The following is a 72,089-nucleotide window of genomic DNA, read 5'->3' as shown; positions in this document are numbered from 1 at the left end:
TTGGCTATGCAAGGTTTTTGATTTCAACTTCGACAGAACTGGAGGCATTATGGAATTTAACGTTCATTAGCAAACACACACTTTTACATAAACACACGCAATACACGCACACAACGTCAAACCGGTCAAATACTTAGTATAAAATAAAAATATGGTGCTTCCAATCCAACAAAACTCACCGCCACTTTACCTGCTTTCCCCTTCCGTGACAGAAATAGTGCTTCATTATTACAGTTGGCAACACTAGTTACTAGCTAGCCAATGAACATGCACTGCATAAAAGAAGCAACGACTACGCCGTGCTATATTGCCACATTGCCGTCCCTGCTGACCGGTGGGAACCGCGAGCTGGAGCGCTGTTCAATTGTTTTCAATGAAGTTTGCGCGAGTGTGTCCAGGAATGGAATGACAATATGGCAACAATAGCGAAGGTTTTCGAGCAGGGTAGAACACGTGATGCTAAGAGAGAGGGAGACGAAACGAAAATACGTTTCTACGCAACGGCAAATTTACGTGTGTGGCACTCTACACAGACTCCTCTCAGGTACAGGGATAGTGTTAGGCAAAGACAATATTCACAGCACAGAGAAATAAAACCACATTACTGCCGTATGTATAAACTGAAAAGTTTTATTCTTTATTTATTGCAATTATAATGCAACTATACTTGAGACGAAGGCGAGGATTTCGCTTTGTCGATGAATTGACTCAATTAAAACGCATAAACTCAATGCGTGGCTATCGGCAAGCCTATGATCACATAGACCTAGCTTGCGCCCCGAACTACCACACCAAGAGATATGCAATGATAACTGAGCCAATATTTGCTCTTTAGCCTTTTATTTCAAAATTAATCCTTAGGCTAACTTTATTATTTGACGTAGAATGGTTGCAGTATTGTGCATATCATCAATGCATGGCTATCGTTGTACCTATGATCACATAGGCCTAGCTTGCGCCCCGAACTACCATACCAAGATGTATGCACAACACCGAGGAGTTCTTTTTAAGTTTAAAAGCTTCGTCGATCCGTGGCGAAAAAGTGTGATGATTCTTACGCGATATCCTCGCTTTTATACTATTTTCGAGAACACAGATTAAAGTACAGATGAATCATTCACTATCTACAAAAGGATACTATCAACAAAACTGACATCTATACATCTTTAGAAATACAAATTCGTATAGTGCACTCTTGCAAACATGAAGATACATTAAACTACTCATAATGTAGCATAAAATACAATAAACATTAAACAAAAGATATACATTACAAACAAGGTGCAATATTACATAAAATAACAAGGAAATTACGCTTTCTTTCACATAATAAATATATTAGTGACATATTTTCTACTGGTGACGTCACATAAAAATCAGAAACAAGTAAAATATTTATTTATTTATTTATTGAACTCAACAGGTACATACCTAATTACAGAGCCCATATGATGGATACATAGTGAATACAATTTCTGTAATATATGTAGAGAAATTATACGTATATATAAACACACACACACACACACACACATACACACACACACACACACACACACACACACACACACACACACACACACACATATATATATATATATATATATATATATATATATATATATATATATATATACAGGGTGTCGCAAAACTCTTTCAACAACGCTTGGGTGCTGGTAGATATCATAAAAACAAGTAACTTTTCCCTATAAAGTTTACCTCGAAAGCGCTTAGTTTCTGCGCTATAAGCGCTTAAAATCTATCTTGTACGTACGCAACCCAACACAGCAAACGCTTGCTCTGACATAACTACCAGGGGCGCGTGGCAGGGTTGCCACTAGCGTTCCTCGTTAAGAAAGACAACTTCAAAACAACAGCTTGGGAGTCTTGCCTGAGCAACATTGACAGTATTTATAAACTGATCAAGACAAATAATGGGCAGACTGAAATTCAAGATTACTCATTCTAAAATATCTCCATAATTGATTGATTTGGTTTATTTTAATTCGCTTTTCTGCCAATTTGGCTAATCGCGAAGATGAGGATGATATGATGAAATAACAAATGACACCAATGTCTAGGCCAGGATTTAAACCCTAGACACCTGGCACCGTAGCGAGCTGTGCTAACCACGTCACCACGGAGTGTTTCGTGTATCATGCAATATCAACAATTGCAAAGGACACATGAGATAGGGAAAATCCACGAACGAACAAATGTAAACATGGTGTGTTTGCTGCCTCGTTTCGAACACGCAGACTGTAATATTATTGCAATTTATTTATTAGAAAATTGTGAACTAGCTCTATGCCAAATCGATTTTGTTATAAAAAGCAGGCAAACCTCTATACTGAAGAGAAACAAAAATCTCCAGCATATGAATATTCTTGAGCCACTTCGGTGACTGAGTACGTTTAGTGATCAACACATGATCTGTCTACCGCATGTTCCGGACACGAGTTCTGACCTGGATAAAGGTGCAACTGGATCTTTCGTCCTCGTATTTACTATTTGCCTGAAAGTGCAGCAAAATTACGTACAATGAGAACAGAAATTCAAAAGAATTATCCCAGAAATTCATCTAGACGTCAGAATCTCGCTTGTTTGCTACAAAACGTTGTTTCCACGGTGAACTAAAAGTTGACATTTTGGTGCTTTTCGAAAATGTTACTCTTACATTTGAATGTTGCTATCAAGTTGCCACAATGAATGATACATATGTACAATTTATGACGTGTACTCAATGGTTTCCTTTTGATTATATTTTTTTACGTTCGATGATAAGAATGCGAAGCAAAGACACAATATGAGAAAACTAATTCTCACACATGAAAAGAGTGTAAATTACGAGGATTTGGCGATAACTCTGAGACCAGTACAAGAGCTGTTGGTCACGAGTTTGTAGTGGATCATCGGTTAGTGTGGAGAGTTGTTCATGATGAAGGACTTCACCCGTATCACTATCAGAGGGAGCAAGCAATGTGTCCACAAGATTTTGGTAATCGAGTTCGATTTGTTACTTGTTTTTTAGATCAATGTGCACTATTGCCCGACTTTCCTTCAAGAATCCTCTTCACTGACGAGGCAATCTTCACGCGGGAAGGCATATTTAACACGCACAATAGCCATATGTAGGAAAGAAGAAATCCTTACGAAATGTGGGCAGGTATCATTGACAACCATTTAGTTGGTCCCTATTTGCTGCCTGATCGTGTAAATGTTGAGGTATATCGTGTGTTTCTTCACCACACCTTGCCTGAGCTGCTTGAGGAAGTCCCGTTAAACATTAGACAGATAATGTGGTTGCAGCACGACGGTGTACCTTTCTGAAATATTTCCAGGGCGTTGGATTGGTCGCGAAGGAATGGATGTTCGTGAGTGTTCATTCATCAATTTCATCACGTCTTCACTCGTCCCCATCTTCGCAAATTAGATAAAAGTGGCACAAAAAGCGAAGTTAAATAAAGCAAATCAAGCAATCATTAAATTAAAAGAGCCTTGCAATGATTTCCTTGTGAGACAAACACGATTAGTAATAACGCTAGCACAGATAGCAATAGTTTTCAAATAAATTGTGATAACATTACAGTCTGCGTGTTCGAAACGAGGCAGCAAACACACCATGTTTACATTTGTTCGTTCGTGGATTTTCCCTATCTCATGTGTCCTTTGCAATTGTTGATATTGCATGATACACGAAACACTCCGTGGTGATGTGGTTAGCACAGCTCGCTACGGTGCCAGGTGTCTAGGGTTTAAATCCTGGCCTAGACATTGGTGTCATTTGTTATTTCATCATATCATCCTCATCTTCGCGATTAGCCAAATTGGCAGAAAAGCGAATTAAAATAAACCAAATCAATCAATTATGGAGATATTTTAGAATGAGTAATCTTGAATTTCAGTCTGCCCATTATTTGTCTTGATCAGTTTATAAATACTGTCAATGTTGCTCAGGCAAGACTCCCAAGCTGTTGTTTTGAAGTTGTCTTTCTTAACGAGGAACGCTAGTGGCAACCCTGCCACGCGCCCCTGGTAGTTATGTCAGAGCAAGCGTTTGCTGTGTTGGGTTGCATACGTACAGGATAGATTTTAAGCGCTTATAGCGCAGAAACTAAGCGCTTTCGAGGTAAACTTTATAGGGAAAAGTTACTTGTTTTTATGATATCTACCAGCACCCAAGCGTTGTTGAAAGAGTTTTGCGACACCCTGTATATATATATATATATATATATATATATATATATATATATATATATATGTTATACTAAATGTGTTACTGGAAAATTTCTATTGTTAAAGTTACTAATGTTATATAGGACACATTTCTAGTCGTTGTTTCCTCAATAAACTATTAAATATACTATTTGCTTTTCGTACTTCCCACAAAGGCCTCAGATTCTGCTAAATATTTTAATAAGTAAAGGTAGTAAAATTGTCAGCCCGTAGTATATATAATTGTAGAGGACTAGTGGCATAATCCAAATCTAAATTATATGAGAAAATACTTGGGTGGTGACAGAGAAGAGCATGGTTGGTTCAATATGGAAAGTACGTAACATTTTGCAAAGTAAATTTTAGAGAAAAGAAATGATGAACTTAAATGAATCCAATTTCCTATTGCAAACATTAGATCAAACTGGTTATTTAGATCCTCCTAGGAATACAGCCGGTTTCTTCCACGATGTATTGTGAAGTTCAGGAACAGGTGGGGATGAGTTCGTCACGGCCAGGTGTGTCTCGGCCGGAAGTGAAAGCTGAGGTTAAAAGATCGTATGACCGAATGCCTTGTAGGCATAAATGGGTCAATAAACGTCCTGCCAAGAATTTAATTGACTTTTCTGATTCCAGTGATGATGAGATATATTATGGGGGGAATAATTCTCCAATTTTTGCTGGTAGTTGTATTAAGAAAATAACAAGTAATGTCGCTAGTCAAACTCTGTTAAGTTTGATTAACGATGTTCCCTCAATAATGGAAGAAAATCCTCTTAATCTGTTTGTCTTTATATGGCATATAAACAGCATAATTAAAAAGGATATTTTTCCAGCAAGAGAAATACTTCTCTCTGATTTACAAAAGTTGCCATGTAAAATAAGTGACGCAATATGGAAATTCATAGGTAGTGATCTATCTTGGTCTGCAATTATTCAAAAAGTAATGGATAAATTTGTAACAACTTTAGGAAAAGAACGCATTGTTAATAAGTTCATATTTCGTGTCCAAGACAAAAATGAAGATGTATTAGAATTTTTTGAAAATCGATGGAGGGCTGCAGTTTTAGTAGATTTGGGGTGGGCTGAAGAAGAGCTTATTCAGTGCTTAATTGAAAGAATGCTCCCTAACTATTCTGAACACTTTATTTTGAATGGTGTCCCTTCGTGTGTGTGTGATCTAAAAGCTAGATTACAATTATTGCTGAAACACAAGAGAATCGTTACAGATTTCAGATCAATTACTTCAAGTGACAAATTACGTAACACAGTGGAAAGTAAACCAATAATTTGCAGACAATGTTATAAGGCAGGACATGCAATGAAAAGTTCCCCTATAGACAGAATAAAACCTTCATGCCAGCATTTGCAAATTCTTCCAAAGAAAGTGATACCGTGGTTGCTGTGTTTGTCTCTATTGTTCTAGAAAATGAAACATTAAATGCTTGCATAGACACTGGCTGTACAGATTCAATTATCAGGAGAGATGTGATTCATAAACTAAATCTTAAGAGACAATTGAAGATTAAATATATTAATAATAGCTACTACCAGTACACAGATGATGACTTCAGCAGACCGATTCTACTAGTTCAAGGTAGAGCTACGAGATATGAATCCAACCGCTGCCAGAGTAAGAGAGAGAGAGAGAGAGAGAGAGAGAGAGAGAGAGAGAGAGAGAGAGAGAGAGAGAGAGAGCTCCGCAAGCCACGCGAGAGCCTTCCCTTTAGAAAGTCACATGACTTAGTGACGTATTACTTCCCCCAAAAAGGAAACAAACTAAAAACGAATTGCACACAATCTGACTCATATTCCTTTACGAGCTAGGAATAGCGTTACAAGTTATAATTAATGCTTGGTTTATGGTGCCAACACTTGGCATTCCATATTGTGTGTTACCTACATATCTTTTTATAACCTTCACTTGTAATACCATCGATACCTTGGTACTTGTGATACATTTCCACGTAAACTGAAAACCGCTTTAGTTATTTCATCCCGAGTAAACTATTTTTCTAATATATTTCTATCTTCATCCTGAAGTTTTGTGGGTACATTATTTATTACTATGTTGCCATCTATTATGTTTATCGTTTCTGTTTCAAATTTTTGTTGAATATGTTCCTTTATTACTTGTTGAATTTCAGATTGTATTATAATTTCTTTCTCATTTTTGTTTTTAATTTTCTTCTTAATTTTTCTCTGACCTCTATTTCGTTCTTGTTTTATATGATATAATGTGATTGTTTCGCCGCCGTGATCAAAGGGCTGTACCTTACTTCTTACTTGAATACCTTTTATTTTATTTCTATCGAATCCTAATAATATCGCCTTAACAAGCTTAATTTTATCTTGTACTGACTTACCTTGCAATACTTGATATTTTAATTCATGCAAAACACTATAGTGAAAATTGTACATACTATTTCTGTCTTGATATTTTTGTTTTCCATAGTTTTTACAATTTGTTTGGAATTCTACTTTAAAGCAACTATCCCACCACTCCACAAGATTTGTCTCATAAGTAGTTTTTGTTGAGCACGTCTTCCAATTTTCTTGAAAACATACTATGAATTCCTTGTCTTGAATCAACGTATTATTTAAATGCCAGAAACCTGGTCCTCTATAAATATTATCTGAATATATTTTGATAATAACGATATATGCAAAATGGTCTGTAAAGGAAATTGGGAAAGTTTGCACGTTAGAAACGTGGTGCTTAATATTATTAGATATATAAATTCTATCAATGCGCGAGGCATGATTTGGTTTGATGTACGTATAACTTTCTTCATTTCCTTTAACATATTCTCATGTATCAACTAATTGTGATCCATCTATTAATGCTTTTAAAGTTGGGGAGTAGTTGTAACCTGGTTTCTGATCAATGGTTCTTAGAACTGAATTAAAATCACCTCCTAATATGATAGATGTAATATTACCACTTAATTCCGCCGCCACATCTTCTAGCAATAAGTGGTTCCGCTGTGTTCTGTTTTGTGAGTCAGAAGGTGCGTAAATGTTACAAAGTTTTTTCCATTTAATATTGCTGTTATTATTCTTCCTGAATAGTAACATTGTACCTGTTGTATCGGTATTCCTTTACGAATATAGAGAGCTGTACCATGATTTTGTGGAGTAAAATTATTATGCACATCATATATGTTACCGTCTTCTAAATATGGAGTTCCAATTTTTTGCAAAAAGGCTATATCCACATATGCATTTTTAAGGAAGTCTAGTAAAGCTTCCTGCTTAATATTACTACACGACTTATTATAATTAATAGTAGCTACTGTATAGGTAAACATATTGTGAATGTATAATAGAAAACTAAGGATTACATATAGATATATATAAATATACGTAGAATTATAAGAAAATACTCTTTTCCAGTTCATTTAACCTTAATCTTATTCTGACTATATATGCAATATTTCACACCAATTATCAAGGCCAAACTATTTGTTAAATTATTATTTTGATTTACTTAAATCACCTACCCTGCGCATAGATCTTCTTCTCGCTAAGTTCATGTTGCTCACTTTCACCGCACTTTTAGCCCGTTTTTTGTGCCAGTTACATTTTCCACTACCATTTTCATATTTACACTACAACTCTCACTATCTTCATCAGTAATCAACTCACTGTCCATATCGTCTCCCATTGCGTCTTGTTGTTCTCCCTGTCTTTCTGCTGTTTTCTGATCCTTAATATCATTGGTGCGTACCACGCCATCGTCTAGGACTACTTCTCTCACTGATTCCGGTTTGGAGTTTTCTTCCTTAGTTACCAAACATGGTGTACCATCTTCCTCTGGGATCTTCGAAGCCGCAACTGCCACTTATGCTTCCTTTGTGGTGTCTTCTACGGGGTTGGTAGGTGTTCCGTCCTTCTGGGGGTTAGGGTGTATTTCTGTATGTATTTCAGTTGATTCCAGCTGATTCTCAAGGCTAGTAGGTGTTTCACTGGATGGAACTTCTTGGTATGGTCCCGAGGTTCCTACGTATCCTTCTCGTTGTTGCGCCACTTGACTGTAGTTTCGTCCGTGCCTGAGCGGAACTCTCAGGACAGTGGGTTGACGAAGGTCGCACATCCTACGTTCATGACCAGGCTGGTGACAAATCTGGCACGTCTGTTGCTGTCCATCATAGATAACGTAACAGTGAAACGAGCGGATTACTAGAAATGATGGTATTGGTTTTGTGACTTACATTTTAGCCACTCGCACTCCATTATACACTGAGTATCGAAAGTTCCCCGATCATTGTACTGTGTCTACACTATCGACAGTTCAAAATTCTCGCAGTTTTTTCACACTATCATCGTCCATTTCCAAGGGGAGATTAAAGACATGGCTATTGCCATCAGCGTAACGAAACTCCATGTCAGGCCAATGTTGTTCTAATAGTTTTCTCATTGTCGCTTCTCTCACAAATTTAATATACACACAACGCAAAATTGTCGGGAGTTGTATTCCCACCAATTCGTCAACATGCAGACGGAATTGACCGTGAATAAATTCAAGTATATCCCATTGCCCTCGGTTTAGGATCATTCACTGCTTCACTTCTTAGTTGTCACTATAGTACTTACTGGTTTATCGATTTGTCTCTTATTTTACAAGTCCAATTTTTCAGACGTAGTTGACTCACTAGCTGCACTCGGGGAACGCACTACCAGAGAACGATATCAGCACGTCCAACACCAACGGCGTCCACCGAGGAACTACCACTCGGCCACAGGGTCCGGCAATTTTGAATGGACTTTCACTACATAAAGCCCTCATTATACTGGGAACTTCTGAAACAACATAATGGAAATAACTCATTAACACACACATTCTCTCTCTGTCGTTCTCTCTAACACACACACCAGTAGCTATCCTGTTGTCCGAGAGTACAGAATTCTTGATAGAGCTTCTGAATCTGTGTTCGAGTCGTGGTAGTGCTCCTTAATGCTTTCTCCTTTCTTGAGTTTCAGCCCCATCACCATCATTCATGTTTACGGTCGCGATTAGCCTAGACTTGCAGAGAAAGATGAAATGACAAATAACCAAATGAATAGCCTCCCCTGAGGCGTTCTGTTAATGTTATGTACATCCTGTCCCAGGAGTTTGTGCAGTTACGCCGTACATAAAACTAACCTATCTATATTCTTTTAAAGATAAATACGTAGGTTAGGTTTCAGTTGTTTTCTTTCATCTTGGCACTGATTGAATAACATAACCAGATTTTGAGGATATGCACCTACTACTGCAATACGACCGATGTTGCCAGCACACCTCGTGATTTTCTTTAAAAATAAAATAAAACACTTTATTTTATGAACATGCCATAGTTAACCCCATAAGTCGTCTGTAATGATGAAATGCGTAAAAAATTATCCTTCTTTTATCAATTCGATAAATACTTACATAAACCATCGATGCAAATCGAAAATTATAGCAAGTGACTCTACATCTTCCTTTCATTCATGCTTGCTTTTATTTTGTACAAAAACCTTTTTACACCTTAGTAAGTTTTTCCGCATTCTGAACGTTCATGCAGAGTATGATTTTCTTGCGCATTGCTTAAAAAATATTCGCACATGGAAAGTTAGTACCCAATGTAAGATTCTTGCCTCCATTGCTTTTTGTACAGAAGTTACGTACGTTCAAAGTCTCAGTTGCGTGACTTTTTGGACACCCTGCATAACTGGTATAAATACTTACCTGAATAACCACCGTAACGAACCACACCATCAACACTAATCAGGTAGGGAGTCCACACCTCGAACTGCCTGCCAGCCTTTCTAACGAATCCTCTGGGATTTTGTTAAGATCCTCAATCCCAAGGTCAGACCAGTATATTTTTTTAGATATTCTGCTAATCCGTCTGCATCTCAAAGATTGCATTTTCGTTTTCTATTGTGACGTCTGCTTTCTTGTTACGATGTATATTTTCCAAAGAAAGGTCATGTACTCACTCGCCAAAGCCAGTGTCAGACTATTTTGCGTCCTCGAGTAATAAAGCAACAATGTCCTTCTTACAAGTTGATCATTCTTGTGGTCGAGTGAACAAAGCACTTTTAGTATTAGCAAATTTAATTCAGTGATTGTCACTCAGCAAAGTGACACACTCTGTCTCATTTTACATATGGCAATCAGCAATTTACCTAATTGTCAACGCTTTAACGTTTGATACGAGGAGACTTTGGTTTGATTTTCCATGTTAACTCAGTATCTTCAGATCACCTGTGTCGCCCCAGTGGAATCTGGTTATGCTTCCATTTGTAAAGCAGGATATCAACAACTGCGCGTGCTAGATATGTATACAGGGTGGCTCAAAAAGTCACTTAAGACCCCCGGTACAAGGCCACTGCAGCGCGCAACGTGGAAATGGTGATGACCAATCGTTGCCAGGCCAAGGGGGAACCACATTGACGCCAACCGCGCGGCCAGCGGCCATATTGATGTCCGCCATCTTGAATTCAACTTCAGAATTTTAAATGGGAAGTTGGTGATATGATATATCAGATCAGGCTAGAATTTCACGAGAAATGCAATGGTGAAGGTTTTTTCGACGTATCTTTAACCATTAAAAAGTTATGACTGAATTATTGTACCAATTTGCTCCTTTTCGAGGTGTTAGAAGAATGCCTTAAAATTTGTTTAGCGCATCGGTAATGCATCGTGATCAAAGTGATGTCTAGGGAGAGAAGTTCGCATGCCAATGCACATGATTTTAATCGTATATATCCACGAAGAGCTGCTCATTATGAATGGTTGTCGCGAGGAGTTGCTTACGACGCATGGAACCGAACTTCTATTTCAAGTGCCCGACAGCAGCATTCTGTTCTCAAAGGGAAGTTGCACAATGAATTTAAGTTTAGCTTTAGTAATGAACAACTTTAGCAAGCAATGTAAACGGCAGAAAGTAGAGGAACGAGTAATGAGACAAATTTGTTAGAAGATATAGGAGTAAACACGATTCTACAACACTGTTGCTGTATTAGTATTAAACTTTATTTTGTATTGTCAAAAATACATCAAAATATAACAGAGTGAACAGATAAAATTTACTTTTTTAATACACTTTAACACCTTAGAAGAATATATTTTCTGTCCGTTGTAAGAACGTAGTCAATGAAAATAAATTCACGTGGTCTTTGAGAAATCGTATTGTATGTACTAATGGGAGCTGTGCAGGAATGCTGCGCGTAGGAATATGGTGCATGCGATAAAAGCCATACCACTCAACGTAGCTGCTATATTGAAGTTGTGGGACTTTACGTTATGAGATGGACAGCTGCGACCAATATATTCATGAGCAAATTAGGACAAGAACCAACACATAGGAAGGGAGCTATTTGTCTGAAGTCATGTGTCACTTTTACATTAATTTAGTTCTTACAGTGGATTGAGAATAGTAATCTATTACAAGTAATGCACAAGAAATTACATGTTACTATAAAACAGATCATACAATAGTAATCCTGGCACTAAATTTGAATAAATTATATTGAAGTGTTGAATGGTAATTATAACCAGGTTATCAATGAACGGCGTGATTCACAGCGACTCCCCAATAGACCTAAGTATCTCTGGAATTAGAGGTAAATTTTCATCCCTGCCAGGGAAGATCTTACTAAAGTAAATGCATAGCCACATTTGGGATATTTTCATTAAGTTTCAAGTGTAAACTTGTTCGAAGCAATGATTTCCTGCTGGGAAAAAAAAACTATTTGTGGTAAGCAAATGGTTGATTCATTAATTAGCTCTCAGTACTGTAATGTTTTGAGCTTGATTTGCACGTTTACTGTTGACTGCTACATGCAAGGGTATATCAATATGCTTCTCCGTGTAACGTTACTAGCGAGACCAAAAACGCTTTAAGTACCGACCGATTCCACGCAGCACATCCTGCACAGACCGAGCCATACCAATGACTGAGACGCCAAGAAGGAAACCCAGGGATCCTCCAATGTCCGCCAGGAGCTGGGATCCATCGTAGGTCCACACCTCCTCCAGCCTCTCGACGAAATCGGAGGACACCCTGATGTGGATCATGTTGATCAGAGATATATCATCCTTCCCCATACGAGTCATCTCCAAACTGTCCACGAGGATCCTTGTGGTGTGGCAGGGACGGGAACAGTTGCACTGCTTGTAAGAGAGTCCAACATTTAGTGAGTAGAAGAAACGCAGTTTCTTGTAGGACAACCGGTCTCTGCATTCAGGATATTCAGGTGCGATTATCCACGGAGAGGTGCAACTGCTTTTATTGGCCACCGATTTTCCGATGCACTCAGACATACACTGTTAGAGAAGAAGAAACTAATTTACTTGAATAACAACTGTTATCATTTCCCCAACATTATAGTAGACACAAATATTTTATATGGCATATGTTTCCCTAGGAAATTTTTCAAAGAACTTATTTGTTTCTACCAAATTATAATTGTGCCGTTTCCCATAGGTGCCTATGATTTTAAATTCCAAACCAATATTTTTACATAATACTTTCCCAATTACAAATTTTATTCTTGATTTTGCATTCAAGTAATTGTACGAGAGCTATGTTTTTGTACACCACGTACATGCCAGTTCATTCTTTATTTCTGTAATCTACATTCATTTAGGTTAGTAATCATCGAAGGCTGCCGCACAATCAAAACACTGTGATCGGATGTGATGTAGTGTAGAATTTACACGATTCATTGCTCAGCACAAGCTGGGTCTGATCAGGATAGTCCTAGCATATAATTGTAGCTCTACTAATTCTTGAGTTGGCGAAGGTAAAGGAAAATTCATTTCACGTAGCTTCCACGCTAGTCTTTCTGTACAGTTTCTCAACCTCTTGGATGAAAAAGGTAACTTCGTTTATTTTAAATTAGGCCCAGATTAATTCTTAAGAACCATTTTCGGGAAATTGCTCCTGGCAGCCAACCAAGCTATATTTTGACTAACTTTCAGTGTCTGGTGGATGGTATTTGAAGATCCATTTCCTTGACTGACGTCTTGTTTGTCTGTGAAGTGACGTGGTGCTGGCAACATTGTACAACTGATTCTCTGAAACTGTCGCTTAAGATCTGGTCGAAGTTAGTGGTCCTGTAAAGTACCGAGGTTTGTGGTCCTGGCAAGGGACGAGTTTGGATAACAAGCTATAACATCTTTCGTTCACCTGCTTAAGAGCAGGATCGATGTGGCAATTCTTTTCAACTTCCTTCTTGGATTTGATCTCTGTTGCTGTGCTGGTACGTCTTCGAAGCCACCATCTGCTATTTCGTCCAGGAAGGTCTCAAGTACAATTTGAAGCTTCCGGTTTTGTCGTCTGTTGTAGTTTCCTTCGAGCTTGTTAACCATGTCTAAGAATAAGTTTTTGGAGAATGCATTCAATTGTCTCATCGTCATCTTTGTAATGTTCTTCCTGACTGTGAAGGCAAGGCTTCTTTCTCCGGATACGCTGCTGAGGCATAACCTGTCTTGTCATCAGCTGGTGCTCTTTGCTTTGGCTATTCTTTCTTCTCCACAAGAATCGTGGAAAACATGGCATTAACCAATGGACGAACAGCAGCGAACGTCTTACAGCCACGATAATTTGCAGAATGGTTCTCCACACAGTTGTAGCATTTAGCAGGGGGTCCCCGATCTTGTTTCCTCCAGTCTGGTGTTAAACGGCTACTAGCACACTTAATGCATTGGCGGGAGGCTGAGCATTCCCTCTGGGCATGGCCAATTCTCTGGCAACGATGACACTAAAGTACACCTTGAGATTTATTGGGCTCCACTTTAATGCGATACCTGAGGATAAACTCTGGTTATACACTTCGATGATGTTTTCTGCCCTCCTCCGTGACAGCCAGAACAATGGCATTGACATTGTGTTGTCGGTGTTGCCATCTTTCAACGTTATCTAGTTGACTTGGAGAACGTCTTCTGTGGTGATGTCAATCGGTAGTTTGCGAGTGACAACCTCGACGGGCTTCTCCAGGCGAAATATATCTTCATCTGCTTGCAGTAGTCAATTATTTGTCATGGTATTTTCAGTTCTGCAATTGGATCTTAATTCGTTCTTTGATTAATAGGACTGAAGATTCTTCCTGTGATTTTTTCGGTACACTGTTAGTGAAAGTGTAGCGATTTTTTATACGATAAACAAAAATTGCAGGAGGCTTCGGTGTCTTGTCTCTTGCCGTACATAGACTGAGGTCCACAGCTGCCTCAGCAAGAGACTGGAATGCATTTGTAGTGGTTATTTCCTGTTGGCTTCTGGTATCTTGGCTGTTCACACAGATGGGGCTTTTAGGGAAAGTGTAGGGTTCCTCTTCCATCTCATTCTCAGCAGTTGGATCTTTGTGTGGTGTCGTCTGGTTTCTTGCTTCAGCTTGTTGAGTATTACTGGATTGTTTTCTCCGGTTGTCATCTAGAAATGTTGAACTGTTATTTCCTCCAATCTTTCAATAAACTAGACGATTAGATTTGCTCTTAACTTCTTGCCAATAAGATATGATTGCCAGCATTAGATATTAAGATGCTTTTTCTTCTGCTCTTATCTCTTATCCGAGCTGAAGCCAACTTGATTTCTTCTTTCTTCAGTCTTTCGAGGTGAAAAACAGATCTGCTCTCTTCGACTTCCCATATCCGTCCCGAGCTGCTTGCACAGGATCCTGTCTGCACACTAGAATAAATCATGGGATAATTTTGAACTAACTGCTGTGCACCTGCACTGTCGAGTCGGTATCTGCTGCGTTTGAGCCCATAACGTCTCCACTGGAACCTTTCTGAAATGCATGATCACGACAGAGCTGGTATATACATATTAACCAGAATCAGTAACGAACATTGACCTCGCTGCACTAAGTAAAGCGAATTACAAACATTGATCAACTATTGAAGTACAAATATTTTAGAAACATGTAGATAGAATAAAGGAAGTTAAAAAAGTACAGTATTGATCTTGCGACAACTTTGCTCTTTGGAAATAAATCAAATTGTTGATGTGACAGACAGTAGGCTTGTCTTCATGAACTACCTCCGATCTGAGACTAAGATGACTAAATGACAGACCTATCAATTACTGAATGAAGGGTTCATAATGTGCCTCCAAATGTCGGTTTGCACAATTAACTACCGTAAATGCAGGCTAAATTTATTCATTAACAACAGTCTAAAATACCTTGGAAATGCTGTAGTCCCTATCCTGAACACAGGGATTGTCTTCGTAGTTTAGAGCCTGTATACTCTGAAGCCTGATGCTCATCGCAGCCTCTTCGTCTGGCAACAGTCGCAAACTGGTTTTCTGGAGCCAATCAATGTCGTATTCTGAAAGCAGGCATAAACTTGTAAGTAGGAATATCTTTCTTTAAAAAAGTAGAGACGTCTCCACGTACAATGTAGTAAAAGTCACAATTTAAATTGAGCTGTTCGGGAGTAAAACTTGGTAACCCACAAAAGTATGAAACTGAGGAAAATGCAAGTGAAAGTTCGTCCATTCCATTGTCGCTTATGGGTTAGGCAGATGTTCCCGTGTGTTTCTGACTATTTGCGGCTACTGAAGGAACTTCATTCACCCTTGAGCAGCAACTTTACACTGTGCAGCAACTGCATTCAATGTTTATTCAATTTTGAACGGAGCGTGGGCTATAAAGTTTTACTCCCGAGTCGCTCAAATTGGAGCATATACTTCTCTAAAATAATAATAATATCAATGACCTCTCATGGTTATCATATTCAGTTGAAACGAATCAGCATGTGAGAAATACTGATTACATGATATTATGAAAAGTGAGAAATTATTATAAACTGACCAATGCTGAAGAGTTACAAACAAACTGTGTCATGGATAGTTTGATTTCCTTTATTTTACTTCTCTTCGTGTGTCACTTTTCGCTAATTTGCGAAGATGGGGATGAGTTATGATGTGATGAAATTGATGAATGGACATGCTATTATGAAGCAAGTCACACTCTTTAGTACACCAGTTGCTGAAAGATTACAGTGACTTTCAATGCTTGACTATCTGCTGAAATTGGCATATCAGAATTGGTATAAATACAATACTTAAAACAGATTTTGACTCTCACATTCCAATCTTTGAAAACTTAATAAAAAAAGGCATATAATGTATATCATGTACAATACAATCCTGTATTAATACTCCTGTATGGGAAAACTGAAGAATAATAAGTCCTAATGATTTTAAATCATATTTTATCTCATACGCAGATCAATACCTACCTGCTTGTGTACAATTTGAGGATATTTTCAATGCAAACACACTCACCTTTTTACAGCATTAAAATCTCAAATAGTGGAAATGATATTGTGTCTCTACTCTCTTTTAACAAACATATCAGAATGGGTGTGGCCGCGGTGGCTCAGTAACAGTCTCGCGGAAGCAGCCGTACGAGCAACATCGTCTCGCGTGGCGCTTGCAGCTTGGTTCGAACGAGGCCGTGTCCTGGTGAGTAGGAAGGAATATTAGTTACGAGTCAAATAGAAGTAATTCGGACTGTTGTATAATGGAAACACGTCGTGTTAACACGTTAAAATTGTCCTTTTCGAGTGCTCAAAAGCGACCCACGTCAGTGAAGTTACACCGTTGGATTAGTGAAACGCTGGCTCTCACCGAAGACCAGGTTCTAAGCATTGAAATTGACCATTTTCGTAAGTGTGTATACATTAAACTGGTATCACACCTGTTAGGTGAGCAAATAATACGGACGTGTGGACGAATGTTGGTGTTTCGTGATGAGGATGGTGATCATGATGTACGATTGGAATGGGCGGACAGAATATCAACAATGGTGCGACTACATGTCATCCCGATGGAAGTTACGGATGAGGCATTATCTGCGGTACTCATAAAATATGGAGAAATAGAGTCTATCGACGACGAGACTTACTCTCAGGAACATATCTATCGTACCCGCACGGGCATAAAAGTGTTGAGGATGGTATTGAAGCAGTCAATACCGTCTTACGTCACGATCCAAGGTGCGAGATATTGGGTCACATATTATGGGCAGCAGCCGTCTTGCAAGATCTGTGACGAATTGACACACGCAGCAGCCATGTGTCCCCAAAGACGACGACGCACTACTCCTACCGTAGCAAGTTCAACCGCAGTCCAAGCGGGCACATCTATGAATAACCAGGAACCCAGCACCTATGCACAACGTGTCAATCGACCGCCAACGCAACTCACTGTCAAAGAAACACAATTGGACTCTCGACCCACAGTGTTGCCAATACCCACCAGAACGAAATTGAGTCAGAAGACAGAGGGTGATGTACACTTCTCAACTTCTTATTTGACCGCCCCGAAAGAATTCTAAGTCCGAAAATCGTAAACTTAGCAACATTGCACTTCAGCGCCAGCTGAGAGTAGCCAACTTTGAGTTCGTCATTCAACTAGACGAAAAACGCTGCGGTGAAAGGATTCCAATTTCGCACATTCCATGAACTTATAAACTATCAATCGCTAATATAATACACACTGAAACAGAAATAGTAAATTGAAATAAGAATAAGAATGAGAATCGTGCGAAATTGTAACAATTCTGCGTGCTCGACTTGATATCACATAGGTTTGAAACACTGAACAGGGGTTTTCTCCACCTGGAGTAAATCGCCATCAAGTTTGAGTAGAAAAAGGCAAATTTCTGAGGAGTTTATGCGACATTTTATTTACAATGCCCTGCACAATATCGAACAGATCTAAAAGAAATCATTTATTTCACGACTTGTGGAGAAAACATGCTGGAACACAGGAAGATCGATTTTATCATAAACATCTACGTGTTTGTAAGGGAATGTTGTCATTAAGTTAACGTAGAGCAGTTGGTTAGACGCTGGTATCCATATTTTTCAACATACTTGAAAGGTCGCGGGTTCAAATCCCACCCTCTATTTTTTTTTTTTTTGTGTGTGTGTGTGTGTGTGTGTGTGTGTGTGTGTGTGTGTGTGTGTGTGTGCTAAACAGAGACAATTGATATTTCAACACTGTAAAATATCCGATGCACACTTCAAGGGATGTCTCTTCTGCACATTTTCTCCCTAAGAAGGTTAATGCTTATTCAGTTGCTTGCCAGGATTTAAGGTTAAAACTTTTTGTATTTTAGCTATTCGTCATAAGCTGAGTTAACACACATTATGACTAATTTACATATAATATATATGCATTCAGGATGCTGTAGGTAATGGTATTTAATCCTGGGTTCGAATCCTGGTCAGGCATGGGTGTTCTTTGTAAGTGTTCCTTCATCAATTTCATCATCCCATCACCCATTCTCATCTTCGCGATGAACCAAAAACGTCACAAAGGCGAAGTAAATTAAACCAAATCATCAATCAAGTAATGGAATTTAAGATAAGTATTGTGTACGCTCTTCACTCCACAACTAAAATATTAATTATTTCAAAATACTAACACACAAACACACACAATTATAATAGGAAATAATCCACTACATTGATGTATTGAATTTTTGTAACGAACGGGAGAGTTTAATGTATTCAATTCGCTAAGATTGGTTATGTGATGTCGTTTATTTAGTAATGACTGTTCTTGTTCCCCTCACTTCGATCTTCCAATGCATCTAAATCTAATAATAAATCCCCAATAAACGTAAGTAAATACCTTTTGCGACCGAGGCCGATGCGATAAAAATCTACTAATAACTATTTATATATTACGTGACATCTAATAAATGCAAAACTTGAGAATGATCATTAATTCGGCACTGCTTTATATCCAAAATACTTGTCTAATTTCAACAAAATAATACTGTTATTTCAACAGAAAGTATATCTAACGAACGTTCCACCAAATTCGCAATATTCAAAACAGCCACCCTCAGACTTGCTTATACGTTACTTGATTCTGCCATTCCACGTGGCACGTGATTCAGTAATATAATTGAAATGGTTTCCGAAAATTCTAAACGCTTCATCATTACTGCCACCTCCTGATATACACAGAGAGATCATCCAAGAACAGTATATATATATTTTACGTCCGATGCCATACTCCTTCCGAAAATAAAATTCGGCAGCATGAGGAATCGCAGTTACGACCACGCTTGCCAGTAACAAGCACGTTATCCGTCATCCCTTCAATCCCTGAAGATAAAAGAGCTCTCGAAACCTCGGAAGCCTATCCAGAAATAACCTCGTTGATATCCCGGTAAATCCTCTTCATCAAAGTTCGCATGAGTTTAGGCAAAATTTGAGCTAAAATACACTGCAAAATACCGGGCATTTGTGTAGAGAGGAACTTATCCACAATCTGTGGCAAAGAAATGTTTGGAGCACTGGCAGGTGGTTGTTGCCGCAACCATGTTAGGAAACTTTTTGTCTATTTCCTTGTAGAACAGTTGGTAAGACGTGTATTTTTTTTATCTAAAATGAAAGATCACAGGTTCAAATCCTAGCCGCTCAATTTCTTTTCTGTTGAAGTGAACACAGAAGTACGATATTTACTGAATACAAAAAATTTGAAATAATTAACCTTGAATATAACAGATTACTCTATGAAAAACAAATCGCATGATTACAACTCTAGAGTTTCAAGAGTATTCCTTACGCATACTTTCATTCGACTTCTTGTGTATATTTCTATAATAACATGAGGTTTTATATAAAGCAATGTGTCCCCAAAACTGTTTATTGTTCAATTGCCAACATGAACATTGAAACTTGAATGTTTCGGTGATGTTGCATTAAGACCCGAAGGAATCAATTTTATGAGTGGAATAGATTTATTATGTGAATAAATATGATGTTGCAATTATTGTTTTGGGGAGAAGATCGTTTAATTATTGTTTTTATTGTTTTTTTTGTGGACGAAAAAATTGTGACAAAAACTTTACTAAGTATTACATAAAAAAAAACGTGAAAGCTGAGCCGGGTTTGAACCAATACCTCAAAGAGAAAAGATGAACGTAAGAAGATGTATGCTTGTCTGAAACGTTACAACTACGCTACAGATGTTCCGAACGTGTGTGCGTGTTTAGTAATACCAAATACTTTTACACATGGATGTAAAGAGCACTCGTTGTAGCACATTTGTCATAATTATTCTTTATTTATTTGTTAAATGAAAGTAATGTAATTGTAAATAATGGTTAAATTTATTTTATTATTCTTGACATCCTTTTCTGGTATGAATTCGTACGAAACTTTTCATGGCTGAATGTAATTGGAAGTCGTCTTTGAACCAACTGCAGCATCACGTGATTAACTATACCAATAGAAGACCTTATTTCCTTTGAACTACGCTCTAAACAGAGGCATGCAACATTTCTTTCTTCAACCTCGCGAAGAATGGAGCACTACAACAAATCCACAAGAGAAAGAGTGATTGGTTTGATCGAGGGAGCTGGATTGTCACCTGGTTTAGCTGGCGAGCAGTATGGCGTTCCAGCACGGACAGCAAGGAGGTGGTGGGCTCGATACGAAGAAACTGGTGAGGCATCACGGAAAAGACGCGAGAGCTGGGGCCGTGTTTCGACACCAGTGCAAGACGATCGGCTGATAGCGGAGTGTGAAGCCAATCCATTCCAGTCAGCCACTCAACTCAAGGCAAGGGCCGATTTTCCTGGTTGCCCACAGACAGTTCGGCGGAGGCTGGCTGCTTCTGGTTTACGGGCACGAAGGGCAGCAAAGAAGGAGGTCTTGACGGATGCACACAGAACTGATAGGCTAGCATTTGCTGAAGAAAATATTGATAGGATTTGGGATAGAGTAATCTTCTCAGACGAGAAAGTATTTTCTACTGCAAATGATGGTCCGGTTCTGGTCTACCGGCGTCAAGGACAACGATTTGATCCCCATTTTTTTGCTAACTCACGTCGGCGTGGACGCGTGAGCGTGCCTGTCTGGGGTTGGATATCTCTCGGTGGCGGAGGTGACCTACACCGCATAGAAGGACGTCTCAACGGGATACAGTATGTGCACATTTTGGAGCATGTTATGGTTCCTGGCGTGCGAGCTTTGTATCCCGAGGGAAATATTGACTTCCAGCAAGACCACTCCTCCATCCATGATTCAGCCATCGTTCAGCGTTGGTTTTCTGAACGAAACGACATACATCTAATTGACTGGCCACCCATGGGATGCGACATCAACCCAATTGAAAATATGTGGGCCGAGGTCGTTCGATGTTTGAAAGAAAGCTGGCCCGATCCACCACCTCGCAGAAGTGATGAACTATTTGACCACGTCAACAATGCCTGGAATGAAGTGTGCACTTCGCACAGGTATATTCGACATCTTGTGCAATCCGTTCCTCGACGCCTGAGACATGTCATAGATGCAGGTGGCTACTGGACAAGATATTAAATAAATGTTCAATTTTCCCAAACAGTCCTTTTCAGGACTAACAAATTAAAAAAAAAATACACTCGTGTAAGAAATAATTTGGAACCTTTCATATATTATTGTCTTACAGGCCTCAATATAAATAAAAATATCCAGATGAAGTGAGGCTCGAACCCTAATCAAAGACACAAGTGGAACTGGAAATGGGTGCCTTTACCGGATGTGCCACAAAGCTACAACAGAATGAACTCCACAGCTAATACAATATCTTAATTTTTGTTTTCTATTCATGCATACACCTATTCTATCTGGAAAACGGTTTTCTTTTAAAGATTTAGATCACCTATTTTTAACCCTAAAGATCGTAAAGCATAACCATTCATTAGTTATTTCCTTGCTTTGTTGGGGATTTTCCTGTAACGAAGGCACTGATTTGCAGCTAAAATCTAGCTTCCCTTACCTGCTGATCTTACCGAATTTAACACATGTTCGTTTATCGTTTGTGCAACAATGGCCTTCTTAAATTATGTTACATTGCACCTCTGAGTGAGAGAGAGAGAGAGAGAGAGAGAGAGAGAGAGAGAGAGAGAGAGAGAGAGAGAGAGAGAGAGAGGAAGAAGTTGTGTAGCTTGTGGAAAGCAGGCTAGAATTATATTCAACACTTCATAGAAAAATATATTGCGAAACTGGAAACTATGGAACGATGTTTTCGCGAAAGGAAAACTTATGTAAGAGGAAAGTGAACATGCAGATAGAGTAATTTTAATCACAATGCCGAGCTGACAGTAACGACGTTACAAGAAAACAACCTCTAGTTACCTTCAGTACAGAAACGTCTTGTCAATTTCTTAACTTATATTATTATTGACTCATAATGTGTGTTAACACAACTTATGACGCACAGCTGAATGAATTTGATTGAATTTCTGACGAGTATTGACGAGCATATAGGGCCTTGGCCTATCTCCCGACTGCCAGTCTCCTTCCCACAATTCTACCTAGAGGTGTGAGTTCTTCAACTGGTATGAGGTGACGTGGGGTCAGCACGTCGAGCCCTCAGCCGTTATAGAAGATTTTTATGACCGGGTTACGCTACTCACTCGTAACTTCCAAGCAAAGAACATTCTATTTGTATCAGTGGTGTATGCTGGTTCTAACGAGTGGGTAATCTCCGACCTTTTCATCCTCAAACTCCAAAAGTTTCCGTGCAATTTATGTCAAGCTCCAGATTGGATTTAGGAATATTGTGTCGGAATATTTGTCTTATTGCTACGATCACAATCAATTAATTCTCGTTATTGCAGTTTACTATACGTGTAGAATTTCAAATAATAAAACAAGACAGTATTATAAAGCTATAAAAAACAGCCTGTGAAATATAAAATGAAAGACGTGCACTAGTGAAATAAAAACCCGCAATATTAATTTAAGTGCAAAATTCAACTTACTCCAGGACCCGATCACTTGTGCCGTACCACATCCAAAGCACGCTGTTTGTCCAGTTCACGTCAATACGTGTCTTTGCGAAAGATTGCAGCTTAACAAAGGAAGTTATGTGACTTTTGGATTTTTCATGTTTGACACAAGTGTTGCAAAGATTACAGTATCAGCCACGCGTCCATACATTCTTTTCAGCCCCGAAAAGTAAGCACGGCCAACAAAAATGCAAAGCTTATTAACACTTATACTTCCTGTCAACCATGGTGTTTTGTCATAATTTGCTTGCGAATATGCCTCACATATTCCCGATTTTTGTCTTTGTGTGTAGAAATAAGTTCAAGCGATGACACTGGCCTACCTGTATTAACAATTTGCAACTTCTCCTGAAAAGATCTTGTTCCAAAAGGTTTCACCAGCAAATCTTGTATCACATCCATTACCCTTTAACACAGCACTATCACGACAAACACTAACACCTTAATAAATAATAAACACGAAGCCAACGACTACACGCATTCAGTTTCACGCGCCAAACTTCTGTTGTTGTGCTCCTGGCTCAGAAAGAAATTCCCTATGAATGATAAAAAAAATCCCTTTCCGAGCTCGAAATGACAGGTTTTTAAAAGTTCGAATCATTGCAGGTCAGAGCCAGAATTTTATTTCGGGATGGGGATCATCCCTTATTAGCAGCCGCCACATAAAGTTGAAACAGTGGGGTTAGAAGTCCTGAAGATGAATCTCAGATTATTACAACGTATTATGCAAAGTGTTTAATCCTGCTAATTAAGTAAAATTAATTATCACTATACACTTTTTAAATTAGATATTTGTAGGATTTCGGGGAGGGGGGGGGTTTCAGCCCCCCCGAGTCCTCCACCTGGTTACGTGCCTGATGTGTTTTTTTCGTTTATGTTTAATTCGTTCATCTTCATCACTATTAATCTAAACAGGCGGAATATAGCAACTTAAATTAACTAATATATATATATAATTTATTTTTCATATCTTTCCCTTTAAAAAATATTCAGTTCCGTGAAAGAAGTATTCTCGCTGCTTTTGAAGATTAGAGAGGAGAAACAATCACTATTTTTGTAAATACAAGGATTGGGGGGAGTCAGCAAATAGGTGCTTTAATTTCTTAAGCTTTGAATTTTAATTCAGTTTGCTTCATCTTCAATATTTAAGTTTTTTTCCTTTTGATAAATTTATGTTCAAGTAACAGAAATCAGCAAGACAGAAGCAAATGTAAAGTGAAAATTAGCGTAGAATTGGTTTGCCCATGTTATTCAGTTTTCCTGTTCTTCGCACTCTACCGGGTATGTTTTCCCTATTCAGCGGAGGGAATGGAGAGGCTCTGAAGGTTGAGAGTGCGACCGGTGGACTCTCACAAGAAGGAGCTTACCCTGGGCACGGAATCACCGCGCCTGAAAAGCAATGTTTCCTCCCCCTCTTTCCTTTCTCCTCCCTCCTCGCCAAGGGTTGCAAGGGAAGCGGGAGGAATGACGTCAGGGTGAGATTCCCTGTAGACATTCCACCGGCTGGAGAAAGGTTCCCGGACATTCGGCGGCAAACGATTGGAAGTATTCGCGCGCTGGAAGCAAGGAAATGTATGCATCGAAATTGGTTTGGAAGAAAATTGGGAAGAAATGTGTATATATATACATTTTTTTTTAAAAAAAAAGAAATACAGCCGGGTCATCTGCTATTACCTAGATGACCCAGAGTATACGCCGCTGATTTGTATATGTTTCTCTATTGTCGTTTTAAAGCCCCTATCACACGGAACTGGATTTCTATTTGGAATGCTCTAGTTGACGCTGGACTGGCTACCCATTTGCTAGTTTTCGCCTCACACGTACTTGTTATACCGTACTTGTCGATAGTCTTTCGTTCCCATAATGGCGGCCGCGCGAGATGTAAACAACGTATCACTTCACACTTTTAAAATACGATAACTATCCAACCGAGAGGAATATCGCATCGCATTAAATGGTTTTAGGTAGAGAAGAACGGCGCTGATAAAATACATACTTTGCAACGTTTACTATACACGTATGGAAGAATATTTTAGCTTTTTCAATTGTAAACATGCCTTTCGTGTTGTATGCACTCGGAAGCCACAGACAAAAAAAGGCTAGTTTACAAACTCACAGTATATCTTCACATGGCCAAACTTTGCTCTGATTGGCTGTTCCACAGAATCTAGTCGAAGAAGTTAGTAGCAATTAGAACATGTCCTATTCCTCAAAACCAGTCAAGCAGTCAGCCAGGCGGCCATGATTACTACCCAGAAAGTCAGTTCATCGCCAACTAGGGCATTCTAACTTGAAATCCAGTTCCGTGTGATAGGGGCTTAAGTCTACTTGCTGCACAGACAGACTATTCGGTACTGGATCTATATTTTAAACTAGAATCCGAAGCAACGTGCCTCCACCGGGTGTTGAGCCCGGGACCCCTTGATTACAACATCCTGTTTAAGAACAGATATTAATGACATATAAGTTCTTAAATACCCGTATGTGTTAACATAACTTATGACAGCTGAATGAAAGGATAAGTTTTTCCTACATCCTGCCAATCACTGAAAGTTTAAGAACATTAGTAGAAATATTACTTGAGGCATGCACAGTGGCAACGATTAGACGGGGGGGGGGAAGGTAGAGGAACAGTTGCCCTCCCACTATGCTAAACCTTATCTCCCAAGGGAAACCCCCAGTTTTGACACCTTGCCCCATCAGTTTTGGAACTCAATCGCCGCCACTGAGTATGCATCGCATAAATATTTACAGTAATATCATATAATCTTATATTACGTTATTACAACACTTCGTATTCGGTAAATAAAAAAGAAAACATAATCAGGAAGGGGTGGGATTTGAACCTACGATGTTTCGATCTTGACGAAAACAGTAAAAAATGAAAAGTGTTGTCATCTAACCAACTACTCCAGGAGATTTCTAACGAAAACCTCAGTAAAGCACGTTGATCTCAGTTGAAGAAACCTTGTGCCGGAGTTTCGAACCATTTTTCGCCAATAACCAAGGAAAAGACACACTTTGCAGAATCGTTTGGTGTTGTGCAAGGTATCTTTCATAAAAATTTCGTATAAAATCATCATGAATTTGCCTCCTTGCATTCAAATGTGACGGCAATTCTTTCCAAGTGGATGAGAACTTGTTCAGTGTTTCAAAATGCACATAAATTTACCTCTTTTCAAATTCAGAGCGAGGAATCTTGAAATATTTTCAACATTCGTATTTCTACTTAACATTTTTTTGTCTACTCATGTATTTTATTAGTGCTTTAGGGTATCTTTACTTTATGGAATGTGAAACAATGAAAAAAAAATTCACGAGCGTTTTCATTCAGGAAGAAGAAATGTTGCAAAGTTGGCTACTCTTAGTTGGCTCTGAAGCGCTATGCTGCCAAATTTACGAATTCCGGACTTTGAAATTTTTCAGGGCGGTCAAATAACATGTTGCGAAGTGTACCAACAGCGTCAACTGAGAAAGCACCGAAAGACGATCCTGCAGTGGTAACAATTTCGGGGAACAACGCGACGGACGAAACCATGGAAACTTCACTGTTATGGGCTGATGAAGTAGAACGGGAAGAAACTGTACAAATGGAACTACATGAAGATCTACCAGAGGGTGTCCACCAAATCAAGTGTGAAGACCAGATGAATGTGCATGACAATTCTGATATCCAGCTGACTCCAGATGAAGTCCCAAGTCATGTGAAGCCTGTTGCTGTTTCAAGGGCCCCGTTGAAGGATGCCACCAGAAGGAAGCTATCCATGGAAGGACAGCAGAAGCAGTTGAAGAAGCAGAAGCGCAAGAAAAGTTCTCAAAGGGATGCGGAAATCAACCCACCGACCAAGAAGATTGATGACCAACGCCCCCTCTCTCCCTCCCCAGTGCGAATTACCCGGTCCCAAAGTGTTAATAATCTAGGTGCTAGTGTTAGTGCTAGTGTTAGTGCTAGTGAAAAGATAATTCCTCATGAAAATTAATGATGCGTGTGATAGTGTTGTAGTTAGTGTAAGGAGAAATGTTTGTTTATCTTTTGAGATGAGAATGATTTCCGGGTGTAGTGCGAGACATAAATTTGTTACTTTCCCAGTGTGTACAGTATAATGTTCCATATTACATGTTAGTGAGTTACAACATGAATATCGATATAATAACAGGTAGAAAAAATAGTGTAAATTGTGTCATGCACAAGAACGATTATTATCATTCTGAAATCACTTAGGACAAATACTTACTTTCGTGAAATTGAGCACCAAAAATGCACATTTATGTGGTATTCTTATATTCAGTTTTTTATAACATCTTATTGTGCATGAATTACAGCACTCGACTGTGTACCCTAAATATAAATGGAATTTTTACGCCAGTGAAATGCAAATTGCTTGCGGACTTTGTCCGAATCCACTCGATCGATATTTTATACTTGCAGGAAGTTTGTATTGTAGATTTTAACTTCCTGCATGGGTACGAGGCTATTGTAAACTTGGGGACAAGCGGGAGAGGGACGGCAATTTTAATCAAAAGTGGTATAGAAATACGAAATTTAAAGAAATTAGTCGATGGGAGGGGAATTAGTTTTCAAAGTCAACGTTATACTTTTGTTAATATTTACGCCCCCTCCGGACAGCAAAACAGATGGAAAAGGGAACAATTTTACCAGAATGAGCTAGTATATTTACTTCCAAATAATGATTCGTGTATAATCCTAGGTGGTGATTTCAATCAAGTGATGCGATCATGTGATTGTGTAGGCAAGTTTCAAAATAGTTTAGCATTAACGACCTTAATCAACGAGTTACAGCTGAAGGACATCTGGACCGAAAAACGAAAGGACGTAGTGTTTACCTATTTCAATAACAAAGCAGGTTCGCGATTGGACAGATTTTATACACTTGGTCATACTATAAAATATGTGACGACAATAGATGCTTTGCCGGTACCTTTTTCAGATCATATAGCAATCAGAATGAGTATTAATCTACAAGAATCTAAATTAGTTTGGGGTCCGTCCTATTGGAAAATGAACTCTGCCCTACTTCAACAACCTAATGTTAATGATATGTTTGAAGAAAAATGGAAGTATTGGTGCCGGCAACAAAAACACTATACTGATTACAATACGTGGTCTGTAAAATACGTAAAACCTCGAATTAAATCCTATTTTCAATGGCTCGGGAAAGAGAGTGCACGTGACCGGAACTTAATGTTGAACTTCTATTACAAATGTTTACATGAGTTATGTATGCGACCTGATGTCACCGAACATTATCCACAGATACAAAAATACAAAGCACAAATCCTTACGTTGCAACGGCATCACTTGGAGGGTATAAAGATAAGAGCTACTCATGCGTCATCTTTGCAAGATGAACGAACCTCTCTATATCACTATGTACAAACACAAAAACAAAAGAGAGCTCTACTGATGAATAATATTGTCGATTCCGGCGAAGATACACTTAGAACCCAACAAGGTATATCACAAGCGTTTTACAAGTATTATAATAACTTGTATACTGGTAAAGAAGTAGATCAATTGGCTGTACAACAATTGCTCACATCGGTAAATAATTTTTTAACGGACGAAGACAGAACTTTGTTAGACAGTGACGTCACCGTCGAGGAGGTGTATGAGGCACTGCGTACTTGTAACGTTAAGCGCACTCCTGGGAACGATGGCATAGGCTACCAATTTTATATACGGTTTTTTGATATTATAAAACATGAATTGGTCATGATAATACAAGATGCATTTCGAAACAAATGCGTGCTTCAAAATGAAGGTATAATTGTACTGATTGCCAAAAAAACGCGTCCGAGTGCAGTTACTGACTTTAGGCCCATTACTTTGTTAAACTGTGACTATAAGATTATGGCAAAAGTTTTGGCTAATAGACTGAAACCTATATTATCTTCCTTACTCAGTTCACGGCAAACATGTGTCAGTAAAACTCAAAATATATTTTCAACGGTGGCGGGTATACGTGATATCATGTCTTATTATGAAATGCAACAAACATCAGCTTGTATACTATCCTTTGACTTTACAAAAGCTTTTGATCTTGTAATTCACCAATATTTGTTTGAAGTCCTTCGAGCCTATCGCTTCAGTGAAGGCTTTATATCTGTTTTGCAAAGTTTCTATAGAAAGGCAACTTCCCGTCTTCTTATCAATGGATTCGTGACTCCTGCAATACACGTGACGAGATCCATTCGCCAGGGGTGCCCCTTGAGTATGCTTCTCTTCGCTTTGACCTTGGACCCGCTACTTCGATATATTCAGTGCCGAGCCCCGCCGGCAGCGAGTGCTTTCCTTGAAACGCAAGTGTTTACATTCGCAGACGATTTATCAGCTTGTGTAACAACAACGAACCAGCTCCAAAATATACTGAATGCAATGTGTTTGTATTGTTCTGCCAGCGGAGCGGAAGTAAACATGACAAAATCAAAGGCTTTACCTGTTGGCAACTGGAAACAAGACAATCCGGACATAGGGATACAATATGTGAATGAACTCAAAATATTAGGCATCACTTATCATAGTAACGAATCCAGAATGTTGGATCTAAACTGGACGAAAATAGTAAGCGAAATCAGGTTACAGTGCTATCAAATGAGAGGAAGACAACTCAACTTAATTCAGCGTGTTTGGTTCCTACACACTTTTATATTTAGTAAAATAAATTATGTCGCGCAAGTGTTGCCAATCACACAGCAATATCTCCGACAAATAAAGTCTGCTGTGGGATGGTTCATGTGGTACGGACATTTTTTTCGGGTACATTTCCCGATCATGTGTCAAACACAAATGACAGGTGGTCTAGAACTATGGAATATTGAAAATAAATGTAAGTCGCTATTTTTAGCTAGAAATTATAAATTGTACTTAACTGAAGGGTCGATTACATCAATGTGGTTGCGTATATTTACCGATACGTTTTCACCACAAAATCCACCCAACTTGTCTCGACTAACAAAGAATCCTATGTATGTACGAATATTTGTACAAGAATGGAGTTATGTGGAGTTTCCCATGGATTTGAAGGAGAATACTCTGTCAAAATATTTGTATGAACATTTTCAACAACTTATCTTGCAGCAGAGTCGAATAGAGAAAAAATTTCCTAATGTTATTTGGTCAAATGTATGGCAAAATCTCCACAAGCCGTTCCTTGACACGAACATACGAAGTTTGTGGTATACCCTGGTGCATGATCTAGTTCCAACAAATGTTCGACTAAATGAAATAAAAAGACTACCAACAAATGAGTGTAAACAATGTGGCGAGGTGGATACAAATGAACATCGCCTCACTACATGTAAAGGAATTTCAGAAATTTGGGCCTTTCTCATTATGTGCCTTGCCAAAATATGTCGTATATCGCCACAATGCTTTCAAGCAAAAATATGTATATTACCAGACTTCAAACATTTCCCTGTGAAGAAACAAAATGCCATTGTGTGGCTAATAGCACATACAATATACTATATATACAGCACAAAGTTTGAACCAAATATTACCCTATATACAATGTATCTTAAAAGATCTAGATGGAAACAATCAAAAAAACAAAATGTCAGATTGTCACAATATTTTGGTAAATATCTCGATGTAATGTAATTGTATGTATACATGAAAGAAAAAAATCCATAGATGTAAACAGAATAGTGAAATAAAACTTAAAAAAAAAAAAAAGTCGGTAACGCGTCTGACTACCATGCTAAAGATCCCGGGTTCGATCCCCGGCCGGTTCAAATCCGGGAACTTTTCTAACGATGGAAGCGGCCCCGGCGCCCACCCAGCGTCGAATAACATGGGTACCTGGGGGAAACCCTGGGGGGTAAAGGCGGTCCGGGGCGTGATGCTGATCACATCACCCCCACTCAAGACCGGATCAAGAAAGTGTGGGGCGTTACCCCCACACCCCCTATACGCCTTCATGGCGTGGTGCTAAGCACAGGGGAACACTTTACCTTTTTTACCTTTTATCAGAATGGGTTGAAAAACTCATCAGGGAGTACATCAGAATCAATACATATCCTATTTCAATACGAAAGCATCACCAACAAGTCATCCCTACAAAAAATATCACCACTCATTTTTCTCTGCCACGAGAAATAAATGTGTTCTATATTTCAAGTTGTGGCATGCAATAATCTATGTGCAGAACATCTTGCACTCTAGCAGTGAAAACAATTATGACATGGTGTTACTTATGTACATGCTATTTTATTTTTGCGATTTGCAATAAAAATATGCTGTTAACACATACATAAAAATGCTCCATCTGTCTGGTTATAAAGCGTATGGTACTGTAAAAAGTTTATTATGTTGTAAAAAAAAAGGTATCAGTTAGGTTCTTGCATTTCACGCAACATCGTAAAGAAATTATACAATGTTGTATTCTAGTAGCATTCCATTCTTATCCACTTGATACATAAATAACCTATGTTATATTGCTATAGGAAATATGTAAATACACAAATTTTCTACAATCACAACAGTCCCTCTAGTTACTAAGACATCAATTAAACCAGAATATGCTATCCATATTTTGTTTTAACATTCTACAATCTGTAAATGTAACTATCGTAAAAAGTCTCGATCGTTTATATTAAGGGATCGTAGATGGGCTATGTGAAGCCTGATATTCGAAGTTATTTGGCTGCGAGAGGTGTATCGTAAGAGGGGGGTATAACTCTGAAAAGCTACGTCTACACTTAACCAAGCAAGGGTGCTAGCCCCGTGAAATAAGAACTACACTCACGATTAACTTTAAACACTACAATTGACTGGTCTGGCAGGGGTGTGAGAGAATGAAAGACAAGGATAGAGGAACGTTCGTTACCTGTAGATCTCGAAGTGACGATCGACTCGCTTTTTCGTTGATGAATCTCTGATGAACTCTCCTGAAATAAAACTCCTTTCCGATATTGTACTACTCCTAGAGTCGTTTTCACGTTCAGAAGACACAATGGGCTCTTATGGGCAATGCTTTTCTTATGGGAAATACGAGCGCGCTGTTGTCAAATTTCTGGATTTACAAATTTAGCTTAAGTAAAATCGGTACCTGCAGCTTTGCAGGAAATTTTGTAGAGAATACGATGGTGAACACAAAAAACTGGTAACTTGCTTACATAATTTTAGATAAATTAAAAACGCAAATTTTCTGTGAAAACACAATTTTTACATTGTTTTCATTCCTAACGTTGAAACATGCCGTAAAATTGAAGCTTTCATTATGAAAAAAAATGACACTGTTTTTTAATTGTCATAGGTGACGGTGGTACTCAGAATTTATCAATACTTTAAAGCATATTTGCATTAAAAAATATTCAAATAAAGTATGTGGAGATTTTTTATATTCGTGCAGTAGAAAATGTCGTCGCTGGCCATTTTTTGTTCTGTAAGTCCAAGTAAAAACTTCCAGCGACAAAGTTGTGGAGAAAATAATGAAATTATTTTTTATAACCACTCAAAGGTTCCCAGAAATACTACTTCCATGCATTTGGAGTTTCTTTTTAACCCGAACCGCGCGCGAAGTAAGGAGACGTTGTCTGGCCATCTTGAGGTGACTCACCGCAGCATTCCGGCTAATCACCACCAAGTTTTCCAGTTGTTATTTTATTTCCATTCAGTAAAAATATGAACTTCATGCAGTTTGTTATAATAGAATTGAAATTACTTAAATTTAATAATTGACAGTTATTTCCAATGCTGCTGTTATGAGCAACATTAGTGCTGTCGCAAATACACGTTGTTTTCGTTTACATTACTGTCGACGTTAATGCTGAAATGAAGATCACCTTTCAGTTTCCAACCTACACATAAATTCATAGACACCATATTAACCTTTGAAAGGCTTTCCAACACGTGACAAAATATGGGGCTTCAAGATAGAAATATGACATGCCTTGCTTGAGTCATTCAAGTCTTATCAGTTCACGTGGGCCATAACTCATTTGTTTGTTTGGGTTGCAACTTGAATCTAACCCATGTGCCAGGGTCCCCTTACTTGAGTGAGAGATCTGCTTTGGTCTGTTTAGACTTTTTCCCTCTCCCGAAAAAGTGTTTTCAGTTGTGTGAGCTCTCAGTGATTTTTACTTTTTTAAGTGATTTCTGAAGTGTCATATTCGTGCATTACACTCGCGTGTGTAGTGATCGCAATGGATCATAGTAAAAAGGGTAACTGTAACGTTCACAGTATAATATTAATGTTAATAATTACATATAATTATCATTATATATACAAAATATGTAACACCTTCATTGTGAAGGAAGGTCATCATTTCCCGGCGACATGAGCTAGCGCTGTATTGGCAACACTGTGCGGTTTCTCCATAAGCGCCGTTGTCTCTTCTGAACGTGAAAACGACTCTAGCTGTAACTCCTTTTGTAACGTTTGGAACAACTATTCACGCCATAACTTTCTTAGTTCAACAACTTGTATAATTCCGAGGCACTAACTGTGCACGCGATAGATTTCAAATACCGACTGGGTGGAGAAATATTCTCTCAAGCTATTTAAACGAAATTCGAACTTCGGCCGTTGAGAGACCGCGTCTCTCAATAACGGTGCTTTCAGCGTAAAGCTGTGTTTGCAGTATCTTTCCTGCGATTCCGGAAGAATTCGTATCAGCGGATTTTTACATCCGCTGAAGATCGCAGGTGGCATTTGCTTGAAAGAAGCTATTTCCAGCTTCTTTCATACTCGGGCCCTTTTTATGAAATAATTAGACTATCGGACTATGGTGCCCGGGGTCCCGGATTCGAGTCATGCCTTCGGCATGATACGACACACCTGCTTGGGGCAAAAAAATTAAGTTCACGCAGGGAAGTTAGTTTTTTGTAAAGCGAGCCCGGCCATACCAGTCAATTCTAGAAGACAATTTATTTACAACAACCCCCCAAAAGAATACTATTATACAAGGGTGGGTGTAAGGAAAAATAAATTTTACACACAACCAAAAATCATGCACTTAAAGATCTTAACATGCTGGATTATAAACAACATTGATGGCACGCGTACTACGCGGGGTCAGCTCATGCTGACTCGCCATTTCTCATGGTGTCACCGTAGCGGTGTTTATCACTGTACACACGGAGCACACGCAAACACTGTAGCACTCGTAAGAGAGAAGAAAATGTATCTTTGCTTCCTGGGCAAGGTCAATTCCATTGCGCATCGTTCGGAAAACACGGAGATTGTTTATACCCCTTTAACAGGGGGATGTCTATATCACCTAAAAAAAAACTTGGTATCAATACCTAAGAAGAAAAATCATGCAATAAGATACAAAAGTAGAGACCTGAAGCAATGATATTTTTAAATATCTTACACAAGAAAGGTGAAATTGAAATATTTAATATATGTACATGGGTTGATTTGCTTTCCAAAAGAAATCAATGTCTTTTGATTTGATACACAGAATTTGAAAAGGATTAACATTAGTGGCAGAAATTTACGTTCAAATTGTTTAAGTCTTTCTGCCGGTATGAAAAATAACTGTTTCCCGATGGTACACTGCGAGTTTGTGTTTTTGACGTAGTCAGAGGGAAACAGAAAAAAAGACAGGTAGCGTTCTTGATGTAGCTGAAGGATACCCCATTAGCAATCGCGATGGCGAGCGTTCATTGCTAACGGAGATCGGCGAAATGTTCTTGAAGATCCGGCGACGAGAGTCGAACCAGGAACACACGGAGCATACGAAACGACGCGGACACACGCATTTGTATACGCGACACGACACACGCACAGATGAGATATACCGGAAACTGGAAACAAGTTTATCCAATGAGTCCGAAAAACGTCACCGAAAGGCTATTCCTGGACGAAGAACACACTGGCAGTTTGTGCGAAAGAAAAAGTTCTGACTCGCGAACAGTGGGAAGGAATAGACACGCGAAAACGGCACTGGCAGAGCGTCCAGTTTGACATATTACGGTGATTGGACCCAAACACACGGCGCGCGCGATGTATGTTTGGCAAACCTAGAACCGGTGTCGAACCCACGAACATGTGTGAAGAATCCTTGCCATATGGAGGGGGGTGTCACTGTCGACTGCAGACTGGGTGTTTTCCTGGGGGTTAAGGGTGAGCACTGTACGACTCACTTGAAGGTGAGATGAGGTGCGGAGATGGGGCACTGGCGCCAAATAGTGAAGCCTCAACGATGGGGATCCTAGAATGGCGGAAGGACGGCGGCTGCAACGTGAATCACTGAAGTGTGACGAGGGCACTGGAGCGTTGCTGGTCACGAAACTGATGACTTTGGGGGGGGGGGGGCATCTGGTAAGTAATGGTCATCCCCATAATAAAAGCTGACCGGGGGGGGGGGGACTCCGCTCTCCAAAGTAATGAATCCTGATGGGGTTCTGGTGAGAGTTGCCCACCAACACTGATGACTTCTATAAGGTGCTGATCACTAATTATTATGACTCGTTGGGGATTGGGGCGTACTGCTGTAGACGAACCACTTCTGGTGATCGCGGGTTGCAAGAATAACTGGTGCTTGCGTCTCAGGAACGTGATGATCACGAAGATGAAAGGTCCCGGGGGGATGATGCACTTCTGAAAGGTGCTGATCACAAAGATGAAAAGTCTGGGGAGTGGAGTGCACTGCTGCACTCGAACAACGTCTGGTGATCACGCGTCGCAAGAATGGTAGTTCCAGTAGGGAGGAGCCGCACTTTTGTCCTGGAGGGGATGAACCTTTGGAAGATGCTGATCCGGAACATGATGATTCCTGGGGATGCTGGATGCATCTGTTGTGATCTCTGCTTCAAACTGCAGCAACAGTCCGTGCTGGGCTGAGACGAACGGTGTGAAAAGGTAGGGTAAGGGGCAGCTGAAAAATGAAAAAGAAAACCAGACCAGATCGTTTAAAAAAGGTAGGGGTGCAAACTGAAACGTTACTTCTTGAATATATCCAAAATATCGCGATTGAAGCGAAAATCGAGGAAATCTAAAAAATAAAATTGCAATAAAATGCAAGGTATATTGGGGGTTACGTTGAGAAGTTATGCTTTAAGATAAACAATTGCAAAGGCAAGGCACTAGCTCAAAGGTTATTCATTAAGATGGGGACGGGTGACCGGGGCTAGAACAATAATAATAATAATGATAAAAATAATAACTCGATAAAGGGCGTTATTTCCCCCATAGTGGTGATGAACTTGCAACAAGTGAAATATCCCGTCCTTTGTAGTCAACGTTGACGGCATTGGAGGGGGGGAGTAATTACTTTAGTGTACAATGGGTAATAAATTGATTAAGAAAAGCAAAGAGGGCGTAAATACGAATAAAATGGGAGTTCGAAAATGAATCAAAAACACAAGGGCAATAAGGCAATATATATGTTACTTCACGACAGCGTGAATGCTATGGTAATAAGATGCGTTGCGATTAGGCAAAGGTATCGGTTCAAGCGACGATTTATTTCGAGAATGTAACCGATTGTAGGTTCCAGTACGGGCAAGCGTACGCAATAAACGAAGGAAAATGTAATTAATGTTCATAAGATGATGATGCCCCTTAAAAAAAAAAAAAACTATTAGGGAATACATTTCTGTAACGTAGTTCTAAAACGCGAGAATTAATTTTGGCTGAATTGAAAGCATTAGTGGGTGCCGAGAATTAAAATAAGGAAAATAATTGGCTGCTTGCCACGAGAAGTGGGTGTGGAAGTTATAAATAACTGAAAGATAATTGAAACGGTACCGCCGAAAGGCTGGTATAGTCGTCGTGGTTAGCCAAGGTAACCGTTTTCTGAATGCCGCTGAAAAGATTAACCCAAACGCCCAAACGTCCCTGGAATTAACGCAATAAAATTCGGAAGGAAAATGGCTGAAAACTGTAGGACCCAATCCCTTTTTTATTAATAACCCTTAAAAAGTGTCACTTATAAATTGAATAATCGGCTTTCAAATGTCAAGGGGTTACATCAATAGGCTGACGTAAACGTTAGAATGCAATGTTCGAAGTAAAGCACCATTCAAGGAGACGAAATTTTTAAAATCCAATGTGGAAAATTCGCTTCCCTGAATTTTTATTCAAGTTAATAAAAAAAAACTCTGTTCTAAGAAAGTGAACGGATAGAAAATTGTGCCCTTGTTTGCGGCTAGCAATTATTATGGAACCTTACATAGGAGGGTACAGAATGCAGGTCGTCGTGCAGGATTCGCTTCTCTGGTAAAGTAATTTGAGTCTTGTCTTTTCTGAATTCCTCGGCGGAACGTGATTTTCCCAGGCGCATGTGAGGTCCGAAGTCCACTGGCGACGTTTCATGCGCAATTCGTCTTGAGCGAATTTTTCGTTCTTAGGAGTTGAAAGACGGCGGATTGGAAACCAGAGCGTTAGGGCTGGCAACACTGAATTGTAATGCCGGGAGGTGATTGGAAGTGGAGCAAAAGCCAGTTACTGACAGAAACAGCTCAGAGAAAACGGGCGAAATATCTGCAATCGCCTATCCTGCTGATGTACAAAACAAAAAAAAGGGGGGGGGGGCGAAGTATCGATGTATCACCGTTGAGTCAAGCGAGACTGTCTTTAAAAAATGGAAATACATTGCACTGGCAACCTTGGTTCGGTAGTCTGTCGCTCCGGCCAAAGTTCATATTTTCCGTGGCTGCAAAGGTTCGGCCGTCGCGAAAAGCGAGCGGTGAGGTTTCCGTGCTTGATATCTGCGGGGTGCGCGACGGAAGGGGGGGGGTTGCTGTCCATCAACACTGGTGCGCGGAGAAAATGTGTCGGGGAACAAACGAATGTATTTCATAATATGTTTCGTTCTTGACATGGTTCTTGAGAGCGAGATGGGACGGCGGGTTCTTCCGGCGTGGATTCGAATGGAGATGCCTCCTGATTACCAACACGGGGTCGAGAAAATTCAGCAGAATTTCAGACGCCGTCCAATGCAGTTCCAGATCACCATGCCTGTTGTGATAAACAAACGCCATCCCTTTTTCCTGAGTCAAGACATGAACAGGTGTTGAAAATTGGGCGTACTGACTTCGGATAGTACGCTAATATGTATGGCCGCATTTACTATGGTAAAGCCTATGTTTTCATAAGTACGATAAGTATCGATGCTATTTTCGCTTATTATATGGTCATAGTAATATGAGCTGCAGCAGGAGACTGTGTGAAAGCGGGTCGTGAGCGGGAAACGATGAAGCAGGAAGCTTCTAAGTAAAAACAAACAAATCGCTATTACCGTTATAAAGATGAAAGTACCAAAACTACAGTGATAAGTAAGTGCTTAACGAATTATTCCTTTAAAACGTAACGCTTACACCGTTGAGAAAAACAAAGTTAAAACTGTAATGATACAAGTAACGCCATATGGTCGGTCTATGCTATCAGTAACTATATACTTATTGAAGTGTGGGAGCAAGCCAAAATTCTAATGACTAATCGGGATAATAATAATAATGTATCCGTCGCTTAATTACTTAATGAAGCCGACTTCGCTTCATGCACTGATTTATTTATTCATCGTCTCTTCATTGGCGCAGCACCTTTAAATCTCTGTCGTCGTTATTTATCTCTCTATATGTAATGTAACTGGAATGAACTCTGAGCACAATTATTACGAAGGTGCGGTGAGGTATATTTTCCCCTGCAAGCGACAAAGGTACTATTTGTATAAAATCTATTAAATCCTTCCACTCTAAAGCAAAAAAATAATATGCGTATTTTTAACGCCAGTTTCGTCCATCCGCACACCAAACTCGTGAAGAATGTACTTCGTGTAAGTCCTTTATCGTGTGCTCAGCACACGACTTGATAAAAAATTCAAAAGCCTTCGGCTTGCGTCGTCCTTTCCCCTCTGTTAAACAGAAGGTGCCCCTTGGGGGACTTGTATATAATATAATAAGCGCATTTTGACTTACTTGTTAACTTATCGTTGAAACTACTACACTGTGCGCTACGTAAAAACACTCATAGTGTTATTTCTTACTTCTTCGTGACCTTCATTATTCTGGTGTGGGTGACGTACAGTCTGCACTACGTGCAGCTGCGGTGATTGGCGAAAAACAATACCTTTCACAACATTTTCGCATAAGAGAAGGGATATATTTATTTATTAGCGATTTATGTATGAAGTTAAAATTATTGTCAAAAAAAATTGCCTGTCTGATCGTTGCTGCTCATTGACCACGGAACTAAAAAAGTTATAGGTGACCGCCGGTAAGTAGCCAAAAAAAGGGGGGCTGGTGTGGCAACCTTCCCTTATTCCCGGTGTTCGCTAATCGTCATGGGGCGGATGATACAGTTTAAGGCGCTGTATCCCGATCTCGTCAATAATCACCTGACCTCGCTTATTTGTGAATTGGACCCGATACGAATTAGGGTGAACGCGTTCGATTACAGTACCAGGCCCGGTGAAACGTCCAGAAAATTTTCTAGAAGTTCCGATGCGCTGGGTGGCATCGAAAATAAGGACTTGATCGCCCTTATTAAACGAGATTTGAGAAAGTCGTCGGTAATAAGCTGGCTTAACGGCGTGGTGGCGAGCTTGTAGATGTTCTGCGGCCGCTGCACGTGCCTTATCCAGGATTTTAAATCTCATTTCATTCTCTACGCTTGCACACACGCTCCTATGGAGCATCGCGGACCAGGGAGTACGGGGTTCGAAACCATGCAAAAGATAGAACGCCGAATAACGCAAATTCTGCTGGCGGGCCGTATTATAAGAAAAGAGGGCGGGGCCAAGATACATTTCCCAATTAGTGTGGGACGAATTTACATAGTTCTTGAGAATCTGTTGCAAACTGCAATGTTCTTTCTCCTGAATACCAAAGGAATTATAACACGCCGTGGGCGCGAACTTGAGGTTTACTCCTAGCTTTCCATTCAACTCCTGGAAAAGCTTAGAGGTAAATGCGCTACCTTTATCGGTATGGATGGTCTCTGGGATCCCAAACCGGAGTATAATCTCTTCATATAGAAAGTCGGCCGCCGTTTGAGCCGACACGTCGGGAGTCGAACGTGCGACCATATACCGGGTTGAAAAGTCAGTCGCCGCGAGTATATATTTATGTCTGAGCGGTCCTGAAGCGGGATAAGGGCCACTGAAATCAATCGCGATGGATTGGAATGGTTTTTGCGGCGGATAAGTTAATAACTCGCCGGCCGGATAACCGGGCGGCTTCTTATTCGCTTGGCACACTGCGCATTCCCTGATTTTCCGCTGTATGGAGTTCTTTATAAAGGGCAAATAAATTTCTTTGAGGGCTCGATTGTAAGTTTTGGAAAAACCCATGTGGCCGCCTCCGGTCGGCAATGAATGGAGAGATTCAATCACCGTGTCACGGAGGGCGGTCGGTATGCACAGAAGCTTCTGTGCGCCCGAGGCCATTCGATGGAGCCGATAGAGCAACCCATTTTCGATGGAATGGTAACACGCCTGCCGTTGGAGGGGGCCGGGGGCCTGGCTGCCCTCCCCCTGTGGATCCTCCAAAATGCGAATGATACTGCCGAGGGTTTCATCCGCGCGCTGATGAGAGGCAATATCAATGGTTTTATCCTGCATGAATAAAACCTTGGTCTCTTCCAGTTCTGGCGCGTCGTCGATCGGTTCGATGCCAGTATCCCGGGACAAGGGGTCCGCCGGATTTTGAGTACCGCGGCAATGGGAAACCGTAAAAAAATACTCATCTATCGATAAGGACCAACGTAAGAGTTTAGGGGAGAGAGATTTCGCGGTGCGCAGATACGTTATACTTTTGTTATCGGTAAACAAAAAGAAGTGGCGTCCTAAAAGATAGAACCTGAAGCTCTTTAACGTATAAAGAATGGCCAGCAGTTCAAGTTCAATGATCCCGAGCCTAGTCTCGTGATCTTTCAATTTTCGTGAGCAGTACGCACAAGGGAGCCACGCCCCTTCAGAGTTTTGTTGCATCAATATCCCGGAAATCGCGGTAGTCGATGCATCAGTATAAACCCGAACTTCTTTGTCAGGCTTATACGGCAAGAGAACGGGGGCCGTAATAAGAGCCTTTTTTAATGCTTCAAATGCGTCTTGTTGTTCCTTTTCCCATTGAAAACGCTTATTCTTTCCTACCAAAGCCTGAAGCGGTGCTGCAATGTCGGAGTAGTTTTTAATATACCGCCGGACGTAGGAAGTAAGCCCCAAAAAGCGGCGCACCTGACGCACGGTTCTGGGCTGGATGTAATGTGTAATAGAGTCGATAATCTTATCCGAGATAGAATAACCGAAACGGCCAACTCGGTTCCCGAGGGCGATGATCTGGCTATAACCGAAGGAACATTTAGAAGGGGTAAGTTTCAAACCGGCCGCCTCTAAACACTTCAACAGTTGTTCGAGGGTGGTCAATAAGACTGAGAACTCGTCGGCAAAACAGTACAGATCATCCATGTAGGAGGCGAACGTGGAAGGATCCATTTGTGCACTAGCCAGGTGAATCGACCTTGTTAATCCGGCAGGACTGGTGCTTGCGCCCATTGCAGCAAAATTAAGTTCAAAATGGCCTTTTCCTGGCACTGTGAATGCCGTATACGGCTTGCTGTCTTCCGACAGGGGTAACTGAAAATACGACTGGTGCAAATCAAGATTACAATAGAAACGTTTGCCGCCCATTTGATATAGAGTCTCATTGAGATCGTTCATACCAATCGCATCAAATATGGTGTTCGAGTTCAGTGCACGAAGATCCTGCACCATGCGGTATTTCCCGTTATTTTTGCGCACGAAAAACACAGGCGAGTTGTAAGGGGACGTAGATTCCCGGATGACCCCTTGCCGTAACAGGGATTTTCTCATTCATTTATTTTCTCAAATGAATGGGCACCGGGTACGGCCTTGATCGGAAAACAACATCGTCTTTCAGGCGAATGCGGTGTACGTAATTTGTAGCTCGGCCAACGTCAGTTTCGGACCAAGAAAAAACGTGGCAATATTTATTCAAGAGCTGCAACAATTGTTGTTGTTGTACGGGCGTAAGGTCCGGATTTATGTCGAACTGCTTGTCAACCGGAGATGCGTTACTTGCATCTTCAGTTTCTGTCGTGACATTCACCTGAGCCGGGGTGGGAAATATTCCGGCTGTGTCACACGCCCTGTCCCCGTTCGGGTCGGCCGGGGCGACCGGGATTTCCCACGCGTCAGCCGAACCAAGACGCTGGCCTTTGGGAATGGTAATCTTGTGCGTCAATGGATTGCTAATCCAGAGAAGGTTGGTCTGTGCATTTAAAATAGCCCGGGGTATTAATAAACCAGTTTTATGTTGAAACGGCACGTCAGGTTCCAATAACGTGTCGGAATCGGCAATACCATTCACCAAGCGCACGGGAATACAAAGGTGAGAGCGAGGTTTCACTATTATCTTCCTCGCCGCGACAAATTCGGGAGTAAGATTAGCCTTTATCATGTGCGCGAGCTTGATAGACAAGTCGAACGCCCTGTGGGTAGTGGCCCTAAGAGTAGATTTTACTGGAGATGAAAAACGATATAGGGTGAGACGATTTGTGTGGAAGTCCAAAGTAGCCCGCTGATTACTTAAAAAGTCGTTGCACAGAATTGCACCCGGTTCAAACGTCGGAAGAACGCGAAACGGGTGGCGGAATGTAAAGCCATCTACGGTAAACGTTAAAAGCGCGATCTCCTTTACCGCAAGGGGTGTGCTTGACACATCCTGTATGAGAGTGGGAATCTGAAAACATGGTGCACTTGCTGGAACGTCCTTGGCACCAATTACCGAAATCATAGAACCCGTATCAAGAATGAAATTATACGGTTTACCTGCTTGCAATACGCTAATAGTGGGAAACTGAAAACATGGTGCACTTGCTGGAACGTCCTTGGCACCAATTACCGAAATCATAGAACCCGTATCAAGAATGAAATTATACGGTTTACCTGCTTGCAATACGCTAATAGATACCAACTCTGCGTTTGGGAACATCTGAACGGATAGACAGTTAACAATTGGGGGTAGTGCAAATATGGTGTTGGCATGTCTCTTCCCCCGGTCGCTAGTGGCCGTTTTAAATTATTTTCCCTGGCCTGGCAAGCATCGGCTGTGCAATGGGGGTAAGAACCTCGAGAACACGGAATTCCGTCTCGGCGTTCCCCTTGCTCCACTCGCGGCGATGATGATTGAAAACGTGGGGGCTGGAAACGTGAATTTCCGCCCGACCACCGCTGGCTTCGGTCATGTCGGGAAGACCTGTTACAATCGTTGAACTGCGGGCGAAACTGGTCTTGGCTATAAAAAGAACCTTTAGAGGACTGCGCGCGGGAGTTATGAGGGGCGCGATAAAAATCATCGCGCCTCCTTACATCAGGTGGCTGCTGGCTGGGAGAAGCACTGGAAAGTGCATCCATCCTCCTAGACAAGTTCTTTAACTGTTCTGCGAGACCAGTCTCATTAGACGGAGGTCTCGGGTTCGAGTTCCCTTCGTATTTATGCTTGAGCGAGTCAAGATCAGCTTGAAGGGCTGCGACTTTCTGTTCAAGGTCCGGGGTTTCACCGGTCCGTGGGAGATCCTGAGCCGGCGCCGCGGTGTCTTGAAACGCGAGATTCCTGGGACTCTGCGCGTGAAGGTCGCCCAACTGGCGCAGCAGGGAATCTTTATTAGCATCGGACAAAGGCTCCTGAGCCTTACGTTTTCTTATAAGGAACTGAAGCTTCTCGACTGCTTTTAAATCCCGTAAAAAGTCCGGTACGGAAGCGTATTCTCGCCTGTACGTCTCGCGCATAAATTCCGGTTGTAGGCCCCTGGTCAAGTGTTTGGCCGTGGGCATGTTGGGATCGAGACGGTGCAACATTTGTATCTTGTCGCGAATATACTCCGTGACAGATTCGACGTCCGTGTGGAGGCGACATTTGATTTTCTCTTTCAGCTGCAATTTATCGGCCGAATCTGTAAACTCCTCGAGCAACTGGGTCTTAAAATAATCGTAGGTCACTGCTTCGTCTACCTGCACAGCTTTCCAGCCTTCGAATCAACGAAGCGCTGAACCTGCCAGAAAAGCAGAAACCATTCGCAACTTTTTCCCGGAATCCCATTCATTAAGCGTTGCAAAGCTGTCTACGCGGTCAGGAAAGCGCGTGACATCCTCCCTGGCCGTTCCATTGAATTAGAGGCCTTCGAGCATAAGAGGGGTTACAAAACCGGGAAAAGCCATTGCTGACGGGTTGGGGGCACGAACCAAAGTACTAGGACTTACAGCGGGGAGCGTTCGGGCGCGATTACCAGTCGAAGTCGGGCTTCGTACAGGTGGCGACACTTCGCTAGGGGACCGTGTAGTCAAAATTAACGCGTGTTGAAAGACAATAAAAACACAGGGGGGGAGTTAAAAAAGACGCAAGAATGTAAATAAAAATGGAAAGTTAACGGGTAGCGGAAAAGATAATAGAAGGTTAAGTTAGTTCATAAACGGAGTGAACGTGTTAAATCTCAGGGGCCAAAAATAACCACGAAAATTTGGACATACATTTCGCGAGGGGAAATGTATGAAAAAAAAGCCGCGCAAAATCTCCACCACGTACAAAGTCCGGATCGTTTATATTAAGGGATCGTAGATGGACTATGTGAAGCCTGATATTCGAAGTTATTTGGCTGCGAGAGGTGTATCGTAAGAGGGGGGTATAACTCTGAAGAGCTACGTCTACACTTAACCAAGCAAGGGGGCTAGCCCCGTGAAATAAGAACTACACTCACGATTAACTTTAAACACTACAATTGACTGGTCTGGCAGGGGTGTGAGAGAATGAAAGACAAGGATAGAGGAACGTTCGTTACCTGTAGATCTCGAAGTGACGATCGACTCGCTGGTTCGTTGATGAAACTCTCCTGAAATAAAACTCCTTTCCGATAGCGAACTACTCCTCGCTGTAACTCCTTTTGTAACGTTCGGTAACAACTATTCACGCCATAACTTTCTTAGTTCAACAACTTGTATAATTCCGAGGCACAAACTGTGCACGCGGTAGATTTCAAATACCGACTGGGTGGAGAAATATTCTCTAAAGCTATTTAAACGAAATTCGAACTTCGGCCGTTGAGAGACCGCGTCTCTCAAAAACGGTGCTTTCAGCGTAAAGCTGTGTTTGCAGTATCTTTCCTGCGATTCCGGAAGAATTCGTATCAGCGGATTTTTACATCCGGTGAAGATCGCAGGTGGCATTTGCTTGAAAGAAGCTATTTCCAGCTTCTTTCATACTCGGGCCCTTTTTATGAAATAATTAGACTATCGGACTATGGCGCCCGGGGTCCCGGATTCGAGTCATGCCTTCGGCATGATACGCTATTTTCTAAATTTGATTAACATGTGACGAATCTTCTTCTTTTTTTTTAAAAAAAAAAAGGAACATGTGATATCTATATCTCACAATACACCGTCAGTCTATTTTGCATTAAGTTGTTTGTAACATCAACAGTTCATCAAACAACTGTTGATGAATGGACACTCAAAAACATCCATGTCCAGTCCGGGCTTCGAACCTGGGATCCCTGGCGTCTTAGCGCGATCTGCTAACCACTCCGCTACGGGAGCCGGCTGTCATGAATAGAGTCATACTAATTTGGAGGAATCCAGAGATGGACTATTTGCATATTATTTTTTGGTTTAGAATCACACTTACCAGTCCATGCTTCCTTAGAATCATGTAAACTGATGTAGAAAGTCGGCGGTTCTTCCGCTGTGTTGAGGTTCATCAGGTACATAGAGTAATTTTCATCTCTGGTTGCTGTTCTGTTTAAGGAAAAAGTGACGCACCTGCCGTACTTGGAATGTATGGTGCTCTCTTGATGAACCTCTAGAGGGATAACATAACCATATATTAACTTTAGAATCATATAACTTCATAAAATGCATGTTACGAGTTACTTCTTTTAAACAAAACCGACTTTCTTATAATTATGATTACCTAAAATCCGTCACTACTCTCTTATTCGTATATTTGTACTTTTACTAATTTCTTCTCACCTTTCTGCGTGCTTATCACAATGATGAGGACCAATGATGATTAAACGAAATACAATGGAAAGAAACAGCCATGCCAGCCCATGACTCGGACCCTCAGCTTTCATTTTGAGACCATGAACCGAGAACTAAAGACGATCGATCACCGAGGCTGCACGATCTCTTTCTGTCCTCGTGTCAGACTTTTCTGATTTGTGACAAGTTTATACTATTGTTACTTTAAAAGTCTGTCATTTCTGTTTATTCAGAATTATCTACATGCAGAATATTGAGATGTTTTACGACATCCGTAGCGGGAAATGGTTCAGAAGCTAATTGAAAATGATTATGATAACAATAGCTACTTCTGTAAATTAATTATCGAAACCACGCTAAAACGCCACATGCTGTTAGAATTGTATAGAAGCTGGTTGTAAACATTTCGAACAGTGCCTGTAAGGTTAGTAGGTAATCATGTTACTATCGTCATGAAACACCTTAAATACCATTATTCCTAGTCATTCATAAACCATAGCAGATCAGAGATTGTTACACTCCCCGAGCCATGAAGCTACTTTCCAGATTTGCAAATACAGCATTAAAAAAGTAGCATATTGTGAATAGTAGAGGGATGTTGACACCAAAGACTGTGCTAATATTTCGAATAATCACCATAATACAAGATGCCGTTACTAAACCACAAGCCGTTGCACATTTCCTGAAGTTTGTAAGTTGCTTCCTCCCAGAGATTCTTCAGGGATATAGAATTCCAACGGAAGAATTTTGTGTCCGTTGGTCTTGAAAAGTCGATGGTCCAATTGTATTTCTGGAAGAGAATTCAAGGTTTGGCTTACTATGGAAATAGTTCTTCAACGTAATGGTAATACACACCTGACAAATATTCGCATTTGGCTCTCAAACTTTCTCACAGTATATTTTATATTTAGTAGGAAAATATTAGTTAGTGGAACATAAAATTAATCCCAGATTATTTTAATAGATGTTTTAATCAAATGTAGCTTATAAGCAGAGTTGTTTTTTAATTACATGCAGAGTAATTGAGGCTTTGAGTAAAATGAGGCTTCTGGTACTAATGCATAATTACCTGAAGTACTTGTTGCTTGTAACCAGGAAAACGGCAAACGGTTAGTGCTGGATGCTTCAGGTCCTTGTTGACCTCCAATCTGTTCCTTACAGACACGTCAGCTTTCATAAACTTCCAGTAGCATTGTTTAACCTGGAAGAAGAATTACTCCATTATCTCTGTTGTTACTCGTCATTTTAATGGATTAGGTAGTGTGACGGATTCTTGAGATACGAAAAATACGATTAATTTACTAAATGTTCGCTCAAGAAATCGTCACGACTTCATTTTTCTCTCCGTCACTGAATGTTTGCACGTCTATTATTCTTCATTTGATTAGTTAACTCCGCGCACGCCCTCCAGGTGTCTCTCGCAGTTTTGGCTCGTGTAATTCCGCAGAAGCAAAAAACCAGTTGCTCTCAAGTTAGCCAAGAGACACGAAAGGTGCTTACCGGCACAACGCGACTACAGTCATGACCTGACAGACACGTCATACATCTCGCACAACTTTAATTCTTCAACTGGGTGAACAGCTGCGCTATTGGACAAAGTTGGGAAATATGGAATAATCATGTTCGGATATATGTGTACTGGCATGAAGGATAATTTTGCATTATACTCGTCACTTTGTGGTTATTGCAATGTGGTGCACCGTGACCACATAGGATTTTGATGTTTGACAGTACGATTGGACAGTTTCAACTTTACAGGTATGTGTATGCTTGTAATTTGAACCTTAGTGAATTTGACTTGTTCCTTATACGATTTCGTATCGTTGTCAAATACATGCGTCTTTATTTAATGTGCCTTGTAAACTTTTAATAACAAGTGTTAATCAAAAAGGCAAAAAGATGAACAGTATCGACGATACATAAATACAGCGTCGCGAATGTCCCAAATAATGCGTAATTTGCCAAAATCTTTCGTAGGAAACATGTGCTAATCACTTTTGCGATTTCTCCTTTCCGCCCAGTTGATGAACTATGAATTTAAAGTAATTATTAGTGCGCGTAAAACAAGGTCTTACGATACATTTATCGGTGAACTTACATTACACATCGATATTAAGATACAAACCTTTCTCAAGACGTAGATTGAATTTGTTTGTCATGAAATTATACCATTAAAGATTTTCGTCGCGGTTGCTCATAAAAGCACCAAAATAAACGACGACTTGAAAACAAAGTAAAATACAAGAAGAGAGTAAAATCCCATTAATTCTTCAATCCAAACTTGACACGCACCTACCCTCGTCCTCTAGGGCATTGGAATGGTCACTACTAAGTTATCCTGATCGAACTTCTCAGTTAGCTATTAGGGTAAACAGATTGCAGGCCCTGACTGGTCACTGGTGTCGGATTTTTACCTTTCTTAAGTTAGAAATGAAAGGTTATGGAACTTTCTTTATAAAGTTTGTTTCATTATCCTTTTATGCACAGTATACAATAACACTTATCCACTGGCAATCTTGGTTTCAAGTTGACTGATGCAGATCTGAGTACAAATCTGTAACGGGCAACCCTTCAAAGATTATTCTTGGTTTCATAGTATCGCAAGAACCCAGAGCAAGGACTACCTATTACAGGATGGGACACTGAGCATATTCTCTATTGACTTGTGTGAACACTTTTCTAAGGCCTTATAATCCACAGACCAGATATACCCAGTACAAGCAGAACCATCTGGCGGGGGAAGACAACGAACTCGAACAGTGAGGAACTATCGATTATTATGCAACGCAACGTTCCGTTGCGGGGTCACAAAATGCCACGCAACGTGCCACCTCTCGTAACTCGAGGGTATGGAGATCCGAATTTGCAACACACTGCTCCTTGCTCCGGCTGGTCAGTTGGGAGCACCAGTTCTCACCCAGGGATCGGAATTAAGACTATCCGCCCTTCCTCCAGGAAGGTAACCACCGAATTGCGACACGTGACAGTAAATAAAATTCCAAATACTTTATAATTAAAATGTCCAAAATCTTTAATCACGAATCGCGCGCGTACATACTGATTCGCACAAGTTAAAAGTTATAATTTGTTGGGTCATGCACGCTCGCAGGCAGTGATAAGCAATTTATTAAACACGAAAGTAGTGTAAAATGCTATAATACTGGGACAAAAAAAGGATGAGGTATTACCTGTACAAAATTAGCTCAAAATGCCTATAAAAGCTTATTGCTCAAGTGTTCTCCTCTATCAAATTTAAGATTTTTGGATAGGAAGAGGTTTTTGAAAAAGGAAGAGGTATTTTTGACTGAATAGAAATACTTAAAACTAAGGCAAAATGTCTATAAAATTTCATTGCTACTGTGTAAAACCTACGATTTTTGTAAAAAAAGCTTCTGAGAAAGGATGACCCCTCTCAAATTGATGTGGCAAAACCAAAATTTGCTAAAATTGCTGTTTATAAATTTGTTAAAAACATGGCTTTTTTCGATATTGTTTTGACTACACTTAAAACTAAGCTAAGATGCTCTTAAGAGTTTTTTGATTATACAGTAGTACACTGTAATATAATTTTAAATATTTATTCAAAATACTTTTGTACTATTATGTTAATATGTTAACCTGGAATATTTTAATTCAAGACCAGGCACAACTTGTTTATCTAATACTAAGACAATGTAATATGCAAAACTCTTCTAGAATTGCTCTGTGACTCTTTCATTTCTTACATCATAAACATATGATTTTTCACCTATAAGAATAACACTACATATGGTGTCATCAGGAAGTGTATCATGGAATTCACAGATAATTTTAATGTTTGTCCTGTCATTAACCACAACTTGTTTTCTTTTTGAGGTGTTGATGACAAACATGGGTCTCTGTGCTTTGAATTCATCTGGTGAGTAATCATGTCAGTATTCCCAATTGTGACCCTTTTGTATGCTGTAAATGCTTCATATAATTTGAAGAAATCATCCTTGGACATGTTTAAATTATAACTTTCTCTAGGGAACACCTAATTTCTGCCATTTTCAAGATATATGTTCTTGATATTGCAGTTATCAAATTTACTTGAATTTTTTTCCTGATTATTGTGTCTTCCAGTTTGAAACATAACCATATCTATCCTGGTTCCAGCACCTACTGCAAAACTTAGAAAGATTATTGTAGCTCAAGTCACCACCTACATATTCATCATGTATGTGTTTGAGGTTGGTATGGTCTTGATGAAACACACATATAAAATTGCTGTTGTCTCTTATCAGCTGTTTTGGTATTTTAGAAAAAGTCTGCGCCAGGTAGAAGCAATCTATGTTTTTGTGTCGGCCCTGTGTAAAAAAATTTCTAACCTTGTTTTGGTTTTCCAATATATTGGGTTGGTGCGAATGAAATGTCCGCTTTGACGTCTGGTCGGAAATTCAGCTCAACCACACAACACAGGGATTGACTGAGGTCACAGGTCTAACGTCATAAACTCTGTATACGTCCAGCAAACAGGCTGGAGCACCCAGACAGTCAGGGGGCAGTGTGTTGCTGGACAGGGTCGTCTGAAAGTGCACCATGGAGAACACACAATTGCGAGTGATTTGTCTTTACGAATTCAAACTGGGACATTCTGCTCAGCAAGCCGCCAAAAACACTAACAGTGCATTTGGGCCAGGAATGGTAAATGAACGCACCATTCGCCGCTGGTTTGTCAAGTTTCGTTCCGGTGACACAGCATTGCAAAATCAACCCAGTGGCCATCGACCAACATCATGTTCGGATGAGCTCCTCAGGAACCCCGTGGAAGCGGACCCTCGGAAAAGTGTTCGTGCCGTTGCAGACGAGTTAGGCATACACCATACCACTGTCGTTTGGCGGCTCCCTGCGATCTGTAAAGTGAAAAAGTTGGACTCATGGGTACCACATGATTTGACACCGGTCAACAAGACTCGCCGTCTGGAGGTGTGCAGTTCTCTGAGTGTAAGGCATAACTGGGATGGTTTCCTGCATCGGATTGTCACTTCAGATGAAAAATGGATCTGCTATGACAATCATAAACGATCAGGACAATGGTTGGATCGTGATCAACGTCCAGGGTGGTCTCCGAAACCACCTCTCCACCCACGGAAGGTGTTGTTGCTGGTATGGTGGTCTATGGTGGGTGTGATCCATCATGTCTTTCTCAGGCGAGGTGAAACCATCAATGCAAATTGTTACAGTGCTGAACTCCACGAAATGCACCACAAACCTCTCCCCAAGCATCCAGCAATGGTCCACACACATGGTGTCCTCGTGTTGCACGACAATGCTCGCCCACACGTCGCACAAAGGACGGTGCATGCTCTCCAAGAGTTGCAATATGAAACCCTTCCTCATCCAGCATATTCTCCCGACCTCTCTTCCACTGACTACCATCACTTCCGTCATCTCGATCACTTCCTGACAGGGAAGACCTTTGCTGATGATCGGGCGGTGCAACATGCCGTTGAGGAGATCTTTGCGTCGCAGACTCCAGACTTCTTTCGCCATGGAATTCAATTGTTGGCTGAGCGATGACAAAAGTGTGTGGTTGCAGACGGCGACTATTTTAATTAACCAGGTATTGTAGTTTTGATTTTTTTGGCCTTTGGCAATGACGCACCTGGGCCGGACATTTCATTCGCACCAACCCAATAATATCATCAAATACAACAACAGAGTTATCGAGACATTCATGAAGTGGTTTAACATCTGATTCAAAAGTGGCTATATCCAGTCCATCATATAACTTCATTAGCTGCTGATATTTTAATTGTTCCAAGCTCTTAGAGAAGACATACAAATGCCTGTTTTTCCAGTCTAACCAGTTGGATGCCAATAAAAAATTATCAATCATTAGTGTAGTTTTACCACAAGCCGATGGTCCAACAATAAGACATCTAATATTATCAGGCAGCAGCTTTCCATTTCTCTTATTCTGCTGTTCAGGATCTGGTAGTCTTTTTATAACATCCCAGGTGTTCATAGTATCACTTTGTCTGCATCGATCCAGCTGTGTTCTGGGAGACCTAGCCATTTGACCAGTATTTTGTTGCCTTTTCTGCGGATGACTTTTTCTATAAGATATGTGTCGGGTTGCTTAGTTTTGTTAAGTTCTTCTTCATAAAACCTGCCTTTGAGAATTTCTCCTCGGTGATATTTTATTATATATGTATTACGAGCCCCAGGTTTAACTTGAACCACTGTAAATAATTCAGTACTCCAATTTCTGGTAAAACCTCTTTTGAATAAGTGCTTATATTTGCTAATTCTTACTTGATCACCAACTTTGTATTTAGCTTTTTTTGTTGTTGGTTGGTATTTAGGATAGTAAACAGTACTGAACAATTTTTGCTCATCAGATGGAGTTACCTCAGAGGGTTTCATGTTAATTGTGGTGTGAACTGAATTATTATATTTATCTAGAAGTTCTGGTAGGATAGTAAGTCATTTATAATTACCTTGAAGGGTAAATTGTTTATACATACGATTTTTTTAGAGTTCTGTTGAATCTTTCTACAATAGAAGCTTTGAGATCACTGTAACTCGAGTAATGTTTTATTGAATGGTTTTTAATAAATTGTTGGAACACCAAATTATAGAATTCTTTGCCATTATCTGTTTGTAGATAGCGTGGTGATCTTCCACTCTGATTAATAATTGTCCTAAAAGCTTCTGTAACACATTTTCCAGTCTTAGATTTGAGCGGCATAGCCCAGGCAAATTTTGAAAATGTGTCTATGACAGTAAGTATATACTTGTATCCTTTGTTGACCTTGTCTAAATTTTTCAGCTGTCCCCCATGAGGTGCCATTTCCACCAAGTCACACTGCCACAAATCATCTATGCCTTTTGTAACCACTGGCAGTCGCTTATAGTTATGTCTGGCTGGTTTGTGTAATTCATCAACAATAATTTGTCTAGACATAGTACGTAAACAAGAATATTGCAACTATAGGGTGTTCAGCAGCTGATACTACAGGATTTTCTAAATATAATTTGTCTCCTATTTGTATATTAAATTCGAGAGATCCATCATCTTCAGCATAAGATGTTTCTAATGTATTGGGATCTGTAAAATCCTCTAACTCTATATTGGTGATTTTTGGTTTGTTGTCAGCATTAGTTATTGATAAGGTAGGGTAGTGATGTGCCTGTGGTTGTAACCAATATTTGATCTTAATTGGTCTAAGTGTGCCTCCAACAAAAAACTGGTAATAAAATTGTGCAGGGGACAGCTTATACATTTTACCACCTGGTGTAAATGGTGAGTCATATTCTTTGTTGGGGATACTATACAATTCAAGGATTATTGTATGCTTAGGATTCTCGATTATGCCAGTTATTTCTTTTTCTGCTGTAAGCAATCTACTTGTTACAGTTTCAAGATGCTCGTTGATAGTCCTAACAATCTCATCGTGAAACTGTAACAAGTAGATTGCTAGTCAGGATCCTATTGAATTGGGTCTTCTTGCTCAAAAATATTTAAGCACACCTAAAGACAACAAAGATGAGGTTTTTGGTTTATATGCCGACACAGAGGTTGATGGTAGCATCATACATAGAATTGGCAATTTTAGAGTAACATTTATGGGAGATGATCTAATTGTATATTCAGAATCTCATCTTGGAGAAAGAGGTGGTTTTGTTAAGTATCCTGGAACACCTGGATTGTGGGAACTGATGACTAGGAAGAGACCCGGCAACTATACAGATCAAGATTATGAGCATAACAAAGAAATATTAATAAAATCAGATGCTCTATACCAGAACAATGATCCCACACAAAAAAGAGTCAAGTCTAGCAGTGGAGCAAAATACAACAACTTAATCAAGCCCATATGGTCACAGATCAAGACAGGTAGTGGGATCAAACAATACAATACATTGCCTAAAGAATTTGTCTGGGTTGACGATGTCAGGAAACTTGTAGATAGGTTACTGGTGATAGCTGGGGAAGAAAATGCCGGTAACCACAATTTTTACAATGAAAAAGTTGGAATTATGGACATGATAAGCACTAAATTATCTAATTTTATAGTAAATGACAGTAAGGGGATTGGATATCTTATAAAAATTATTAATACTCTACCACCTAAATTTTGGAATATCTCTGAGGGTCGGGGGCTGGTTAATGACATCATAAACAAATTGCCATTTGAACTACACATACCAGGCTATCAATAGTGTGGTCCAGGTACCAAACTAGACCATCGACTAAACAGAGGTGACCCTGGTGTTAATCCTCTAGATGCTGCTTGCAGAGACCATGACATAGCATACAACACACATACCGATCTTGACAAGCGACATGTGGCAGACAAAAAAATTAGAAGAAGCTGCTTTTGGTAGATTTGTAAGCAAAGATGCTTCTTTGGGTGAGAGAATAGCCGCATTGGGGACTACCATAGCTATGAACACCAAACAAAAATTGGGGTGGGGGTTGTAATAAATAAACTAAATTAGCTACAATTTAATTGAACTAGTTAATCCCAGAATATGTATATAATAAACCAAAAATGAAGGCCAAGGGTGTTATGTATCAAATACCTTATGCAGGTCTTAAATCTCTTAAAACTATTGATAGTCTTCTAACTAAAAAGCAGCGCAAGAAGAAAAGTTCTTGTCTTGCCAAGGGACATGGTATGAAATTATTACTTAGTACCCCCCAATTAAAAAAATTACAGCAATCTAGAAAAAAATCACATATAGGTGGATTCATATTTAGTATCCCAGCTATTTTAGCAGCTCTCGGCGCAGTTGGCAGCTTGGCTGGGGGATCAGCTGCCATAGCAAAAACAGTAATAGATGCCAAGAAAAATAAGGCAGAATTAGATGAACAAAAGCTCCATAATCTGGCCATGGAAAAACCAGGCAAAGTTGTTAAGAAAGTTATGAATAAGTTAAAAAAAAAACAAGAGCCGCTTACCAACCAAGATATTGAAGCTTTAATAAAACCACTGGGCATCAAAAATTTTAGAGGAGTATACATGTCTGATTCTTTACCAGAACAACCACTTAAAAAAGAGTGTGGCATAGTTAATTTGGATAAGTATAAAAATCAGGGCACTCAATGGATTTGCTATCTTAAATATTTAAACAATGAGGCATTTGTGTGTGATTCATTTGGAGGTATTCCACCTGAGAATTTAGTAAAATATCTAAAATCAACTAATCTTTATTATAATAATACCCGTATCAAAATTTCACAGATGTTAATTGTGGACATCTATGTTTATCTATTCTTAAATATCTGTCTCAAATAAATAAACCATCAATTGAAAATTTTCAAAAAGCTTTGTGGTATCTAAAACATCATGGGAGTATTCCATCTCACCAGCCAAAATTCAATATTGAAACTTAAACTACATGATGATATAGTATATCCCAAAACAATAGCTCTTAGAGCATTCTATGGCATGTACTTGATACCTAATATTACACACCACAACAACAAGATTGCAATTGGTGACCAAAAAATTGTCATTACTCCAGGCCAGTATAATTTGTCTACTTTAAATGCTCAGTTACCTAGAGGTATAGTGTTAACTCAAAATTCTGTCACTCACAGAGTAGAAATTGTGTCTGCTACAGAAACAGTAGATCTGGGTACTATAGGAGAGCTATTAGGATTCGAGAACAACACAAAACTTGAACCAGCCATTAAACACACTGCTATTAATATACCTAAATTCTTAGCCATAGAAACTCTAAATATTCACTGTAATGTGGCCGAGGGTATGATCACCAAATCAAATGGCATAGGCACTCACAAACAAACTGGCATTATTGCAACATTCAAACCTAATTCTGAATTTATGGAACCGATCATCTATACTCCATCACCAACATTATATTTTCCTGTGTGCCATAATAGAATAGATATATTGAGTTGATGGTCACTAATGAAAAAGAAGAATTAGTTGATTTTGCTGGAGCCACAACAACTGCTATCATAGAAATTAATATTTAAATAAAAATACATACAAAAATAAATAAATAAATAAATAAAATGGAAAATATTGAGAGTTATGAGTTACAATCATTCCCCCCAAACCGGAGGACCTTTGCAAATTTAAATCAAGCCAACACAGAGATTGAGGTTGACCTTGATGTAGGAGATGGATTTATACACCCTCACAGAGCAGACCTATATATTAAATTTGATGTTGTAAAGCTCGATGGTACAGATTATCCGGCTAACTCAAATATAAGACTAGTAGATAATTTTGTGCCACATCTGTTCTCTGAAATTGAGATTAGAAAACATGGTGTTGTTATAAACAGAGTAGATTACCCTGGTATTACCTCTACAGCTTTGGCCACACTAAAATTATCCAAAACAGAGGCCTCATGCTACAAAATAGGTGGATTTGAAGCTGGTGATAAAATAATATCTAAGAGTCACACAGTATTGTTTCCTATGCGCCTATTGCCAGGATTCTTCTCAGATTATAAAGAAATTATGTGGAAGGGTGGTTTAAGAATTACATTTAGAAGAGCTGCCAATGATAATAATGCTTTGATGAGGCACAGTTCATTAAACTCTACTGGGGCAGCTCTGCCTAATACCCTACCTGATGAAGGCAAATGCCTTTTCAGACTATGGAGCTAAGAATTCCAGTTTTTGAATATGAAGCTAGTTATGCTCTTAAATACAAAGCAGATATACTAAAAAATCCACAGGTACCTTTACAATTTTATACATATCAATGTGTGCAGAAGCCTGCCACTGGTAGCTATTATGAATTTGATGCTACAAACTCATTCTCCAGTATACAATATGACATGCCAAATTTTGTGGTGGTACTGTTTCAAACTGGAAGACACAATAATCAGGAAAAAAATTCAAGTAAATTTGATAACTGCAATATCAAGAACATATATCTTAAAAATGGCAGAAATTAGGTGTTCCCTAGAGAAAGTTATAATTTAAACATGTCCAAGGATGATTTCCTCAAATTATATGAATCATTTACAGCATACAAAAGGGTCACAATTGGGAATACTGACATGTATTACTCACCAGATGAATTCAAAGCACAGAGACCCATTTTTGTCATCAACACCTCAAAAAGAAAACAAGTTGTGGTTAATGACAGGACAAACATTAAAATTATCTGTGAATTCCATGATACAGTTCCTGATGACACCATATGTAGTGTTATTCTTATAGGTGAAAAATCATATGTTTATGATGTAAGAAATGAAAGAGTCACAGAGCAATTCTAGAAGAGTTTTGCATATTACATTGTCTTAGTATTAGATAAACAAGTTGTGCCTGGTCTTGAATTAAAATATTCCAGGTTAACATATTAACATAATAGTACAAAAGTATTTTGAATACGTATTTAAAATTATATTACAGTGTACTACTGTATAATCAAAAAACTCTTAAGAGCATCTTAGCTTAGTTTTAAGTGTAGTCAAAACAATATCGAAAAAAGCCATATTTTTAACAAATTTATAAACAGCAATTTTAGCAAATTTGGGTTTTGCCACATCAATTTGAGAGGGGTCATCCTTTCTCAGAAGCTTTTTTTACAAAAATCGTAGAGTTTACACAGTAGCAATGAAATTTTATAGACATTTTGCCTTAGTTTTAAGTATTTCTATTCAGTCAAAAATACCTCTTCCTTTTTCAAAAACCTCTTCCTATCCAAAAATCTTAAATTTGATAGAGGAGAACACTTGAGCAATAAGCTTTTATAGGCATTTTGAGCTAATTTTGCACAGGTAATACCTCATCCTTTTTTTTGTCCCAGTATTATAGCATTTTACACTACTCACGAAAGTCCGCGCACCGCCTTCACAGTTAATAGCAAGACCTCAACTGCTTACCTCAAGCGCGAGGCGCAGCATAACATATTAATTATAACAATTAAGTATAAATAATTTAATAAAAGTTCTTAACTTGAAAGTATACGAATAAGATAAATGCCAATATACAACTTAAATCTGCCTAACATGGCGGTCGTTACAACTTGTGTGAACACTTTTCTAAGGCCTTATAATCCACAGATCATATATACCCAGTTCAAGCAGAATCATCTGGCGGGGGAAGACAGCGAATTCGAACAGTGAGGAACTATCGATTAATATGCATATCGATGTTTGAGCTCGATACTTGAAAAGCAAATCGACTTTTTTTTTAATGGAATGGAATGTAATCATTAAAAAAAAGAATACTTAAAATTGTTCCGTCTTGTCTTGGATTGTGCAAGGGAAGTGCCTCGAAAATATTTTAATTTATTATATATTAATTAATACATATGATACTGGGTCATATTTTGGTTTTCGTAAAATTCAAGACAAGAAACATTTCAATCCTAACACTAAAAATCTTACTTAATACTTCATTATTGTAATTGATTCTGGATTTGTTATTTACATTGGGGTTTATTAATTGCAATCCACGTGATATGCAATGAGATTAACAAAATAGAACCCCTTTCACTGAAAAAACAAACTACTCGTAGCGCAGTACATTTATCACAGAATAAATATTGTACTGTGAAGTTACAATGAAAAGTCATCGTATGCAAATATTAAACTAAGAATTTTTAACGTTGACCATACACGTGTTTTTCCTTAAAAATAATAAATATCCACGTATGCAGCCAGAACTCAATTGTAGGATACAGGAAAGATTTATTTTTAAACTAAACTCAAATTTCATTCTAGACGAATTTAAATTATACACACACATAAAACGTGTAGAGTTTCTACCTCTGCTTAGAGCGATCAAACTCAACCTGCGTGTTGGCCCCCACTATGTACTTGGATCCAACATGGTGGCCAATACATTTTTCTAATATTTGCCAAGTAGGTGTTGGCAACACTTGTCTTCGAGTGCGCAGCAAGTATGGGTGCATGACGTCGTTTTGTGTGTACAGTTTTATCTCTTGTCATCTGTGTGACAGGGAATGTGTACTGTATGTAAACATATGTGTGTGTCATTAAAAATGTAGTTTACATAAGGTGAGTGTCCTTTGCAAATTCACCTACCCAACCACCGAAAGTTTTTAAATGCAAATCGGAACGGGGCTCGCTCCCCGACATGGTCCTCCGGGCCCGATTTGTGACATTCTGTGAAAGTGATTCTAGTGACTTTGTGCTTTTCTACATGCATAATTGTGAACTGTGACTGTGAGTGTGCATTCGTGTGACAAAGACAGTCTCTACACCGAACTTCTATCACACTTTTCCTATTTTCCGTTCGTTAGTTCCTCGGCCGCGAGACGCGAACAAAGAAACTGACGTCATCAAGGCGTGGTGCTGGCCTAAACAAGCATCTTTCGTTACCAGCGTGTAGTGCAATCCGGTTTGCCAATTTTCGGTCGGTTCGCGGTTCGTGAACGCGTCATAATGGAGCGAATTCTCGCAGCAAAGACAGTTCTAAAACGTGAGATTACGCGTCTCGAGAATAGTGTCAATTCCGGGACTTTAGAAAATGCCACGATGTCTTTGTGTGGTGATAAAGCGACGCAACTATCAAGTGACTTCAAGCAACTACTAATCGATCTTGCTGCAAGGGACGCTAGACTTCGAAAGGTATGAAGGTGAATTAGGTGTGGAAGAAGACAGACTTGATCAGATTGTCTACAAGCTTCTGTCAGTACAATTAACGGCATCAGGAAGTCTTACATCAGTGACGTCATCATCACGTGACATCCCACCCCAGCAACAAGTAGGTGAAGTTAAACTACCGAGATTGGAAATTCCGTCCTTCAGTGGATCGCTGGAGGACTGTCTAAGTTTTCATGATTTGTTTAGTGCAAGTGTCTACAAAAACGCGAACTTAAGTGGTGCACAAAAACTTCAGTATTTGAAGGCTTCTCTCAAGGGCGAGGCTGCCTTGCTTATACAATCGTTAGCAGTGACAGATGAAAACTATCAACACGCGTGGGAGTTGCTCAACAACCGCTATTCTAACAAGAGGGAATTAGTTAGCAACACTGTCAGGCGACTGGTGAATCAGCCACAAGTGAATGAGAACTCGCACACAAATTTACGTCGTCTTATCGACACTACAAATGAGTGCATTCGTGTTTTAAAGGTGCTCGGTGTACCTGTTGAATCTTGGGACGCGATTCTTGTTTATCATACAACAAAAAAGCTCGATTCTGAGTCAAGAAAACAATGGGAACTCTCTCTCACGTCACAAGAAGTGCCTAGTTTTTCCGAGTTGACCCAGTTTCTAGATCAGCGTGCGCGTGCATTGTCGTCAATGGCAAGTGAAAACAACAATCGGCGGAAGGCCGTGAGTCATAATAAGCCTTCAACCTCTTCCTTTGTAACATCAGCTGTTTCCTTCTGCCCGAAATGCCGCACCAAGCAACACAAACCACACAAGTGTGAAGAGTTTCTTCAAATGTCCGTGCAACAAAGGCTCAGTTTTGTGATAGAGAAGGCGCTTTGCTTTAATTGTTTTCCACAGCACAAATTAAGAGTATGTACATCAAACGGGTGTCGCCTCTGTGGAAAATATCACCATACTTTAATTCATTTTGACAAGGCTAACAAGAATGGGCAGTCGACCAGTTCCTCTCCCCCACAAGTGTCGTCTCATGTTGCAGAAAACAAGTTAGCTAAAACCTCTGGTGTACCACAAGTATTGTTATGTACTGCTATTGTTAATGTTAAAAACAAACAGGGTTACTTTCAGCTTTGTCGTGTGCTCCTAGACTCGGCATCGGAAGTGTCCTTTGTGTCAGACGTGTTTACAAAGGTTGCAGTTACCTAAGCAAAGCACAAACATAAATGTTTCTGGCATAACTGAAAGGGGTGTTTACACAGCCAGTGCTATAGCTAATGTTCAGTTTCTATCAAAGTGCAAGACACAACTGTACAGTGTAAGGGCTGTGGTAGTGAAGAAAATTACAGGTAATTTGCCAAGGGTGCAAGCACCAGGGGCGTGCACTTGGTCACACATACAGGGCTTAACCTTGGCTGATCCTACATTTAACGTGAGTGCTCCTGTGGATATTTTACTAGGCTGTGACATTTTTCCTTTATTGTTGGGAAGTGGACGCTGAATGGGACCTCCTGGTACTCCATCAGCATTAGAAATAGTCTTCGGTTGGGTGTTATCAGGGCAAATTGATGGTAGTGTTGGTAATGCAAATACCAACTCAGTCTCATCTTTCCATGTGTCATGTGATTTGAATACTAACGTACGTAATTTTGGGGACCTTGAAGCATTGCCAACCCTTAATCATTTAACTTCAGAAGAGAAAAGGTGTGAAGCACATTTCATAGCTATATTTGCATGCTACTGCCATTTCGTAACAATGTTGACTTTTGTAGTTTTTGATGGGAGTTGTAAAACGTCTACAGGTGTTTCTCTTAATGACACTTTAATGATTGGCCCTAAGTTACAAAGTGATATCATTAGTATGATATTACAATTCAGAATACATCAAGTAGCCCTAACTTCTGACATCTCAAAAATGTATAGACAAGGGAAAATTAATCGAAAGGATACAGACTTTAAGAGAATTGTGTGGAGAAAGGATCCTAGTGAACCATTTCAAGACTTCAGATTATTGACTGTCACTTATGGTACTGCTTGTGCACCATACTTAGCAACGAGGTATCTGCAACAATTACGTGAAGATGAAGGTGCAAATTTCCCCCTTGTATGTGTACATAGACGATTTGTTAAGTGGGAGTGATTCTACGGAGGGTGCTATAGAACTGTACCATCAACTGACCCAACTCCTGCTTAAAGGTGGTTTTGAACTTCGCAAATGGTCCTCAAATGATCCTAAGGTGTTAGACAGTATTCCAAGCCAGTTGCTTGAAAGGAACGTGCCGTTTCAATTTAATGACAGTGACTGTAAGAAAACATTGGGGATTCAGTGGTGTCCTTCCTTGGATCATTTCTCCTTTAATCTAGTGAGTCCAATTGTGCATTCTGTGTTGACGAAGCGACTTCTCCTCTCAGAGATATCTAAGTTGTTTGATCCTTTGGGCTGGCTATCACCTACCACAGTGAAAGCCAAATTTTTGATACAAGAACTGTGGAAATTAGAACTTGACTGGGATGATGAACTTCCAAGTAATGTAATTGATGAGTGGGTTAGTTACTGCAGTGATTTACCAAATTTGCAAACTATTAGAATTGAACGTTGCATCATTCCAAAAGACTATATCGAGCTTCATTTAGTCGGGTTTTGTGATGCATCTGAAGCAGCCTATGCAGCGGTTGTTTACCTTAGGTGTGTCTGTGCTGATGAACAAGTCCAGCTTAAACTTGTTGCCTCAAAAACAAGAGTGGCTCCTCTGAAAAAGATAACACTTCCACGACTGGAACTTTGTGCTGCATTATTGTTGGTTCGCCTGATTACTTATGTGCGAAAAGCATTGCCAGTTAACTTCACAACTGTTACCTCCTATTCGGATTCCAAAATACTTTTAGCGTGGATAGCTTCATGTCCTAGTCGTTGGAAAACTTTTGTGGCGAATCGGGTCTCTAAAATACAAGAGGAAGGTGATATAAAGTGGTGTCATGTCAGCGGGAAAGACAATCCTGCCGACTGTTCAAGCCGTGGGATTCCTCCTTCCAGCTTAGTGACACATTATTTATGGTGGCAAGGGCCTCCATTTTTACATGAGCTACAATTGCTTGAAAACAAGTGTGACATACAAGAATTTAGTGAAGTGAGTGTAGAACAGAAGCAGTCTGTTGTAAACTTTGTTTCAACACAAGACAACCCATTATTTGAGAGGCATTCTTCTCTAAATAAACTGCAACGTGTAGTGGCCTGGTGCAAGCGGTTCATTTTCAATGCCCGCAAAAAAACTAACAAACTGCATGGTCCATTGAGCACTAAATAGTTGTGGGACACACTTCTGGTGTTAGTGAAAATTGTGCATCAGAGTGAATTTGCCAGTGAAATTAATGCTCTTAACAATGGTTTACCCATATCTTCAGGGAGTACCTTGCATAGTTTAAATCCATTTTCTGATGAACTAGGTGTTCTCAGGGTGGGCGGCAGATTGAAATACAGTAACATTCCATACAGTGACAAACATCCTATTTTGCTGCCCAAGAAGCATAGATTAACAGACTTCATTATTGTATATGAGCACATTATTATTTTGCATGCAGGCCCACAACTGGTTCTTGCAACGCTACGCCATAAATTTTGGATAATTCATGGTCGTGACAGAGTGCGTCAATTAGTGAAAAAATGTGTGACGTAACATAGATATAATCCCACCACATCAAAACAACTAATGGGAAACTTGCCATCACCAAGAGTAACAGTTAATAGGCCATTCTTACAATGTGGAGTGGATTACGCTGGACCAGTAATTCTTAAGGAAATGAGTGGTCGTTCTCGTCGAAATTACAAAGGCTACATCGCATTGTTTATTTGCTTTTCCTCTAAGGCTATTCATCTTGAAGTATTGAGTAGTGCAACCACTGCAGCCTTTTTAGCTGCTCTTAGAAGATTTGTGTCTCGACGAGGAAAGCCACGTGACATGTACAGTGACTGTGGTACTACTTTTGTTGGTGCAAACAAGGAGCTAAATGACATCTTAAAAACTGTGAACAATTGCAAGCACACTGATGAAATAGCTAATAATCTGAGCAGTTTGGGAATACAATGGCATTTCAACACACCTCTAAATCCTCATGCAGGAGGATTATGGGAAAGTGGAATAAAATCAGTGAAATTCCATCTTAAAAGAATTGTGGGAAATACGTTGCTCACATTTGAAGAATTGTGCACTGTGTTAGCACAGATTGAAGCGTGTTTAAATTCAAGACCACTCGCAGCCATTTCCAGTGACCCAAGTGATATGCAAGCTCTTACTCCAGGACACTTTCTGATAGGAGATGCATTGGTGTCAGCTCCAGAAAGAGATCTTACCACATATAAACTTAACAGACTTTCACGGTGGCAACTTACACAAAATTTGATGCAACATTTCTGGAAACGTTGGTCTCGAGACTATCTCACCCAGCTGCAACAACGTTCGAAGTGGAGAACACAACAGAAAAATCTTCAAGTTGGTGATTTGGTTCTCATCAGAGATGATCAGCTTCCTCCACAGCAATGGAAACTTGGAAGAATATGTGAGGTTCATCCAGGTACTGAAGGACTCGTAACGACTGCTACAGTGGAAATCAATACCGGCAGTTACAAAAGACCAATTGTAAAGCTATGTCTTCTGGCATTTAATAATGATTGTGAAAATTGACAAATTAAACATTTGCATTCAATAATTTCAAATAGTTCTAGTGTACAATATGTGTAAAATTGTTTTTCATATTTTTTGTCTGATATGTACCATTTTTTTTTTTTTTTTTTGAAATTATATATTTGAAGGTGGGCGGTATGTTGGCCCCCACTATGTACTTGGATGCTACATGGTGACCAAGACAATTTTCTAATATTTGCCAAGTAGGTGTTGGTAACACTTGTCTTTGAGTGCCCAGCAAGTATGGGTGCATGACGTCGTTTTGTGTGTACAGTTTTATCTCTTGTCATCTGTGTGACAGGGAATGTGTACTGTATGTAAACATATGTGTGTGTCATTAAACATGTAGTTTACATAAGGTGAGTGTCCTTTGCAAATTCACCTACCCAACCACCGAAAGTTTTTGGATACAAATCGGAACGGGGCTCGATCACCGACACTGCGTGCTTTGAGACTTCTTAGAGGATGGGATTTAATCAATATAGAAGGTAAAAGAGTATCTTACACGATACTCAGTCAACAACGCATGTAAAAGTTTTGTAATGAGATGTCTATGTTAAATACCCAATTCCTAGCCTATTCTATACTATGCTTGATATAAGACATAAAAAAAATCTTTCACAGCACAAGGCTTAATCACAAAACCAATCACCACTGAATTTCTAAACATTCTGGGAATAGCATAAGGGAAATCACAGAAGCTTTAAAAATTCTCCACAATGAACCTACATTTTGGTTCAGATAGTAAAATATAGCCAAGGTAACTTAATATATAAGGTAACGCCATCCGAAAGTTGCCGATCATGCACGAGCGCGTGACGTCATATGGGAGGCTCGGTTATGCTCGGTGACCCTTCGGTTATGTTCGTTCGGGGCTTGGCCGAAGCAAACGGCCGCTATATTTTCTATGCGAGTTTCAGAGAGGGAAAGTGTTTCATTACTATGCGGGGGGAAATATTAAAATATCATACTTCGGGATGGTATTGAGGTATTCCTTTAATGATTAGTAACATAATTAAAACATGCTACATGAGGGATAATTGCACATGCACGTATTGTAAAAAATCATGTTTCTGAAACCTGATCGATATATTACAAAGAAGGTTGTCCGTGTTCTCATTAGCATTTCAGATTTCATCATTTCATTAATCTTATTATGATTTTAATAAAAAAACTTGCATGCTAAAGAAGAATTGCATAGTGAGAGAGTTACAAAGAAATAATTGATTGACAGATTTGGCCTATTTTTGCTTTTCTGTCTTCTTTTTAAATATGAAAGGAAAACCCATAAGCGGTAGTTCCCCCCTCCCCGTCGTTCTCTTTCTTTGTTTCCACAAGCCGGCCTCCTTGCCGTAGTGGTTAGCACATCGCGCTTCAACGCCAGGGGTCCGGGTTAGAATCCTGGCCTGGGATGTTTGTGAGTGTTCATTCATCAATTTTATCTTTTCATCACTCATCCCTATCTTCGCAAATTAGCCAAAAGTGGCACAAGAAGCGAAGTAAAATAAAGCAAATCAATCTTTGTTTCCATATACACTATCACATTTACTAAATTCTCAATGTTCTCATTAAGGACAAATCAATGTCTTACCCGATTGGATTCGAACCTGGCGTCGTAGTGCGCTGTTTTAACAACTCCTTCACGGAGATCGACAGAGGCCTCCGAGGTACTACGGGCCTTACAGAATTTCACAGGAGTATTATCGGATTATAAATTATGGATATTAGAGTTTGGATAAAAAATAAATAAATAAAATATATAATATATAAATAAAAAACACCCGTTTGTTTATTGTAGAATTTCAAAGAGAGCGATAGTTTGCCCAACAAAAAATATCCTATTTTGTTCTCACGACGATAAAAATACAGGGTTTGTCCGGAAAGTAACGAGCCTCATTTTTTTGAACACAATTTATTGATCGTACACATACAAAAACTTAATATTCCTCAAAGTACAATACACAATGCATCAATACACTTTTGCCAGCGCGATGTCCATGCTCTATAGGCCTTTGGAAACTCCTCGGGGGGGGGGGGGGGGTGTACTTGAGAAGAGCCGTCGTGGTTCCTTGGACGTTCTCCACAGTGCCCAGATGATGTCCTTTAAGCACCCGTTTTAATCGAGGGAACAAAAAAAATTAGCCGGGGCTAGGTCGGGACTGTATGCTGGGTGGGGAACCGTTGGTACGGCGGTCCGGGTCAGGTAGGACGTCATAACAAAGATGGTGTGAGAGGGCGCATTGTCATGATGCAGTTTCCATGACCCTTGGAACTCCTTTCGGACTCGGGTGACCCTGGCGTTCAGTTTTGAAGCACTCCCTTGTAATACTGAGCATTGACAGTATGGCTCGAGCCCCCCCCCAAAATTTTCGGTTTACACTAGATAAAATGAGATTTTTTGTTTCTTGTGGTGTCAATGGTGTCAAATAAAATAATGTGACGTTAATTTAAAAAGAGAAATAATTATCGAGGCAAGACGGAGAATATTCCATAACCCTGTTATTGGTAACAGTTCGTATCCAAGGTGGGAATCAGGGGGCTCAATCCCCCCCTTTAGAAAATTTTCAGTTTACGTTAGATAAAATTAGTTTTTGGCTTCTTGAATAATATGGTGATAATTTGAGAGATAATTATCTAGGCAAGACGGAGAATTTTCTATAAGCCTGTTATTATTAATAGCGCGTATCCAAGGTAGAGATCAGGTGGCTCGAGCCCCCCCTCCCGCTCCCCAAGGAAATTTTTCAGTTTACACTGATAAATTAGGTTTTTGACTTCTTGAATAATGTGACGAAAATTTAAGGAGAGGAATAATTATTGAGACAAGACGGAGAATGTTCTATAACCCTATTATTGTTAATGGCACGTATCCAAGGTGGGGATCAGGGGTTCGAGCCCTCCCCCTCCTATAGGAAATTGTTTTGTTTACACTAGATAAATTTACGTAGGTTTTTGGCTTCTTGAATAATGGGATAATAATTTAAGATATATAATTATCGACACGAGACGGAGAATGTTCTATAACCCTGTTATTGTTAATAGTGCGTATTCAAAGTGAGCATCAGGTGTCTCGAGCCCCCTCCCCCAAATTTTTCAGTTTACACTAGATAAAATTAGGTTTTTGTCTTCTTCAATAATGTGACGATAATTTAAGGAGAATGTTCTATAACCCTGTTATTGTTTATAGCCCGTATCCAAGGTGGGGATCGTAACTCGTGCCCCCCCTCCCCCCACCAGGAAATTTTTCAGTTTACACTAGATAAAATTAGGTTGTTGTCTTCTTGAATTTTAGGAGAGAAATACTTATCAAGGCTAGACGGAGAATGTTCTATAACCCTGCTGTTGATAATATTGCACGTAAACTTTTCTTACGCTTTCGGTGTTGTCGTAGCGAACTTGAACTCTATGTACAGGCTTGTCAGCATTTGCAAGTGTAACGCCACACGTAGGGCGATTCGGATTCATTGTAATTTTTTAATCTCCGGAAAGCGCGAGAGGGAATATTCTTGAAAAAGAGAAGGAGTCGAACTACTGTCAATATTTACGAATCGTTATATCGGCGGAACGTTCTAGAATATAATGAGGATATTAATACGCGGCTTCAATTTCCCGGTTGATCTGTACAACAGAATAGGTGGAGACTTCTGAGGTATCGATTAGTGATCAGTCAGTGTCCATTGGTTGCTTTATAAGTTCTAGTGATTCGAAAATGAAATGGACTAAATACCGTAAAGTAACGAAGTCTACTACTAGTTCCAGTTCGGTCCCAAAGCTAAAGACATTGACGACAGCGTAACGTCGAGTAGTGCTACGAGTAGTTCGGGTCGAAAGACGAAGAGATCGAAGGTCTCTGTCTCTTAAAGTGAATATTTCGGCAGCATTCCGTGCATGTGTAACACCTTCGTAAAAACACTTCTGGTACATAGATGTTTTGATGCCTGATGAGAAGAAATGGACAAACACACATACTGAGATGGTTCCGGCACACAATGTTAATGCATGGAAACAGAGGAGTTGAGTGGTAGAAAATGTCCCGATTTCACGTTCTGATTAAAATGACAGCCTTAAACAGTGGCGACGATTTAGGAGATAGTTGCTCCCCATTCTTTTGCCTCCACACTATCACACTATGGCCTCTTAATGCTTGTCCCCTTGTCCACCCCCCCCCCCCGCACATTTTGGAACCCAATTGCCACCACTGACCTTAAACATACAATTGTGATACACTACAGGGGGGGGGAGGGAGGAACGCCCCCCTATTCTCGTTCGACAATTTCTCTCTCTCTCTCTCTTATCTGCCCCCAGTAAAACGACAAAAATAAATAAATGAATGAATGCTCTTTTAGCCAAAATATGCATTTTTGTGTCGTATGTAACGGAATAATAAACATGATTGCCCCGGGAAAATATGATTTACCCCTCCATCTTTATTATTGCGCCGTCACTAGCTACAACATATTTTGATTTCTATTGTTCCCACATATTTATTTTAATTTTAGTATTGTGAATCATATTCCACTATGTTACCTCACGTAGCCACCACCCCCCCTCCTCCCACACACACACGTACGATATCAGTTGTAAGTTTTAGACTAAGCTTGCAAAATGTCCACTTATATCTTTGTATTCTTGAGCCATTTTTTTTTAAAAAATCATTTTGCCCTTTCTTCTGGACTATTTCATAGCAATGTTTTCTCACTGGAAGCGCCTTCGCAGATCGAGATCCGGGGCTATGGCCTTCCCAAGCCACCGTCCCCTCCAAATACTCTCTCGGCTTCGTGAAAGAAAAATATATGTATTTCTACGAAATATTAATTTGACTTGACAGTTTCTTTTTTCGAACAGGAATGTTTTAAATTTTAATAGCTTATAAATTTACACTAGCAATTTTGAGTAAAGGTTTTGCGTAACCTCAAAAGTAAATTTAGAGCCTGCAAGGTCAACTCTCAACATTTCAGATATATTAATAATTTTCATCACAACGTCTTGTATAATTATTTGTTACTTCAATAACCTCCTCGCAAATGTTTCTCGCATATTAAAACATATATGCCATTTTCTGTTCATTTCCTTGTAATGCTGACCTCCGTGGCGAAGTGATTAGCACAACGCTTTACGATGCCAAGGGCCTCAGGTTCAAATCCCCGCCCTGGCATGGGTCTACTTTCCTTTCTTCAATTTCATCATATCATCACGCATCCTCATCTTTGCGCTTAGCCATATGTGACAGATAAGCGAAGTAAAGTAAATTAAGTCTAATATCAATTATTTTTTAAAAACTCTTTAATTCTTCTTTAGCATGCAACGTTTTTGTTAAAATTATATTACAATTTGTAAAATGACGAAATTCTAAAGGAGAACACGCAACTTTCTTTGTAGCGCATCGGTCAGAAAGTTTCAGGAATATGGATCTTCAGAATACATTTTTTCACATGTACTTTGCCCCCTTTTAAAGGTAGTGCGTTTTCAATTATGTTACTAATCATAAAAAGGATGCCTCAATACCATCTTGGAGGATGACAATTAATATTTTCCCCCTCCTAAAAGTAATAATATACTTTCGCTCTGAATCTCCCATATAAATGCTAGGGTCCGTCTGCTTCAGCCGAGCTCACTGCTTCTCCGGTGACGTCACGCGTTCGTGCAAGATCGGCAATCTTCGGATGGCTTTACCTAATCTCTATATTCCTTGAGGACATGCATTCATCCCCAAAGGCTTCCTTCAGCATGTCGTACGATTCCTTTGGCGTCTTGTTCAGCCTGACACAAAATTTCAACTCGTAACGTTGCTCTAACGTTTTCTCCATCGTAAGTACGACGAGGTCACTGCACAGAGGTTCACACCGCAGCACGTCCTGACTCGCCGAGAGCACTGAGGCGACTAACCCCGGTACCGCTGGAAAGCTTCAGGTCCCTCCCACTCGTTTTCACCGGTACACCGCTCGGCGCTGTACAGTCGCTTCACAGACAAATGGAGCTCGTTTCTTTCCGGACAAACCCTGTAGAAGGCATAATCGAAAAAAAATGTGTAACTATAGATTGACACAGAATTGAATAAGCTGAATTTTGATGTAACTTATTTTTATGTAGTTCTACTGGTTAACTTTTAAGTGGAATCCAAACTTGAATATCCGTAATTTTTAATCCGATAGTAGTCCGGTATAATCTATTTACAACATTTAACACAACGCAGTACAAAAGCTTAATATTTAGTTTTCTGACTGAATCGTTCCTTCTTATTCATTCAGAACTTTGCAATCATTTCCAAGAACATTTCAAATTTTACATAACATCAGAAAGTATTAAAATAATACTGATATACTTAAAATCTTTACCGTTGTAACTTTATTTCTCAAATTATCAAGTGAAAGAAGCAATATTCAATCTAGATAAAATTTTACTCTGCATTTGAAACTTACTCTAAATTCGAAAGAATCCCCAACCGTCTTCATATATTTATTTACTGTACAATAATTTACGGATCAAAGTTACATGGACTCACAATGATTGACCGTGCAAGTGTACGAATTATTATTCGTTAAAGGACTTTGTCCGCAGATTTTCCATTTCCATTTTCATGTATGTCTGAGTTGTATAACCGGAAAATATACTCCAAGGCATATATGCGACAAACATTTGTACATTAACGAAGTAACTTGCATTACACTAATCATAGATCTTGTTCTTTTTGACAGAAATGTACTACAAAGAAATAAGAGTACAAAATTATCCGCAATGTATTTGTGAAATACCAAAATTGAACAAAGTTGCAAAAATTTCAATGATGGGTGTAATATTCACTCATGCAATATTTACCATCGTGCATACAACGCTATGTAACTCGAATTAAAGATGTAAGTGAATTTCATTTCCAATAGCGTGAAAGTCGATACGCGATCTTCGAAATGCACATTTCCGACAACGTCTTTCACAATAATGTGAGCATACAAATCACAATCAACATCGGTTTGTGTCAAATAAATAAATTTGTTAGTAATTACAAATCCGACTTACGTACATAAAATGTACATAACAAATCAGTTAGGCTCACTACGTACTTCGCACTAGTTGAACACATTTTCAAGATATTGATGACTTTTCTTGTAGTACTGTCGGTTAGGTTACGTTGTAGATTTTGAACTTCCTTATTTAGTTAAAACAGGTTGAAAGAGGTTGTTTGTAATCTTTAATTTATTTGCTTCATTATGCAAACGCGTGTTTCTCCTTTGTAAACGATCGAATATGTTTTCCAACAACGAAACATTGCTTGCAGTTTGTTTATATACATCTTCGTCTATATATTTTTCTCTTTTTTGGCAGCATTGTCTTTAGCCTGTTTAGGGCACGTCTCCTTATTGCATGTCTTTCGTAGCGTACATCTCTGCAAACCTTATCAACATGTCCTACAAGCGAATCATATTGTGAAGATAAATGTTTAGGAGAGCTACACCATTTCCTAGATTATTTGGTACTAAAGTAATTGAATGTAATTTTAGCGATGGCACTGCAGTTAGCTTCAGCACGTTTTTTGGTGGAAAATACAGAAGTTCTGCTTTCAGACCTCGCACATAGTCATCTTCACAATAATTAGCACTCCACACTTGCATTTTTTACATTTCGTCTACAAGCATGAATCCACTGTTTACTTACGCAATTATCGACTGGAAATGTATGTCAGTTCCTTTAGTTTTCTGGTTATATTTTTCATAGCTTGCTACAATACAATTAGACATGATTGCAGTCTACTAGTACAAAAATACAATAAAAATAAATCGAACGCTACAAAGTCAACAACCTGCTTGTTCCGATTTTTGTGACGTGTTAGTAGCTAAATGTGCCCCGCACCAAACCCAATTCTTCCCAGATGACGTAATGCATCCACGGGCGACTGCGCATACGTACTGCACATA

The 72,089-nt window shown here is 39.6% G+C and overlaps 1 protein-coding gene across 1 annotated transcript; it reads right to left on the bottom strand.

The window, feature by feature from the left end:
• Positions 1 to 11,785: 11,785 nt before the first annotated feature.
• LOC146003105 (acid-sensing ion channel 4-A-like) lies at positions 11,786 to 47,161 on the bottom strand. Its single transcript, XM_083141278.1, has 5 exons — positions 47,033 to 47,161; positions 46,600 to 46,753; positions 45,608 to 45,781; positions 15,375 to 15,520; positions 11,786 to 12,514 (listed from the first exon to the last, which is right to left on the bottom strand). The coding sequence occupies exons 1-5, from the start codon at positions 47,138 to 47,140 to the stop codon at positions 12,068 to 12,070; spliced, it is 1,029 nt and encodes a 342-aa protein (XP_082997404.1). The 5' UTR covers positions 47,141 to 47,161; the 3' UTR covers positions 11,786 to 12,067.
• Between the last annotated feature and the right edge of the window lie 24,928 nt (positions 47,162 to 72,089).

The sequence above is a fragment of the Lepisma saccharinum genome, chromosome 19 (assembly GCF_977018435.1).
Source record: "Lepisma saccharinum chromosome 19, izLepSacc3.1, whole genome shotgun sequence".
NCBI lineage: Eukaryota > Metazoa > Arthropoda > Insecta > Zygentoma > Lepismatidae > Lepisma > Lepisma saccharinum.
This window is presented reverse-complemented; position numbering and strand designations above follow the sequence as displayed.

Coding starts and splice junctions, on each gene's coding strand:
- LOC146003105 (XM_083141278.1), bottom strand. CDS start 47,140: ATGAAAGCTGACGTGTCTGTAAGGAACAGATTGGAGGTCAACAAGGAC. Junction 46,754..47,032: donor ACAAGCAACAAGTACTTCAG/GTAATTATGCAT, acceptor ATTCTCTTCCAG/AAATACAATTGGACCATCGA. Junction 15,521..45,607: donor TTCTAAGGAAGCATGGACTG/GTAAGTGTGATT, acceptor GCCTGCTTTCAG/AATACGACATTGATTGGCTC.